The 72,089-nt window shown below is 39.1% G+C and overlaps 1 protein-coding gene across 1 annotated transcript; it reads right to left on the bottom strand.

Moving 5' to 3' along the window:
• Nucleotides 1-21,236: 21,236 nt before the first annotated feature.
• On the bottom strand, nucleotides 21,237-49,787 carry ERCC4 (ERCC excision repair 4, endonuclease catalytic subunit). Its single transcript, XM_045542631.1, has 11 exons — nucleotides 49,578-49,787; nucleotides 48,045-48,225; nucleotides 44,196-44,391; nucleotides 43,067-43,274; nucleotides 40,873-41,053; nucleotides 39,671-39,802; nucleotides 38,623-38,733; nucleotides 32,333-32,930; nucleotides 30,443-30,535; nucleotides 23,895-24,007; nucleotides 21,237-22,725 (listed from the first exon to the last, which is right to left on the bottom strand). Exons 1-11 carry the CDS (start codon nucleotides 49,782-49,784, stop codon nucleotides 21,992-21,994), a joined length of 2,754 nt encoding a protein of 917 aa, XP_045398587.1. The 5' UTR covers nucleotides 49,785-49,787; the 3' UTR covers nucleotides 21,237-21,991.
• Between the last annotated feature and the right edge of the window lie 22,302 nt (nucleotides 49,788-72,089).

Genomic DNA, 72,089 nt, shown 5'->3' with positions numbered 1-72,089 from the left:
TTGATGCTTGTGCCAGGATGTAGGAAACACACTCAGTTCAGGAGGTTTTCCATCATCCACGGCCATACCATTTCCAGGCTGGCCGATGCAATTCCAAACAAGTACCGCTCAGGCCCCAGGAACCCCCAAGTAAGATAAAACTGATTCAGAAAGTCAGATAAAGTCGGAAGGGCCCCACTTCCCATCACTGTGAGAAAGATGGAGTCCAGCCCTTCTCTAGAGTCTGCCTTGGCTCCCTAGTTAACATTCCCAGGAAGCAACAGCACAAAAGAACTGGCATTTAGACACAAAGCCAGGTCCCCGACAGAGAAGAGTGTTTTTGATCTTTTATACTGCTGGGTCCTCTCTCCTGGCTACAGCGTTCTTTAGTTGTATCCATCTATCTGGCTACTCACTGGAAAAAAAGGCAAAGCTTAAATAGTTTTGTTATTAAATAAAAATGAAAAACAACAACAACAACAACAGAAAACAAAACCCTGAGCAGTTAACTAAAAACCAGAGACAAAAACTAATAGAATACATCTAAGGACGGCAGACAGAAAGAAGTACAAGATAAAAGCAGATAGGAGCAAATTAGAAAATAGACAACAATAGAATCCATAAGATAAATCAAAGAGCTGGCTCTTTTAAAAGACCAATAAAAGAGACAAACCTCTGGCAAAGTTACATGAGAAAGAAAGAAGATACAAATGAATAATGCTAGGATTAAAAAGGGACTAGAAACATAGATTTGGAAGAAGATTACAGTTAAAAGCATACTGTGTTTAAATTTATGCTAACAAAATATGGACCAAAATAAGACAATAAAACCTACTCAAGAAGGGGTAGAAAAATCCGACTAGACAAAAAGTAATGGGAAAAAACTGAGTGAGAACTCCCTGCCACTGTGATGAGACGGACAGGCTCCGATGAGTTGGGTGGGGTGAGGGGTCCTATATTCTGTCAAATGTAGGTAAGAAGCACTTTCTATAGAATGCAATTGGTTCCAGAGCATAAAAAAAAGCTTAAACGTGTCCCAAGGCTGGGCATGGTGGCTCACAATCCCAGAACTTTGGGAGGCCAAGATGGGAGGATCGCTTGAGGCCAGGAGTTTGAGATCTGCCTGAGCAAAAGCGAGACCCCGTCTCTACAAAAAAAAAAAAGAAAGAAGAAAGAAAAGAAAAGAAAGTGCCCAATACATTTTACAAAACAAAGCTAACTCCAATAACCAAATACTGAGGAGTGGGGGGAGAGAGGCAGAGAGAGAGAAAGGAAAACCTGAGACCTACAGGTCAGTTGACTTAGGGAGAGAGCAGTGGGTTGAATAGTGTCCTCCCAGAACCTCAGGACGGGACCTTATTTGGAAACAGGGTCTTTGCAGATGGAATGATTAAGATGAGATCACAGTGGATTAGGCTGGGCCCTAAATCCGACTGGTGTCCTTATAAGAAGAAGAGAGGACACACAGACACACACAGGAAGCAGCCACGTGACGACGGAGGCAGAGACCGAATGATGCAGCCACAGATCAGAGAGCGCCGGGGATGGGGAAGAGCTCCCAGGAGCCAGGAAGAGGCCAGGAAGGCTCCTCTCCTAGAGCCTACGCCTTGACTTCACACTTCCAGCCTCCAGAGCTGCGAGAGAACACATTGTCGTTGTTCTAAGCCACCGGCTTGTAGTACTTTGTGAGGGCACTCCTAGGAGAGTCATATGGACAGAGATGCAAGTATTTTTCTATTTCTTTGGTGATCTCAATTATCGATCATTTTGTAAGGGGCCCATAATATATGGGCTGTATTTACCATCTGGGAAACCAATGAATGCAGAAGTCTCCATGCTGCTTCCTACTGCAGGCCTCAGGCTCACCTGAAGGATCGACTCGTAGCTGGTTTTCCCCAAACTGTCGAGGGGTTTGGGGCGACAGTATAAACGAGGCCCGCATACCGGATGGCTCAAGTATTTAAAAGCTGGAAGTCATGGTAACTGTGCTTCCCTCTACTTTGACAAATATGCCTTCATAACCACTCAGAAAGCCAAGTTTGAATGTAGAATTTTCCCAGGCTCCTTGGGGGCCTGAGCTATTACTTGGTGGCACAAGGAGAGCTGGGTACCCTTTCCGTATGGCCCCAGCTGCATCCTGGGTCATGGCGGGCCTTGTGAGAACAGGTGTGGACGCTCCAGCCTGATGTCCATGCTTTGCTCACACCCCACACATGTGGCGGTCCTTGGTCACTCCTCAGGCTCTGAGTACAGACATCAGCAGTGTGCTCTACCCTTGGGAGAACAGACCTAGGAAAGAGGCCCTGGAAGCAGACGAGGGCCATTTAGGTAGAGAATCCTGGGGGCCTGGGTATGTAGAACGTGATCTAGAAGGCAGGAGGGATGGGGTCATGGCACTGGGAACCCTGGAATTCCCAACCTAGATGAACCTACTTGCAGAGTCTGTCCTTTGCCCTACGGACCCCTTGCCTGTGGAGGAGGAGTGTGGCCAAGGGAGAGACAGAGCAGGGCCCTCTAAAGCCAAGGGGGGAGCTGCCCTTCCCTGGGTTAGTCACATTGCACAAAAGATCCAACGCCACAGCACGCCAAAGACAAATGGATGAATAACTTCGTAGGAACATCAGAGGATAGAACCACATTACAAACCACCGCAGAAACTATTAGACATCTCTGTCCCTTCCCTGAGCTCTTTCCCCCTCTCTTCCCTCAAACAGTCTCTGAAATTACCCAAGATTTATTTATTGAGAACAATCTAGCTTTACTTTTTCCCCCTCAGCAAAATAAAAGCCAAATAATCATCTATTAATACACAAGCCTGTCTGCATGGACCTGGTGAAGTCTTGCTAACTCTCCCTTTCTCTAAGCAGCGTGCCACATTCTTTTATTTTTTTAATTTTTAAAAATTAAAAAAAATGTTTTTAAATAAAAAAAAAATTTTCTTTTCATGTCACATTCTTTACCATGAAAACAAGTCGAGGAAATGGTGCTCATGAGACACAGAGGCAATAGGTGAGTTTTGCTACCTAAAAAAAATACTCTTTTTCTCCTATTTTATAACCCTTAAATAAAACATTAAGGAAATGGGATACAACTCTGTATTGAAAAGAATAATAGAACATGACTAAGTACAGCTTAACTCCACAAATCACAAATGCAAGGATGGTTCAATATTAGACAATTTATGGACTCAGAGGTCAAAGAAGAAAACCACATCAGCTAATAGAACTCAAATTGCTCTCTTCATGCAATGCTCCTGCTAAATCAGAAAGAGACAGAGGCTTAACATTGAAAAATAATATTTATCTCACATCCAGAGCCTACAAAATAGCTAACTGGTCAAAGAACGGAAGGCATTTTGACTAGCCCAGGAGAAGGCAAGAATTCCTGGTATTCCAACTTCATACATATATTCTGGAAGTCTTGTCAAAGCAGGGGGTCCTGGGAGCCTGGGTTGAATTTGACCATTGAATACCCTATATTTGACCTGCCTAATGTTTAAAAAAAAGTCAAATTCATTTTCAACATTTAAAAGGTCAGTATATTTCACATTAAAAAAAAAAAAAACAACCTTGATCTTTGGCATATCTTTTTAAAAAAATCTGACCATCTGTCAACATTAGGTCTATTTCCCAAATGGCAGAAATTGGCTGGGGCTGAGAGGGTCATCCTGCTTTAGACAAGGCCTGGGCTCTCTCCGAAGGTCTCACTTGGCCCCATTCACTCACTTATGGTACTTGCCTGGCCCAATGCACATCTGTGTTCCTGAACCCATGCTGTGAGAGAAGAAATAGAAAAAGAGGCAAAAATACAGAAAAGGGGACAAAATTATCATTATTATTTTTGAATGAAGTGATGGTCTTACTGTAATATTCAACTGAATCAGCTAAAAAACTATTACAATGAATAAGAGTTCTGTAAGATGGTCAGTTATAAAATCCACAAAAATTCACATAGCAGAATGGCCAGGGCCGGAGGGAGGGAAGAAAGCTCAGTCATAATTTGCAACAACAACACATACCTTTGAACTAACTGGGCAAGAAACGTACAGGACCTATATGAATCAAACTGCAAAATATTACTGAAGAACATGAAAGAAGACTTCAACAAATGGTAAAACACATCTTTTTCCTAATATTGTCCATTATTACCAGAATAACATAAATGTAATATAATTCCAATAAAAAAATCTAAACACAATTTTTTTTGGCAACTTAACCAAAAGAATCTTATATGTTCACCTGGAAGAATAAATGCTTGAGGATGGGCAATTAGCCAATGAAAATTTCGAAGAACATAATAATAGAAGCATCTGTCCAATAAATGATTAAAGCTTACTATAAAATGATAGGAACAGAATTGAAAGCACAGAAACATATCCAAGTGTAAATATAAATACAGTATAAGACAAAGTTGCCAATTAAGATCAGCAGGTAATAAAGTATTTTTCAACAACTGGTGTTCAACAACTAGCTCGCCATTATGGAAAAGTTAGAGACACACCTCACATTGTATACAGACACAAGTTTTCCATGGAATAGAGATTTAAATGTCAGAAATGAAGCAAGAATACCAGAAGGAAATTTGGGTAGATTTTATATTTTCTCAAATGAAAAGGAATTTTAAGAATACTGAAAAATTTAACAACATACAAATTTTTAAAAATCAGAAAGGCAAAAGCATAGAAAAAAGACAAATTTAGAAAAAGGTTTGCAACATTTATGAAACCTTGCTACTCTCAACAGATGTAATTCTCACAAATAAATAATAGAAAGAACATTTGATAGATAAAAGGGAAAAGGACACCAAAAGACAATTTACTCACACACACACACACACACACACACACACACACACACACACACATACATACACATGACCAAGAAACATGAAAAATCTAATCTCACCAGTAATTGAAGAAGTCCAAATTAAAACAGTGAAATGTCATTTGATCTTAGCATATGGATGATAAAAGGCAGCATAATACCATTCTTAGTAAGGGCGTAGAAAAATGGGCTCTCTTACAGCTGCTAATATGAATATAAATTGATAAAATCTTTTTAGAGAGCAATTTGGCTGCATATGTCGAAAAGTTAAAACATGGTTTCACCCTTTGATTAGGAATTCCGCTTATTAAAACGTATCCTGAGAAATGATCAAAAAGGATCATGGATCTGCACAGAGGTTTAGTGGAAAAGATGCTCATTTGATCATTGCTTCTAGTAGGGAACAACTGGAAACAACGTGAGGGTCAACAATACAGGATTGGTTTAATAAAGTCCCCAGCTGACAGGGGCGTATGGGAGTGATTGCCAGTGTCCACTCTGATTGGTTGGTGGCTGTGATGCACATTTGATGCATATTTTAGATATCGCCCACACAATGAAATATTCTGTACCATTCAAATAGTGATGTAGATGAACATTTATGACATTGACAAACTGTATACCAAATTAGGCTAAATACTCAAAAAATAGTATCTACATAAGAAGATTCCATTTTAAGTGAAATATACTATCTATGTAAAGACAGAAAGAAGTCTAGGATACACATTGAAGTGCTAGAATTATCTCTGGCTAGTAAAATTATATATATATATATATATATATATATATATATATATTTGCCTACCCAGATTTTCTAAGATCACACACAGTTCTAAGTATAATTTCTTTAACAGAAGTCCATTTTTTTTAAGTTAATGATTAGCACTGGTGGATGGCTGGTAGACTCCAGGGTAACGCCAGGAAAGTATCCATAGCTAAGGTCAGGGAAGTTGGAAATTTACATGCTACTGGGGGTCAAAGGGTTACAGCCTTTCAGGATATTGAGTAGTCAAGACACTTGCATATTAACATGTATAGAAAAAAAAACCTAAGTGATGGGATTATGGCTTTTATTTTCTTTTATAATCCTCTCCAGAGTCCAAATTTGACAAGATCATGTTATGTTTATAGTCAGGGAAAAAAACCCACAATACAACTAATAAGTATTATAAGACCCTCCCATGGCTATGACTCCCACCAGGATCTGGCCCCTACCCACCTCCTGTGTTCCTTCTTCTCCCCGGGGTGCTCTGCATCAGTTCTGTCATTCTGTCATTTCCTCCATCTTACCTCTACTTTCACAGTTTTTTTTCTGTCAGGAGAGCATTCTCTTCTTGGAGCTCTAGACTAATCTGCCCAGAAATTAATTTGTTGAAAGCCAATTTATCAAATTAGTTTTTCAAAATGAAAACCATTGAAGTTTGCCTATTCACTAAAACCTAAAGTTTTAAGGGAGTGTTGAGCTTTGATTATTGATGATAAGAACATACTTTTAGCATTTTTTATAGAAAATTGTTAATTTTCATTAATTTTTTTCTCCAACATATTTAGAATTTTCAGACATACAGAAAAATTATACAGCACATATCCATATACAGTACTCGTTATCTGAATTGTAAAATGGTTTACTTTTTGATATTTAAGAGAGAATCGTTAATTGAATGTTTTGATCATAATCTTTGTTCAATCTTTTGTTGTTCATCATTTAGCAATTTAAGGGGCTTTTAAGTTGGTTTTGTTGACCGTTTCTTTAAAAATTCCTATTTATAGTTAATGCATATCAGATAAGAAATATTGGTAATGTTAATATGATTCATTATAATAGTTCATTCTGAGGAAATTAACTTTCTCTTCTTTGAATTATTTAATACCTTTTGATGTCAAATCTTTATGCAAACTGCTACTCACTCATGTATCCCAAATGATTCTTGTTAGAAACCAAAATGTTACCATTTTTCAGGAAAGGATTGTTTCAGCCAGCTCTGATTTCTTTAGTATGCTTTTCAATTGAATTAAATTTTCAGATTTCCTTGGGATGTTTTGTATGAAAATTTAACATGTTTAAAACTAAATTCCAACTAAATTCAATTTTAAATTTAATTCAGTTAAATTTAAGCCTGATATGTCATTAAAGGAACTGGCAAAAGACTATTCTAAATGTTTACAGTTTGGAGAATAAAAAAGTCATTCAAAAGTAAAAGAATTTACAAGAAATGAAAGCAAATCTGTTTGACATGAAATGCTAAAATTTTGGTTAGTAAACAGCACTTCATGTCAACAAAAATCTTCAGTTTGGACTTATTCCTGCTTTGCCACATTTTTTAAAAGTGGCATTTTATAAGATTCATTTGCTGTGTGGCATTAACATCTTATTTAGTCAATAGCCAGAAAAGTACATCTCACAGTCAGAAACCAGACATGAATATTCCTATTAAAGCTATATTGGTAACTTTGGTGAATTCAGCATATTAGTCTCTTGGCAAATTGGATTTCTACAACACGAATTTCTGTGAGTTGGTCAGGAAGATGAATTGATCAAGAACTAAGTGCTCTATATAGATTATTTAATTTTCCTAATAAACTTATGTTCTCTGCACTATTGTCCCCGTTTTACAAATGAGAACATGGATGTTTTAGCCAGATAGGTAATTTAAGATATTAACTGGGCTATGTAAGTGCAGAGCTTGTACTCTGCACCCCATAGCTAGCTCTCTAGATCCCCACTAGCGCTTCGCTACTGGTGGTGACAGAAACGGACACATCAGGCATCACTTCCTCTAGGAAGCCTTCCTTGACTTCCAAGTGTAGGTTAGATACTCTCCTCTGCGTTCTCAGTGAACTCTGATCACGTCTCCATCTTGGTATGCATGCCCTGTGTCTTCCCCACAGTATCATGAATTCCTGGGGGGCAGGACCATGATCTTCTTCATCTTGGTAGCCCTGGCACCTAGCAAACCATCTCGGCAGAGTAGGATGCAGCTGGGTTTTAGAGTTTATCCAATCCTGTGTACTCAGAGGGAGAACTTGGGCTCTTTTGCCCTATATTCCCTTAGCTTTGGTGTAGGGGCTGGACTGCTACTGTCTTTGACAGATGTACCCAAACAGTGACCCAATCAGTTGTGTGGAGTCCCCCCCCCCCTTACAAACTTGGTTTCTCAAAATGAGAGGGGGGTGGAGTAGTTGTAGGCTGCAGTATTATTCAGTGTCGCTCCCAGGAAGGCAAAGAAGAATAAAAGAGGCCTAGGGAATATGATTTCTCAGTTTTTCTCTCTCTCTCCTTCTCATCACCCTATTTTCTTCACTTAACATAATCTGTAATTCTATTGGTCTCCTTGTTCTCTCCCTTGATGAGAAAGTAACCCCAGGAAAGTAGGGGTCTTGCTGACTTGTTCCATAGTGTATATTCAGGGTCTAGCACAGTACCTAGCACAAAGTTGGTGCTTGATTAATATTTGTTAAATGAATAGGTCTTAAGTTCCTCAACTATATCTCCAAAGCTTCTTCTAACTCTCATGTTATGTGACCCTGGGATTATTCCGGTAACTTGACCCAAAGCAGCTTATTAACCTGCCTGGTATATGAGGAGGAAAAGGAGGACGAGTGAATAAAAGTTGATTTAGTATGATTTATTTAATGTTATAACTACTATTCTAACTGCTTATAGTTTTTAACGGTTTACAATATATAAATATTTTCAGAATATTATCTAATTTATTCAAATCTAAACAGATAAGCTTCATTTAAAAATTATCTGAAAACAAGCAAAATACAGTAAGAAATAAGGGAGATACGAGGTTGTAAGTTACAAGGAATATAGGAAGCTAGAATGGGAACCACAGATCCAAAAAGGTTAGAAGTATTCTCTTATAAATCAGAAAACAGACAAGGGTGCTTACTACCAGTCCACCTATCCAACATTGCATGGAGGTACTACAGTGTAATAAGACAAGAAAAAAAATAATAAATTAGAGGCATAGGGATTAGAAAGGAAGAAATAAAACTGCCATAATTTTCAGATATTAAATAACAGGATGACTATATAGAAAAGACAAAAGAAGCTACAGAACAAGGCATTAGAAATGAGATTTAACTAGGTTCCTGGGTGTGACATTAAAGTAAAAAATTCAGTTGCATATACTATACCAACAGCAAAGTAGAAAATGTAACTAAAGAGATTTTCAATAGCATCAGAGAACATAAAATATCTTAGAATAAATCTAATAAAAGATATCTGTAATCCCTACATGGAAAATTATAAAACTTTATTCGGAAATATTAAAGAAGGCTAAATAAATAGACACATTATGTTCATGAATAAATATTGGGAAGATGTCAGTGCTCCCTAGATTGAGCTTTAGATTCAAGGTAATTGCAATTAAAATCCCAATAGGGATTTCATGGAGCTTGGTAAGATGATTTTAAAATTTATTTGGAACACTAAAGGGCTGAGGATTACTAGCACACTTCTGAAGACCAAGAGTGGACAGAGAAAGGTCTGGCCCCGCCATGTATCAGGACCATTAATGAAGCTTTAGTAAGACGGTGCATTGGTGCGAGAGAAACACATTCACCAATAGCAAAGAATCAAGTCCAGGAACAGACTGTACATAAAATGAAAATTTGCATTATGACAGACATGGAAAAAGATGAAATTTTGGATCTTTACCTGATATCATAAATAAACTTAAAAAACCCTTAGTATAAAATATAGATAGATATCTTTTACATATTTTGGTAGAAAAGACTTACTAAACAATTTCCTAAACAAAAAGCATCAATTATAAAAGATTGATACATTTTTCTATATTAATAACTTTCGTTCATCAAAAGATACCTTAAAGAAAGTGAAAAGAAATACAACACACAAATGAAGGACGAGTATTGAGAATGTATTAAGTGTTCTTTTTAATAAAATAAAAAAAAACACAAACAACTGTAGAAAAGTAGGCAAAATACATGAACAGATACTTCTCAGAGAGAGAAAGGAGGCATATGTGGCCAATCACATACAAAGAGATTTTCACCTGTGCTACCAATGGCCACAATGAGGTGCTATTTAATTCACAATTGATCAACAAAAATTAAAAAGTCTGACAATACCAAGCGTCGGAAAGGATCTATTGGTTGTCATGCGCGTCGCTAATGTGAGTGTGAATCAGCACAACCACTTCTGTTTGCCACTGTACCCTAAAGTCAAACACACACATCCCATCCAACCCAACAGTCTCACTCCTAGGTCCATACCTAAGAGAAACCTTTGCACATGGATAAGATTAGGTACAAGAATGTCCATAAAAGCATTTTTTTTTTTTTTTGAGACAGAGTCTTGCTGTGTTGCCTGGGCTAGAGTGAGTGCCGTGGCGTCAGCCTCACTCACAGCAACCTCAAACTCCTGGGCTTCAGCGATCCTCCTTCCTCAGCCTCCTGAGTAGCTGGGACTACAGGCATGCGCCACCATGCCCGGCTAATTTTTTCTATATATATTTTAGTTGGCCAGATAATTTCTTTCTATTTTTTTTTTAGTAGAGATGGGGTCTTGCTCTTGCTCAGGCTGGTCTCAAACTCCTGACCTCGAATGATCCACCCGCCTCGGCCTCCCAGAGTGCTAGGATTACAGGCGTGAGCCACCACGCCCAGCCCATAAAAGCATTTTTTATGATAATGTTGAGAACCTATGAACAACCCAAGTGACCAGTAATGGGAAAGTTGGTCAATAAACAACAGTATGTTCATACAATGAAACATTATAGAGAAACCAGCAAGACGCAACAGCATGAATCTTACCAATATAAACCCTAAAACATTACACTTTTTATAAATTTAAGAACAGTGTATACACACAATTTTTGTAATACATATAATATACACAAGAATTAATAAAACTATATAGAAAAGAAAGCAAGAGAATGTCAATAACATAAATCAGGGTGAGGGTTCACCGTGGCTTGGGAGAAGCAGGGAAATAGGACGGAGTGTGGATCTGTGTGGTTAGATGCAGGTTATAATCTCACTGTCAAGGTCCTACTTTTTTTTTTTTGGAGAGAGTGGTAGCTTCATGAGTGCTTTCTGCATTATTTAATAATTATTTAATAATGCAGAAAGCACTCAATAAATAAAAGTAGGTCATGCATGAATAAGTGATGTGTTTCATAAACCAAGGATTATGATTACTCCAATTCTATGCACCGGTGGCCCCAGTTCAAGAAAAACAAATGTTAGACAATGTTAGTGTACGATAAGGGAAATGAGATTATTAACTAGAGAAAACACAGGAAGCCTGGCTCTGGACCACGGACTGAAGGTGCAGTTTGAAGGAACAGATCAAAGGTTTGGAACGCCAACCAAAAACCATGTTACAAAAGTATCTCCAGGTCAGCTCGAAGGAGTAAATTAAAAAGACCTACCTGGAGGATGCTTTTTCTTTTATCAATATTCTCTCCCATTTCAAAGCTGCCCTGTGATGCTGCTCGGAGAAACCAGCAGATGGTCCAGAGATTCCGAACTGCTGAGGACACAGGTTTCTGGCTTTTCAAGATGACTGAACTCTCTCACCTGTTTGAAAGACTCATCTTGTGCTATCTTTTTCCTACAAGGCATTAAATGTGAAATAAGGCCTTGCTTGGCAATTTGCCACAGAGAAGTATACTTTTACAACTTCTGTAACCTATGCTCTTAGCACCCCAGAACTCTGTAATGCGTATCAGAGTGCTGTGAAGCTTTGGTCATTTCCAGGCAATGAGTGTTGTTTTCTTTCTTTCTTTTTTTTTTAGTATAAGTAATTCTTTACTGTAATTCCATTATTGCAAATACAAAAGCTGGCTCTGTTTTCTGGATTCTTTAAGACCTGGAAAAAACAACAACTTGCAACTCCAAACTACACGCTGTGCTTTACTGTTCTGGCACACGGTAGACATTTCATGAATGTTTGTTGAATACACTGCCATTGTTTTCCAAATGATAATTTTTAAGACCCTGGCTTTCAAGAGAAAATATACTAGCTGAGTGAAACATTCTTCCTACAGATTGTATTTTATATAACAAAAACGGATCTAAAAGTAAGAGTGTATTTATGGAGGCATGTCAAAAGAATAGATGAAATTTGGGACTGTCTTTGGAAATCAAGGACACAGAGAGGCATTATATGTGACATGAGCCACTGTGGCAAGGATACACCTTCAAGATATCTACAGAATCCAGAGAGTCGAAAAACAACACACATACACAAAACACACATACAGACTTGGCAACAGTGACTGAGAGGTTAGGCAATTCAGACGAAGCTGTCATGCATTAATGATCCTCTTGTTCAGATGACAAATTCTCCAAATCACTTTGTGTACACTGTATACATTCAATTTGTTTCCCAAAGGCAGTGGCAGGAACAGACATATGCTGGCCCTACAGATACTGAAGGGGAAATGAAAGAGATAATTAATTCATTTTGGATAAGGTTAGCAGTCAACATAAAAGACAGCCCTTTCCCATAAGGTGAGCCGCCAGAAGCAGCAAGTATTCCCAAGAGAACACCTATAGCAACAGGAAAGAAAAGTTCCCTTTCCTGTCCACTAGGGGCATGTATCTGAAAGGAGAAAAATGTCACATACTTTTCAGAAGATTATGAGCAAGTCTGCGCATAGACACATGTTCGTATTTTCCCAGTTGAGGTTATTTACATTAAAAAACATGTGGGCCACCCCTCTGCTTGTAGCGGCTTGCTGTTTCAGTAACCCCACTTGCCAAACTACTTCCTTATGTTTTTTTTTTGCCATCTAAGCACATGTGTGTTCATTTGCCCCTAAATGAACTTGCTCGCTGGTGTGCTGGTTTCCAAGCCTTAAGTCATTTCACGTGTGCGTGCGCTGTGGGCGCAGCCCAACGGCGAGCTCCTGCGCGCAGTCCTGCGTTGGCTTGACCGGACTTGCACTGGCTGAGACATAAAGGCGTAAACAGATTCCCCAGTCCCGTGGCTGCCTGGGGTGGGGTAACACTGAAGGTGCTGCTTTTGCCTTTGCTCCCCAACATCTGCCCCCACCCACCCCCAAATTTGTTACCAACCTATTCTTCCTGCCTGCGCTCCCTTTGGTGAAATAACTCACCTACCAACACCCACTCTGGGAGTCTGGGATCAGCAGGAGATGATCTGACACCATGACCCCTCCAGGCAGGCCCCCCTGCATGTGTGCGCCCCCAAACACAACCCACGGATGGGGAGGCGGGGAGGGACGCTGAGCTTCTCGGGGACTCACTAGAATGATGGTTTGGCCAGTATTTTTCCCTCCACTAAACTGTAATTGCATTTCTTCTCAAAATATTTGAAGTGTAACTTACATAAAACAAGCTGTACATAAGTAAAGTGTACGCTTTGATGGTTTTTGACATGTGGACATTGTGAAACCATCACCACCAACTCCAAATGAGTTTCCTTGTGGGCGTGGCCGGTGCTTATCCTGCGTCTGGAAGCCTTATTGTTTTTGAGGGGATTTGACCTCACCTAGAAACCCAGGGCTTTAACAAGGGGTCACTGATAGTATTCTCGAGATCAGTAGCACTCTGCTCAAATGTCTTCCTCTTCCTCAGGGGACAAAAATCCCCTCTGACCGACAAGACTTGACACTCCGTCTGACTCACGCTCTGTCCGGGGGCGCATACTCGGGCTCTGATAAGAGGCAGTCAATCTGTCCTCCGTTTGTTTATAATGAGTCATCCTGAAAGTCAGGCATCTACTTTTTTTCCTCTACCATGCCCCGGCCAGGCAAGGATCAGACACCCCGATTCAGAGCGACTCCAGCGCGGCTGCTTTAGGACGTGCGACTCAATGGGGACCCCTACCGACGGAGGCCGGGAGCGCCACGTCTTGGGGTTGAGGTCTGCCTTTTGCCCACACCTCACATGGATCTATTATATTTGCAAGAGGAATGAGGAAAAGCAGCTAGGTTTTCAGTGCGTCCTTGCAACCTGTCCTCCGCACCCCCTGTCTATTAGTGACAGCGTGTGGCATGAGTCACAACGCTCAGCCTATGCCCACACGGGAGCAATTAACCACATAATTGCTTCAGTGATGAACCTTCCCCCAGCTGCAAGCCACCCCCGTGGTAGAGCTCGAGGCTGGAAGCCAACAGTCTTCAGTTGTATGAATCGTGAAGGCCCAGGTTGGAAAAGCCGAAGTTGCAATTCTTTTAGCCAAGGCCTTCTTGGCCCCAGTTTAAAATTCCTATACACAAGTCCTGATGGGTGCATGGGGGATGTTTCAGCTAGAATTAATGTCACAATCGAGTCAACATAAAGTAGATTTATCTGTGCTTTCAATGTATTGGAGCAAAGTTGCTCTGTTTTGAGAAGAAATCACCATGGCAACTCAGCCGCCCCACTTACAGTAAGCTCATTACCACCAAAATAAAAATCCTTACCAGGTTTAGGATTGGCTGGTGAGAGTTGCTGAACGTTGACTTTCAGTTTCCAGATGACCTTAGCCAGCATATATTTTGGTTTTAAAAACTGCTGAAAGGGATGCTTTAAATAATAATAAAACTATAAAGCCAGGTTACAAACAGAGGGTTCTAGGCTGTTCCCCAGCCAGCCTGAACACAAGCCGACCTCACTGCCAAATAGCAGCATTTGGTTGTCAAAATAGAAGGCTTCAGAAAAGGGCTCATTCCTACTTACTGTGGCTTGCCAGTCCGCTCCAAGTTGGGAGTACATGGTAATATACACGATGGTCTTTAAGAAGAGGCAAATTGATACAAAAACAGGTTTTCTGTAGGTGTGAAAGGAAGAAAAGCAAAACTACTTGTTTTTCCCTCCACCCCCAGGCCCCCAACACTGGGTTTTGGTTCCATTACTTATCTGTTCTCTCTCCAGCTTCTTCCTTCTCCCACTTTGCTCTGCTCCTTCATCCTGATTCTCTTTCTTGTCATCCTCACCATCCATGTGGCTTCCTCGGCCCCTCATGCTGCCATGTGTCTTTGGGCTCCGTGGACCCACCATCCAGGATGGCCAGAGCTCTTTCATTGTGGATCCCAAGGCCACCAGCACTACTAAGGCTCAACTCCTAATGTTGTGGGTCACTCCCTTGAAATTCCCTCATTTCTTTTTTTTTTTTTTTTCATTTCTATTAAGTGTCCTGGTTGCTGCATGATTCAGTTTCTTCTTCTTCTAACCTTCCGTCTCCTCTGTTTTCCTACCTCCCAAATACAGGCATTTTCTAAAGTTCTGTTAGTCTTCTCGTGTTTCTTTACCTTCACCATTTATCTGTTTAATTTCTTCAATTCTCATTTCAATGCAGATGTCTACTACATCCTGTATTGAGACTGTCCCCCTGACTACCCGCTATCTCAAAATCAACCTGATCAAAACTGAACCCATATTTCTCCCCAACAAAAGCAGGTTCTTCTCCAGACTTTTGCTTTTTCTGTTAGTCTCATCATATCCTGAGCCCAGGCTTAAAAGCTAGGTATTATTTACACTCTTTCGAGGCACGTATTTCCTTTGCCACATTTCACAGACTGTCCTTCTTGGGTGCTTTCTCAACTGATGTCCTTTCTGTCTCCAAAGGCATCGTCCTAGTTCTGGCCTTCATTACCCAATTGCTTAGACAGTTGCAACAGCTTCCAAAATTATCTTTTCATCTCCAGTCCTCTTCTAGCCATTAAGGTATGTTAGAAAGAAGACAGACTTTGGAGTTTGAATCTACAATGTACTTCCACTGTGGCTGTAATTTCTTAATCTCTCTGAGTCATAGTCTCTTTGTAAAGGTAATATACATAAAGTACGTGGCTCTATAAGTGCTCAATTAATATTAGTTCCCTTCTATTTCAAGCTTACTACTGTCAGACTAAAGTTTTAAAAGACTTCTTGATCACACTTTCCCCTTAATCAGACATTCACTTTTCTACTGAAATAAGAACAAACTCCTCATCCCGACCCTTACAAGACTCCTACAATATGGCCCTAGTATATTGCTCCTACTTCACTATTCACCATTCTTTCTTTAAACACCATCATTCTATTTCCCATCTATTTCTTCACTAATGCAGTGGACTTGGGTTGCAGCATCTGTTGAAATCCTAGCTGTTCTTTAAGACTCTTCTCAAATTCTACCACCTCTCTGAGGCTTTTCCTGATTGCTGCGTGGATATGACCTCTTCCTCTGACCTCTGGAGCACTTACAACTCTCTTATGGCATTTTTATTATTCTACTTGCTCATTTTCTGCCTTTGACTGCTCTTCACTGCAAGACTGAGTGTCCTTTGATGGCGCAGACTGTTGGTTACTGCATCAGACCCAGAGAGAGCCCTCTGCCTCATGCAATCAATGCCAGATGCTGAAAAACCTGCCCAGTCACGCTTCCCTTAGTCTACTAAACGATCTTCCTAAGCTTCTGTTGGGTGTCACCCTTCCCAGAAATAAAGTTGCACAGAGAGGCAATTTGCTTATTCAGTGAAGGGCATTTTGTAACTGACACCGAATTCTGTAGCTCATAATTATAGGAAAGGGTCCCTAAATATTACCATCTCAGATATGCTATGCTGTTTCATTAGACCCAGTTTATTTACCATTTTCAAGAATCCCTGAAAACCCCTTTGTTTGAAACCACAGGTTGATTTTGTTTTCCTTCCAGGCCTCAGGGAGCTGTGTTCTTCTGCTCTAGAAATATCTTAGTCATGCAGACAGATCCCTGGGAATATCTAAAGTTCCTCTTCTTTCTCATTCATGAATCAGTCTCTTTAACACTGATAGTCAATGGCTACATAGAGAAGAACTCAGGTTAAACATTCAGTTAAGCTTTTGTAAACAGAATGAGGACAAGAGTCCACTGAGCAAGTTGCCAGGATCTTAAAATTTGTCTGTAGTTCCTAAAATTAATATCAATGTATAGTTTTCAGTATATTACGTCTTAGTACCAAGTTATACTTCTTATATACTTAAGAAATATATATATATGGATACATAGCATCCTCTTCTATTTTATAAAGTTTAACTTTAGGATATATGAGGCCGGAAACAGAGTTTTATTATTACATGGGAGGTCTCGGAGTTCACGTTGGCAATATCATTGTAAAGTATAGTTTTTGAAAAGTTGAAACCATGACTCTATACAAAAATAAAAAAATAGAAGTCAAAGATTTGGTTTGACTCAACTAATGAAGAATCCAGGAAGATGTTAAGACTTGCTCAAAAGAAAATCAAGGACCTGGAGATTTATAGTTGGTCAAAGGAATACAAAAATAAATTCGCCAACAAATACAAAGTGGTTAGTGTCACACTAGGCAGTGCTACTGGATGAGAATCATATGCATTGCCATCAGTTTTCTACAAATCGATTGCTGTTTTTATAAGGTTGCAAAATATCCTAATATTTCCGTACCGGCAAAAGGTACAGAGCCCTGGAAAACCAGAGGTAGCACAGGCAACATCTAGACAACATCTAGCTCTACACAAAAAGGTGCTCAGTATTAGTTTACCTTTTTCTAAGTTGCATACTTGCTCTTGACACTTTTACCTAAGAGAGGTATGAAAACAAAGCAATATGCTTTCTCTATGACATAATTGTAATTATGCAAAATTACACAATTTTATATAAATATATACAAGTGGACACAAACCAGTTTCTCACTACCCTCCATCCCCAATCCCCAGTATTTCACGATGGGCTCTGGAGTCCGACTGCTTGGGTTTCAAATCATAGTTTAGTACTGGGTGACCTTGGGCAGATTTTATTAAATACTTAGCCTCTCTGTGCCTCAGTTTCATCACTGTAAAACTGGATTAAATAATAGTATCTTCACGGCTTTGTTGTGAGGATTAAATGAGATAATGCCGAAGTGCTAAAAAAATATGAGTTATATCACCGCTACTGAGAAACGATTTGTTACTCTGCCAAGTCTTTAATCAGACATTAAAATATTTTGAGAAATAATCTGTCTTAACACCTTGTTAAAAAGGGATGCGATCTACATTTTAAAGCAGAAGCAAAAAATAATTAAATCATTGAAACCAGCCAATCAGTAAACTAATAATTAAACTTGTTTAAGAGATTACAATAAATTCCAACTGTGTTGAAAGGATAATTTATTTCTTCCAACTTTGACATTAAAGGAACAAAAACATATGAGGTAGGAGTGGCAGGAAATTAACCTTTGTTGAGTTAAGATGTCCCAGGCATTGTACTTACCACACTCATTACACAACAATAAATGAGTATTTGTATTTTCAGGAGAATAGTGTTTTTTTTCTTCCTTAAGGAGACATGCTACAGAATGAAAAGCAAGAAGGGAAAACAACCAAAAAAAAAAAAAAAAAACTTTGAAGCCTTAGAAAGTGGGTTACCAAGTGAGTCAAACAGCAAAAGCAGTGGCTCAAAGAGCATTTCAGCTTTATTTATTCTGCATAACAAAAAGGAATAAAATTAAATATTCTCTGAATTTTAAATTATATTTACCAACACATTGCTGGTAATATATGCCCTTTTACTATGCATTGCTATTTTTACTTTTCCCAGAAAATGCTGAGGAAAATACTGAATAAATATACATTTTATTAAACATACACACACAACTCTGTTACACATTAATATAAATCACTTATGTCTCACTCCTATCCAAGTTTTGGCTTACATATCCTCAAATTAAAAAACACCAGCATAGTCTCCAAAGGCCACCAAAAACCTGGTTGATAAAGATGTTTAACTAAGTGCTGTAGTTCAGATTAGAACAGGAAATAGCTCTAAACCAAAATAGAAAGCAAAATAATAAAGAAAAATGACAATTCATGTCAAAGCTTGGCTAAATTTTACTATACTCAATCATGAGAAAAGAATTTTCCTAAAATATTGGTTTTTAAGGGGACATTTTGAGGCTACACTGAACACAAAGGAGAAGAGAATCTCCCCAAAGAAGTTTTCTGAGCCAAAGGAAAATCAAATCGTGCTTGAAAAACAAAAGCAAAGACCAATAATGCCTGTCTCCCTTCCGAACCCACGTCTTCAGATATGCGTTAGTGTAGGTTTTCCAGCTGAAGGCAATTTATTAATTCTATGCTCTGTTATTTCAACGTGACCAAATCTAGCCTTAACCCATCATGTCCTAATGGGTTGATGAATGAGACAATTATTTTCAGTCCCTCACGAGCTGGGAAACTGCACCCTGGTGCACTCAAACAAACATATGCAGACATACAGTCTACTAAGCTTCAAACTGAAGAAACAGTAACTTCTCGCCAAAAAAAAATGATATTTATGACCACTACTGAAAATGATTTCTTCTTGTATAGTTTTAAGAAATTATCAAGAAAGGCACTATGATTTAAACAAACAAAACTGAAAATGATTTCTCATAAGATTTCATGTGTTCAAATTTTTATGCAAAAACCTTATAAAATAGAATGCTGCTGATCTAGCTTTTAAAAAAGGTGTTAAAAAAGCTACACGAGTCCATAAGTAAATTGGATATTTACTATTTTGAGAGAAAAAGGCAAAGTTAACAAAATGATGCCAGAAAATAAATACATTGATTTTGCAACTGCATGCATCTCTAGTTCTTTTACCAAAGATTCTTAGATTGTAAAAATTTGTAAAAAAAAGCTGAGAGAAGGAAATACTTGATAGATGTACTGAAAGCTTTCCACAACTGGAAATACATTAAAATATATTTGTTTAGTTGGAAGAGGAAGTGGCAGCGAGAGCCTTTCACCTATAATGACCATCTTAGAATTCATTAGAAATTATCGTTCATAATTCAAACACACATGAGACAGCACACCTGTCTTCAAGTGTTCAGTAGGTACAACAGGAAATAACAGATTTTGAGAGCCAAGGGGCACTGGTACTAAACACAAGTGAGATCGTTATCTACGTTGTACTAGAAAACAAAGACTGTTTAAAATGGAAGCTTTAAGAAGAGCTTATTTTTTAAAACTTAACTTGGAATGAAACCCCTATCATGGAATGTTCTATGTTAAGATTTTCCTTTTACATAATGAAACAACAATAAAAGGCAAGTGGAATTATACAAGAAGAAAAAATAGAAATTACATATTGTGAGAAGTGCTAGAATAGGGTGAAGAAACATAATAGCCATTACTGTTTGAAGTGGTATGTCTATCTTAATGTACTCTGAACTGTGACTGAATTTTTCAATAAAATAATAAATACAAAAGTGAATGTAATTATTCTACATTTTTGTTTTCTATTCTAGGGGCTATATTTTAAACTTGGGACAAAGTTAGTAGCCCAAACCTTTATTCTGCCTTAAACTAATTTTTACTTCTTGTCCTCTTCCCTATTTTCCACATCACCTTACAGAGTTGTGATAACCAATCTGGTTCTCAACACTCCTCAATTCATTCTTGCAGTACCCTTGCATGGAGTTCAAAATCCTTATGTACTGTTAAGTACCAACAAATCAAGGTGTCAATATGAGAGGTTCAGATTGGAAAGGACAGTTTAAACTACTTTGTTAGAGTTGAAGACAGTTTTGTGTTACATGATCCACTGTGTATTAGTTCAAATAGTGTAGCAAAGAAGAAAATAGCTGACATTGATGAAACCTTGAAACTATGTGATACAGCTAGCAGAGCTGATGTCTAGATTAGCTCTTGAGGTAGAAAATTTACTACTCATTACTAAATCTGTGAATAATAGCTAAATTAATAATGTTTAAATATTAATATAAAAGTTTAAAAATTACAAAAAGATGCTATGAATATCCCGTATATATGTACACTTCAGTAAAAAGCCAACCAGAACCAATCAGAAGGAAGTTTAGAATGAGATTGTTTTCTTATGGATTTTCAAACATATATATTTCTTTTTGACTTTTTATATATTCTATGCATTGCTCTTCCATTTATCTACAATACTTTTTATCTCAGGGAAGGAAAACCAAATCTTAACAGCTTTATGGGTCCGGTTGCTGTGGGTCATGCCTGTAATCCTAGCACTCTGGGAGGCTAGGGCCAGAGGATTCCTTCAGCTCAGGAGTTCGAGACCAGCCTGAGCAAGAGCGAGACCCTGTCTCTACTAAAAATAGAAAAATTAGTGGAGCATAAGTGGCGCGTGCCTGTAGTCCCAACTACCTGGAAGGCTGAAGACAGAAGGACTGCGTGAGCCCAGGAGTTTGAGGTTGCAGTGAGCTATGATTACACCACTGCACTGGGGCAACAGAGCAAGACTCTGTCTCAAAAAAAAAAAAAAAAAAAAAAAACCAGAAAAAACAAAAAAGCAGCCTTGTGGGCCACTTATTTGCTTACATTTGTGTCTTCATACAGAAAACGAAGGAGGCACCCTGGCACAGGCTGGCACAGGAACATGATAAATGGAGAATCTAAGACAGACTAAGAGAGAATAAGGATGTGTTTATGTTGCATTTCTACACGATATGGTGCTAGCACCTTATGATGTAAGAGAGCTGGGAAAAGAGGAAGTCTAAAAAGACTCTGTAACTAGCCATTTAGGCTTAGAGACCTCTGATTTTATTAACAGGAGGTTGAATATGTGCAAAAACAGAATTCTAAGAGCTCCTTCAACTTACCATCACATTTTGCAAATAGATAATTCATTTTATGTCTTAAAAATACTGGTTTTGAACAATCAAGTTACAGTACACATTACATATATTCAAGTGATTAGAAGACTAGTCAGCCAGTTTTGGAGGTGGCTGTCTTAAATTAGTAGGAGGAACGCCCCATGAATTTTCCTCACAGGCAGACAGGTGGAAGAAGTACGGAGTTGAAGACCGTGGTGGAGAGAACTGCTCAGGAATAGCAAAGAGATGGTCCTTCTCTGTATTCCAGAGGGCACCGTGTAGACAGAGGGTTAAGAATATGGTTGCGTGTTTTCTCAGTTTGTGTAGGAAACACAAATCTCTGCTTGTCTCAAAAGTGGCTTCCTGTAAACACTGTAGAAACTTTATCTGATCCGACACACCTCATTTAAAAACTGAATACACTAGGCCTGGCACGGACAGTGCAGGGAGGGAAGACAGCAGGCATGGGAAAGTTAACATGAGGCCTAACCACGAAGTTCAGAAAGGAATCCCAGCTTCTGGTCCACTGACCTTGGAAACAGAACACACAATCATTAAAAGCATTGTAAGAGGATGAAATATTGAGCTAATAATTAATAATGACCTATCATGGCTGGCAGAAAGCAGGTGAAAAGCACAGTCCTGGGGTAAGAAAACAGCCACCATTGTTCATTTTTTCATTTTTCCTTTAGATACGACTTCTGCGTAAGAGGTGTGAATGAAGTCATAAAGCTGCTTAGCATTTGCAGGATTCCCCAGAATACTTGTGAGCTTGTCTTGTGACACGGTTGCTAATTCTGCAATGTTCTTAACGTGGTTCATCAAGGAACGACAGTTTTTGGCATTTACCCCTGGCATTTTTAACAAGAAGTCTTGGGGACCAGGATTATACTTGTCTGACTCAGGGAGGGTTTCAGAATCTGCTGTGATGGCCAATGCTGTCGCTGCATCAGGCTGTGGCTTATTTTGTTTCAGCTCCTCAAACAACTCCGCGGTGGCATGAGGGGAGGGGCACCAGAGAATCCGGAGTTTGGGGAAGTGAAGTGTGAGAAGAGTGAGTTTGGAACTAACGTCGTTGCTGGAGATCTCCTGAAATAAGGCCCCGCGGGGAGTGAGAGAGAAAGGCTTGCTAGGGTCGAACTCGATCAGAAGCACGGGTCGCTTGTAATAGCGGGACATGGAGATGCACTGGTTGTAGAGCCGGCCGTTATTTAAAGAGCCGATCAAGTCACTGATACTCTTGCGCTCCACGCACATGTCTGGAGTCAGGATGTAATCCCCAACCTCTAAAGTCACTGGTTCAATGTCAATGCCCCGACGATGGATCAGAGACGGGAGCTCACTTCGAAATTCACGCATATCCACAACTATGCTTTGCTGTGTACCATTCTGTTCCTGGCCACCTATAGAGAATGGGTAGCATTTTAAGTAATGTTACAGGAGAAGAACTCTCAAAGAGGGAATGTGACAATTAAAGTTTAAAATCTATTGTTTCTGTTGTTAATTCTGATGGATGGTTATGTAATACTATATGGTATTATTCCACATTCTTTTACATTTTCAAAAAGATTTCTAGAAAAAGTAGAGGCAATTTCCCTCAAACTAAATGAAGTTAATAGGAACATTAGAGTCAATTGGCAGTTCCTTCCTTATAATGATTCATAGATACAAACACATTTGCTATGGTCTCCCCTCTGTAGTTCCCTATATAGTCCCTTATTGTCACACTGACCACATTTCGCTGGTCACTGTATTCCCAATTCCTAGGACAAAGCCCGATAATAGATGCTTAAAATAGCAGACACTGTAGATACTTAAAAATGCTCACTGAGTAGACCGCCCAGGGAGCTGATGAGCTTATATCAGTGAGTCCGGAGGTGGGAAAAGGGAGTGAAATCAGCTGCTGCCACGGGAAAATGAGACTGTGGGGAGTGGGACAATGGTTACTTCTGGATGACAGTGTACGTAGAATTCAGCAGGTCCTGGTGGCATGCCACAGTTTGGACACTACACAGCAATAAAGAGTACCAAATTCCTGGGATCTGGAGAGGTACCAAGAAGTAACAAACGAAGTACAAACACTCTTTGTAGAAAGAGAGTGGGAATGTGCATAGCCCAAACAACTCCTACCTACGTATACACCCAAGGGGAGAGGCGGAGGAAGGAAGGAAGGAGAAACTTCCTTCAGCTCCTCTGTGAGTTAAACTGTCTTCTTTGGGTCCTTTGATTAAGAACCTATTTACCATTTACTAAAGTTTCTTTGCAAAAGTACATTCTGAGTCTCAACCAACCAAATTTAAATGCAATGGTGGAACATAACGCATTCTAAGCTGGGGTGGCTAGCACTCAGCCCCACGTATTCTGCAGACGATGTGGTGCCTCTGTGCTGGGGAGGACACGTGGTCAGTAAATGGCAGTGCCGAGGTCAGAGCACAGGGACACACATCCTCTCCCTCGCCTGATCTCCATTTTTAAGAGTTTGTTGAGAAAAACCGAGCCTCCGCAGAGTAGCTCTGGAATTCACAGCCTCTGCCACAGGCAACAAGGGTGTCTGGCAAAGGGCAGGACTCACCAGCTTTCCGAGTGTCCGTGGGAACACTGGCAGACGCTGCTCCTCTCGCTAGGTCTAGGTTTGTCTCATCTCTGCCTTCTCTTTCTTCAGGGACCACCATGCTAGCCTTTTCCCTGGGGGTAGAAAACATTTTGAACATTTTTGGAACTAATTTCAAAATTTTAGATTTTAAATTTAATGTAAATTATAATGCAAAGATTTGTAAATTATAATGTTGAAAATGATCTACCTGACCATAGTGGTTAAAAAGAGAATACAAGAAATGTATCAGAGGTCAACATGCAAAGACAAGTGATAGGGAAAGGCAGTAGAGAGAATTTCTTGTTTGGGTACTACTTCTTGATCCTCCAGAGTAAAAAAAGCTGTCGTTTATTTTTTATTTTATATTCAAAAACTTGAGACATGAAATAAGCATGTAAAAAATGCCACAGAGAGATTACTGAGACTATTTGTAAGGTTAAAGTGCTATTGAGCACTAAAAAATAATTTAAATCATTTATATTCAAATATCTTAAGGGCAGCCATGAATAGGGATGGTTAAAAATCAGTGATTAAGAAAATGAAAACACATATATGATAGGACTTCAAAAAACTCCAGGCAGGAGGCCCTACTAAACACCCTTAATTTTAACAGAAAATCAAGGTTGATACAAGAAATCAAATTTCCATCAGAGATTAAAACAAAAAATCAGCAGCGTGCCTTAGGAGCAGCATTCACTACTCCCTCATGCATTTATTTAAAAACATTTATGGAGTGCTCCTGTGTGGTGTTCTAGGTGCTTTGGATATAATTGTGATCACACAGTAATTCCTGTCTTCCAGGTAGCTCATATCTTGCTCCTTGTAGATCTAGAGGACCGTACAATCATAACTAAGATTATGCATAAACTAAGTTTGCAATTCAGAGCTACAGCATGATGAGAGAGCCTCAATGATCACAGAAAGGGTAAGCCAGGTTTGCTGCAGGCTTATTTTTCAAAACTGGTAAAGTATGTTATAATTAATTCCATGAAACTGCAAGGACTGTATGTCCAATCTGCGTCAGGTATGACAGAAAAGACGGGTAAGCTGGGTCTCTCTCCTCCTGGGGCTTACAACTGAGTTGAGGAAACAAAGCAACCACGAAAACACTTGCAGAACTGAGGAACTGTAGTAAGAGTCTAGGATGAAGTGAAACAGAAGACAAACCGTAGGTATTAACTAATTTCAACAGGCGTGAAAACAACAAAGATTTTCTGATAAAGGAAATGAAATCAGATGAACCAATTCTTAAACCACTCTGGATAAATGATACCTTAGAGCAGGATACCATTAAAAGATTCCACTAAAGAACAGAAATCATAATTTTAAATTCTATACTATTTGAGACAATCTACAAATGCAAAGTTATTATCAGTACAACCCTTTATAAATAGATCACAGGGGCCACGCAATGCTTCCAGTTTCACTTTCCTTTGTCAAGTGCTACCTGCTGGAAACCCCCTGCAGTGGCAGTGGCAGTGGCTCTGGCCGCCACTCATTACTGTTCCATTTTACATCCACTGCACTCCGCTGAGGACAGAGGGCAAACCATTCAAAAAAATCATTGCTCTTAAATGTCTTTAACATTTGAGATTATTAAATTCATTGTTGTCCCCCGCCATTCCTCCTTATTGTACTACATAGAACTACATTTTATAAACTACATATCACATATGGGGCCATCCCAATTTCCTGACTACTCTGTAATGTGAGGCTATAGAGCGTAGCGGGTTAGAGAGCAGTCTCTGCTTCCCTATCGTGCGGATCAGAAACCACTTACTGGCTTGTGGCCTTAGGCAAGTCATTTCATCGCTCTGTGCCTCACTTTCTTCATCTATAAAATGAGGGTAATAGTAAAACCCACCTCAAAAGAGTGTTATGAGGATGACATCATAGTGCCTTGTGCATAGTAAGTGCTATATAAATATTAGCTGTTATGACTGTACTTGTCTTATAATGTGGTAACCTCATCCTCTTATTATCCATGATTATACTAATAAACTGAAGATTTGCTTTCAAATGATTCCACAATTGTTTCAAGTAATATTATTATAGAAAACAGCCAGTTTATCACTAAATGTTATAACATATCTATAAATTGAATCTGAGAAAAAATATACTTCAGAGATGAAATCTGGACTGTGACGTCTTCCTTACTAGTAACTAATTTAATGGAAATGTGCCATAGTTGTAAATATTCAGTCTCTTGCTTTCAACATTTAGCACAATTATCTGAGTTACTCTATGTTCCATGTGAAAGGTACAAAACAATAACTAAAAATTCAGATTCCTATTCCCACTTAATCTAAAGTACTGAGGTTTCCTATGTTTGCTTTAATATCTTCAATGGTATTTGCATGACATGATGATGCAGGAAGGAGATGCCGAACTAGAAGTCTCTTCCAATGGGCATTTATTCAAGCCCTCACACTAATCTATTTTGTGATCATATTTTCTAACTGTAAAATTTCAAATAATCTTATCCCTTCCTTTGAAAAGGAGTGACTCCTCTCAAAACTATGTATACTGAGGATGTTATTACTGATTTTTGTACCCAGGGAGCATTTTATTATAAATACTTAAAAGTGTAATCTTTTTTGCTCTTCATTTGTCATCTGTAATCTACTGATCTTTAATCCAGCTGAACAATCCTTTCACTGCCAGTTTGCCTGATTCATTCCTTTCCGGTTATATTAAATAGTACCACTGCTTTTCTTCTTACAACATCACCCATGGAGGTCTTGGCAAAAGCATGTTATATTATTCTCACATCAAATTTTTCTCTAAGTACAGGCGCAGTACAAATGTTCTTCCAGCAATGCACCTCAAATATGTTTTCGCTTTTTAAAACAAACACCTCTCAAATTCCCCAAGTTTTCTGGGAACATAAATATTTTAAGATTCTAAATAGTGTAACCATCTGATTGCTGTGTAAAATGGGAAGATCTTATTTATAATAAGTAGACAGTCACCATTGAGAGAGTTTAGAAAAAATTATACCAGATCATAGATAAAATGACATTAAAACCTGGTGTTGAAATTATTGTTATCAATTGAAACATGTTCCAGGTGGAGGGAGATTTCCAGTCTATGCAGGGCTTTTATCCACATCTTGTCACTGAGCTCTTTGATGGTTGAAGGCACTTGTATAAATCAGGAATGGGAAATGATGTAATGGGTACAATGTACACTATTCAGGTGATGGTTACACTAAAAGCCCGGACTTTACCAGTACAGAATATATCTATGTAACAAAACTGCACTTGTACCCCTTACATTTATACAAAAAAAAATCAGGAATGGCCTGAGGTCCCTAATCCCTTACTACTATCTACTAAAAGTACCCTTTTCTAGATTAGATCCCCAGATGTACTGGAGAAGAGACAGGTACATGAAGAAAGTAGGAACTATAAAACCCACCCACTCAGGTGACGTCCTCCTCACATTCTGTCAGGCTCCTTTGGCTGTAACATTGTGCAGGGAAGGATTAACTCAGCAGGCCTGGGCTGCTCACACTCTGCACATTTCTAAGAAAGGTCTGTTTTCTTAGAACTGGCCATTGGCCAGCTCCTGGAAGATAAGGTCTGAATCCTTGGAATATTCTGCCCGATAAGAGAGTTTTTGTATGCCTGAGGCCTTGGGCCACAGGTACCAGTGTGATCAGGCAGTTTATGCTAACAACATGATTTATGGTGAGTGCCTGTTTTTGCTTTGGAGGGCAGGAGTCTGAGTGGCTGAAGTCAGTCCTGTGGGTTACTCTGTGTCTATGTGACTGAGCCCTAATACAAACTTGGGATATCACTGTTGACAACACTTTGCATGTGTTGTCACACATTATTGCTGGGAGAATTAAGCTCATCAGTGTGACTCTACTGGGAGAGGACATCTGGAAGCTTATGTCTGGTTTTTCCTGGACTTCGCCCCATGTGCCTTTTCCCTTTGCTGATTTTAATCTGTATCGTTTTGCTGTATGAAACTGTACATGAATATAACAGTTTTTCTGGCTCACGTGAGTCCTTCTAGTGAATCATCGAGCCTGAGGATGGTCTTGGGGACCCCGACATAATCACCAATAACCTGATCTGAATATTTTAGCTCTCTGTGCTCATTTGTAACTTGGTGACAACTTTAATCAGAGAAAACTCAGGCAAAGGATGTTTTAAAAAGAGTGAAAGAATGATCAGGAGGTATTGGCTTACACATCTGGTATCACCAATTCTTTGATTCTATTTCCTAAATATCTCTCAAATCTGTCCTCTTCCCTTTATTAGCCTAATCTTGGCTACCACCTTCTCTTATCAGACAATGGCAACAGCCTTCTCATTAGCTCCCATGCTCACTCATTCCTCCGTTTGATGCCAGAGAGAGCCTTTAAAATTTAAATATACTTGTCACTTTCTTTTGTTTTCCTTTTTTTTTTTTTTGGAGACACAGTCTCGCTCTGTCATCCAGGCTAGAGTGCTGTGGCATCAGCTGAGCTCACAGCAACCTCAAACTCCTAGGCTTAAAAAATTCTGCTGCCTCAGTCTCCTGAGCAGCTGGGGCTACATGCTCGCACCACCACTCCTGGCTAGTTTTTTCTATTTTTAGTAGAGATGGGGTCTCACTCTTGCTCAGGCTGGTCTTAAACTCCTGGGCTCAAGTGATCCTCCTGCCTTGGCCTCCCAGAGTGCTAGGATTGCAGGTATTTAAGTCACTTTCCTATTTAGAACACTTCAATGCTATATTATTGCCCTTAAAGTCTTAAATCCTTAAGAGGCCTCCCGTGCCTCTGAGCCTCTATACACACCTTTGTTCAACATAACCCCCTTTTCCACGCAATCCTCCTAGGAACTCCCACAGGTTTTTCATGCATCAGCTTAAATATCACTTCCTCAGGGAAGCTCCTGATCTCCTTCTGGTCTGGGTTAGGGCTTTGACACACTCTCTTATTACACCCTTTTCTTGTTCCTTTGCAGCCAGCAGTGCTTGGTACACTTCTATTTATTACAATATTTATAATCATTTCATGCCTGTCTTTTCCACTAGAGGATAAGCTCCAGAAGGGCAGAGACTTTTTCTGCACCACTGTAACCTCAGCACTTTAATATTCACACAGGGCCTGGCATGTACCAGATGCTTAATACATATCTGTTTACTGTTTGAGCCTTGGGGAGTAAAGGTCTAGAAGTCAGAGAGTAAGACAGGCAAGTGCTAAAAGCTTGGAAGCCTGTGTAACACCTGGTCTGTTATGACACTATTTCTGAAATAAACCTTCCAAGAATATGTATACACATACATGATATAAGCAATCCCATAGAGCACATTGGCAGAAAATGTATTTTCACAGGCTGAGAGGACTGAGCAATAATTGTATGACTAGTAGCTGCAAGAATCCATGGCCACAGCATGTCACAGTTCTAGAGGATTTGAAGGGAAGGGAAGGGGACAGTCCATGTACCATGCTGACCCCACCTTAGGGACTCCATGGCACTGATTCAATAAACACCTGGTTCCAGGAATGCCTGTCCTGGATTAACTGGGCTATGTCTATATTTTACACATATACTGAGGACCCACAGCCAGCACTGTAGGATGGCTGTCCATTTTGAAATCCAGCCTAGGGCCCTGGCAGGCTGACTACTGCTAAAAATAAGTTTTGCCCTACACTGCCAACATCTGAGGCCTGGAGGTGGGTCTGGCTCAGCTGCACTCTGTCCAGGCCATGGTCTCCTCTGGTCTAGCCTTTCTCTGGCTCAGCTCAATGATGCTGCATCCAGCCCTCGCCCTGGCTTCTGAGACCCTCGAGAGATCATCTGGCCCATCTTCCCACACCAAGCGGCAGTCTCCTTGACAACATCCCTAGTGGGCGGTTATCAGATTTCTTGAATGCTTTCAGGGGTAAGAGGTAGCCATCTAGTTTGTGAATATCTCATAAACATTTTCCTTATGTTAAACTGAAAAACATTTTCTATTTGGATTTGGAACATTACCAGATACCCATTCTCAAAAACATACCCATGTTTACGTTCAGACAAACAACACATCTTCTAAAAAATATTTTCCCAGAGTGATCCTACTGACGGTGATTGGAACTAGCTGGGTCGTAAATGGTAAAGCAGTACCACCCAACCCCAGACAATGGGAGTCTCACAAGGAGAAAAAAAATCATTTAGAGGAGGGCAGAATCTTGTGCATAGGGCAGGGAAGAGGGAGGTTACGAATCTATTTCTTAGAAAAGTAGTGTTTTAGTCATATTTCTTTATAAACAGAAAAGCAGTTCTCTTTGTCCCATTTCTAATATTCTGTTAAACCACTGATAAGCAACTGGAGATGGCAGAAGAGGGGGAGAGAAAAAGGAACCATGTGCTGAAACATACGTCGGGGACAGATCAGACAGCATGTCTATCTTGCTGAGAACCCCTCTTACCTCTCCCCCTTCCCAACCTCCTAGAGGGCTGTTAGATATCCCCCATCCAGAGACTCCTCTGGACCTTGAAAGACCTTCCATGTAGTTGTGACCTTCACACTGATCTCCTGTGTATTACCTTATGAGTTTTTCAAAAGCTTCCTTTTCTTTCCGCAAAGCAGTGAGATAGCGTTGTTCCTCAGTGGAACCTCCATAGATGAGAAAGTAAACCCTGCAAGTAAAGACAGAACTCTTTTAGATTGCAAAATCGTAATTTTTAATCCCTGAAGGGAACAGCAGAACATTTGAAATCAGCAACCTAGGTTGGTCAAATAATAAATATTTGATTGAGAATGAAATGTTCCATTCATCACTCATTAACTAAAATTAAGCTGCCTAAACCCCACCTGTTAAAGGTTTCATTACCACATTTTTTTTTTCTTTTGGTAAAAGGAGGAACAGAGTTTAGGTAAACAATGAAATACAACCAGAGGGATAGAAATATTCTTTCCTCATAACTATAAACAAATCAAAAAACACAAAATCTTAAGAGGCTTCTCTTTTTTCAATTTTTTCTTTGCACCTCTGCCAAATAATCGTTTAAAAAGTTGGATAGTAGCTATCAAAACCAGCTTATGAAAGTTCATGTTAGTGAAAAATAAACAAATGAAATCTATACGACCTTATCTTCACAAGTAATTTCTCAGTTCTTTATTTGTGTCTTAACAGGACAGAGTCATCACACATTCTATACAAACACACTGGCATAGAAGACATATGGAATATATCAAGCATCTCAAAGAATAATCTGATATATTTTCTCTTAGAAAAGGTCTGCTTTTCTATCTCGTTTGCTGCTAAGAGAGCTGGATTAAGCACTTCCTCTATCCCTTTTCTTCACCTTCTATCACAAGTATTTTCCTTCTTGAGCTTCGGTTTTTCTTTTAGCCTTTATCTTCCTAGATTATATTTTTTTCCAGTGTAGACGGGGAAAAGATGACTAGGTAATGAGTCAAGAGACCTCAGTTCTCCCATGGATGTGCCATGTGGCTGAGACCAAGTCATTCCCCATTTCTGGGCCTCAGTTTCCCATTGATGGAGTGAGCAGGTTAAACTTCCAGGTCCCTTCCGATTCTGACATTTTGTTTCTAAATACCACACGATTTTGTTCTCAGGCAAGAAGCAAGCTTGGCACACACAGCTATCTACAAAGTTGATCAATAGTGAAGTATGAAAAGTTACCAGCCTATAATTATATTACCAGCTTTATCTAATCTCTTCATCCTGCATTATTTCTGATCCAGCTCCTCCATTCATCTGTGCTCTGAAAGGCTGTATTAGTTAAACTGCTAGGAAGGTTTCTTTTGGCTCTGTTTTTGGTTCAGACTGAGTTCAGGATATTAATTTTGCTGTTTATTTCCCCTCAGATAATTGGAGAGCCAGAACACTTCTTTGGGAGGCATCATTTTCTCATCTGATATTTCTGTAGATTTTTCGTCTGACATTTCTTGAAACTCAAGAAAACCTGGTACAGTAATTCCCCGAAACACTTTCATTTTATGTGGATGACATTTAGAGTCACTTCTGAAAATTTATAAGAAAGACATTTTGGAAGATTAAAATTATTTAGCCAAATCACAATTATATTAACTTTTGGTAGGACTTAGAATATTATAAATTTTCTAGACTTTTTCAGATACGGCACCCCATAAGCTACAAACCAACACATAAAGAATACGGTACAGAACAAGAGCGGCATGTAACTAGCAAACAAGGAGTCCTCTAGGTTTGTTGTCCTGCTACTCCATTTGATGTCCTGCCCATGCAACTTCCCAGATCCATCAGAAAGCAAAATAAGGTTTCGTAAATGTAACCAGCATCATAACAGTAGAGTGTTAAATGAAACTAATATGCATATAAACTAATATGCATATAAAACTAATACGCAACTGGTAGAGATTCTGTGTTAAGTCCTAAAGAACTGTGACATTCAAAGCTTTAAGAAACAGTTCATACTTGTGTAACTTGCCTCAGAGGCTTCCCGGGCCTGCTTGCTCTGTAAATTTCCAGCTGACGGACGAAGGTGAGTTCTGCATCATAAAGAACCACATACCGGGGCTCTATTTCGTGGAGTACCCTTGTCAGAGCGTAGGGGTCGCTACAACCCAGGAGCGGATGGATGATTGTGAGGGGTTCTTTCAGGATTCCATAAGCAGCATCTGATGACAGCTTTAAATCAAACTCTTCGTGCTTAATTTCTTCCAAGCAGCTTTCTGGGCTACTGCTTATTTCCCTACGATCTCCTTCCTCAACATCGCCTTCCTCTTCCAGGTCTTCAGATTTTCCTACCATCTGAGTTAAAGTCAATCTTCGTTTTTTCTTTTTGAGAGTCCTTTCTTTGGTAGAAGCTCTTTCTTTGTTTTGGGGGTTTTTGGGTCTTTTGTTAGATTTCGTAATTCTTCTAGAACTGTCCTCCTTCCTAAATTTCATCCATACTTCTTCAGCTTTGCTATCCTTCTCAAAGGTTTTCCTGTAGAGCCTCAGTAAGAAGGCTTCGGCTCCCATAGTGATATAGTCTCTCAGCTGGGAACACGTTCGGTCATCACTTGCACAAATAAGCACTTGACCTAAAATCAGAAAACAATGTTGTGTTACTGTTACACCTCATTTGTCCTCCTACTCCCCGTATGTCCTCTCCCCGCTTCCCTGAAAGGGAAGACAGCTTACCCTTTGGTATTAAAGACCCATAATTTACAAATTGTTTAAAAAGGGGTCTTAGGTATTTATCAAATGCTTTCACATCTCTGGCAGGATTACTTAAATATTTTGAATAAAGTTTAAGCCAGACCATTCAGTCTTATGAAAGTACAATGATGTGTAGGGCTTTGCACTGAAACTCAGGGCTGCCCTGGCACAAGGGAACACAACACAGGGCAGAATTCTGCTGGTGCCCACAGAGGGGGCATTTTGACCAGCCTGGCCGGATAGAAATCCTCTGCCCTGAAGCCCTAGCTCCTGCTAGACCCACCACTGGCAGAAAAAGAGCAGTCCGGGGCCTAGACTAAATGCATAAGGCAGTCGGGCCACAAAGGCTGCAGTCCTTGGGCAATTCCTGTGGCTGTGCAGGCTCGGAGTCAGTGGACTTGGGGTGTGGTGCGCATGACCCAGTGAGACAACAGCAGTCGCAGCCAAGCCAGTGCCTGTGTCGCCCCTTCCCCAAATATAGGCAGCGCAGCTCAAGGAGAGTCTTCTTCCACTTGGGGAAAGGAAAGGGAAGAGCTCAGAGGACTTTGTTTTGCAGCTTGGGTACCAACTCAGCCACAGTAAAATAAAGTACCAAGCAGACTCCAGAGGCCCCTGACTCCAGGCCTTAGTTCCTGGATGGCATTTCTGGATCCACCCTGGGCCAGAAGGAAACATGCTGCCCTGAAAGCAAGGACCCAGTCCTGGCAGGATCCACCACCTTCTGACTAAAGAGCCCTTGGGCTCTGAATAAACATCAGAGGTAGCCAGGCAACAGTCACCACTGGCTTTGGGTGAGACTAGGCTGGCTCTAGGTGTGACCTGGTGCTGGTGACCACCAGGTGAGTGGCCATGTCACTCCTCCCCCAACTCCAGCAGCCCAGTACAGAGAGTGAGGGAACAGAGTAAGACACTTTGCCCGGTAATCTACGGAATTCTCTCTTATCTTACCCAAGTCCACAAAGGCAGTACCACCCGGAGTCTACAAGACTCACAGCATTACTGGGCTTGGAGAACCCCCAGTACTGATCTGGCTGGAGTGACCAAAGACTTAGACCACAACACTGAACTCCCTTTGAATATCTGGAAAGCCTTCTCAAGAAGGATGGGTTCAAACAAGCCCAGACTGCAAAGGTTAAAATAAATACCTAACTCTTTCGATGCCTAGACATCAACGAACATCCACAAGCATCAAGAACATCTAGGAAGACATGATTTCACCAAATGAACTAAATAAGGTACCAGTGACCAATCCCAGAGTGATGGACATAGGTGACTTTTCAGACAAAGAATTCAAAATAGCTGGCCTGAAGAAGCTCAATGAACTTCAAGGCAACACAGAGGTTCAGAAGCCTATCAGAGAAATTTAACAAAGAGATTGAAATAATAAAAAAAAAAAATCAAAAGTTGAATTCAACTGACAAACTGTGAAACACATTAGAGTCTCTCAACAGCAGAACTGACTAAGCAGAAGAGAGAATTGGTGAGCTTGAAGACAGCTTATTTGAAAATACGCACTCAGAAGAAAAAAAAGAAAAAAGGATAAATAAGAATAAAGTATGCCTACAAGATCTAGAAAATAGCCTCAAAAGAGCAAATCTAAGAATTATTGCCCTTAAAGAGGAGGTAAAGAGAAAGATTGGGGTAGAAAGTTTATTCAAAGACATAATAACAGAGAACTTTCCAAACCTAGAGAAAGATATCAATATTCAGGTACAACAATGTCACAGAACACCATGCAGATTAAACCCAAACAAAGCTACCTCAATGCATTTAATAATCAAACTCCCAAAGGTCATGGATAAAGAAAAGATCCTAAGGGAAACAAGAGAAGAGAAAAAAAATAACACATAAAGGAGCTCCAATACATCTGGCAGCAGGCTTCTCAGTGGAAACCTTATAGGACAGAAGACATGGCATATTCAAAGTGCTGAAGGAAAGAAACCTTAACCCTAGAATACTACATCCTGCAAAAATATCCTTCAAACATGGAGAAATACTTTCCCAGACAAAAAAAGCTGAGGGATTTCATCAACACCAGACCTGTCCTACAAGAAATGTTAAAAAGAGTTCTTCAATCTGAAGGAAAAAGACGTTAACAATAAGAAATAATCTGAAGGTATACAATACACTGGTAACAGGAAGTACACAAATACGCTGCTGTAATTGCGGTATATAAACCACTTATATCTTGAGTAGGAAGACTAAAAGAGAAACCTATCAAAAATAACAACTTTTTGAGAGATAGATAGTATAAAAAATTATGGATGAAAACAACAAAAAGTTAAAAAGCAGGGGCAGGAGGGATGGAGTTAAAGGATAGAATTTCTGTTAGATTTCTCTTTGCTAGTTTGTTTGTAAGCAAAGTTGTCATATGTTTAAAATAATTGATTATAAAATACTTTTTGCAAGCCTTATAACCTCAAATAAAAAAACCTACAATAAATACACAAAAGATAAAAAGCAAGAAATTAGAATATCACTTTTAACAAAGAAAGGAAGTAAGAAAGAGAGGACCTAAAATAACCAGAAATCAAGTAACAAGAAGAAGTTGTAGTAAGTCCTTACCTATCAATATTAATAACAACACTGAAGGTGAATGGACTAAACTCTCCAATCAAAGGACATAACATGGCTGAATGGAAGAAACCCACTTCATCTACAAAGACACACACAGACTGAAAATAAAGGGATGGAAAAAGACATTCCTGAAGCTATGAAACTACTAAAAGAAAACACTGGGGAAATGCTTTAGGACATTGCTCTGGGCAAGGACTTCTTCAGTATTAGCCCCAAAGCACAGGCAATCAAAGCAAAATTGGACAAACAAGATTACATCAAGCTAAAAAGCTTCTGCAGAGCAAAGGAAACAACAAAGCAAAGAGAAAACCCACTGAATGGGAGAAAATATTTGGAAACTCCTCATCTGACAAGGCATTAATAACTAGAATATATAAGGTGCTCTAACAAATCAATAAGAAGAAATCAAATAATCTGATTAAAAAATGGGGAAAGTATCTCAATAGACATTTCTCAAAAAAAGACATACAAATGGCCAATGGGTATATGAAAAAATGCTCAACATCATTAGTCATCAGAGAAATGCAAATCAAAACTACAATAAGGTATCATCTCACCCCAGTTAAAATGGCTTTTATCAAAAAGACAGGCAGTAACAAAAACTGGAGAAGATGTGGAGAAAGGGGAATCTTCGTACACTGTTGGTGAGAATGTAAATTAGTGCAACCACTATGGAGAATAGTATGGAGGTTCCTTAAAAAACTGAAAATATTAACAGAACTACCATATGATCCAGCAATCCCACTGCTGCGTATATATCAAAAGGAGGGGAATTTAGCATCTCGAAAAGATATTTGTACTCCCATGTTTACTGTAGCTCTATTGACAATAGTCAAGATTTAGAATCAACCTAACTACCCATCAATGGATGAATGGATAAAGAAATCATGGTACATATACACAATGGAATATTATATAGCCACAAAAATAATGAAATCCTGCCATTTGCAACAACATGAATGGAACTGGAGAACATTATGTTAAGTGAAATAGGCCAAGCACAGAAAGACAAATCTCTCATGTTCTCACTCATATCTGGGAGCTAAATATTAAAAACAATTGATTTCACAGAGACAGAGAGTAGAATGATGGTTACCTAGAGGCTGAGAAGGATAGTGGGGGGGGGGATAAAGTGGGGATGGTTAATGGGTGCAAAAATATAGTTAGATAGTTTGAAAGAATGAACAATATCTGATAACACAACAAAGTGACTATGATCAACAGGTTAGGGTGTACTTTAAAATAACTAAAAGAGTAGCATTGGAATGTTCCTAACATAAAGAAATGTTAAATGGCTGAGGTGATGGATACACCAATTACTCTGATTTGATTAATTCACCTTATACGTCTGTATCAAAACATCCATGTACCCTATAAAGATATACAGCTATTATGAACCAATAGTAATTAAAGATAAAAAATACATACATATATTGGAAAGTACAATCATGATATAATGAAGGCTTTAAAGAAATTCTTTTCAATTAATAATTTTCCAGATCTTATACACCAAAACAAATTCTAAAGGGATTATAGTCAAATGTTAAAATCATTAAAAAAAAAAAAGAAATGACTATTCTCCATCTCTCCAGATGTACATGATTTTCTAGGCTTAAAAGCAATGGAAAAAATCTCAGATAAGATTGATAACTATACTTTAAGATTCCCTCTATAAGAATAAAAAACTGTGCATTAAAAAAGCTACAAACAAAAAAAATGCTTTATTTAATAGATATAAATGTTAATATCTTTAATATATAATGAGCTTACACAAACTGAGGACATAGTCTAAACTGGCAAAAGAGACTAAAACAATTCACAAAAGAGGGAAAAATGCATTTGAGGAAATACTGAGCTCACAAAATATCAAAATTTAAAACAGGATATCAAATTAATAAAATTGTTATATATGTAATATATGTTATATATATTATATATGTATATAATATACATATAAAGCATGTGTACACACACACACACACACACACAAACACAGAGAACTTCCAGTCATGGTTAACTAAGTGAAAAAGAGGTAAGCTCTTACATTGCTAGAAGAAATGAAAATTAACAAAAACTTTCTGTAAATCAATATAGTAATATATCCCAAGAACTTTAAAAATGTTAAAACCATTTGACCCATTAGCTCTATATTATATTATATGGATATAATATTTTGGATATTATATCCATACTATTTAACCACGTAAAATATTAAATATATGACAGAAAATCTAGAAGGAAATACTAACAGCAGCTGCTAGGGGTAATTTTTTTTTTTCCTTCTCTCTTTTCTTTATCCTTTTTACTTTTTCTATAGTGAGCATATAAGACCTTAGGTCTTAAATCATAAAATTGTAGTTCTGGGATAATGTCACCAGCATATTTACTAATATAAAAATTGTGTGCTTGCCTTTATTGCTTTGCAGGAGTTTAAAGGCTCAATAAACTATTTTTTAAATTTAGCTTTCTTTTATTTCTTCTATTTTCCACCTGGTTTTATTTTTAAATTTACAGTTCAGGTTTATTGTACTGTGCTAAACTATTAAATGCTAGTATACCCCATGTTTGAAGGGAACAGCACTAAAATTTCAAAGTTTTTTGGAGGGTTAGGTCAATGTCACTCCATAAAAGAGTTTAGGCTTCTTTGGAAAGATACTTGGGGAGGATATAAAACAGAAGATCCATTAGCTTATTCCTTGGGGATTCCGGATTTAAAGCCTGGTGACTATATGTGTAGAATTAGCTTAATCTTTAAATAGAAGTCCTAAGAACCCAACCAGAAAAAAAAAACCTGCTTTCATGAATATACAATCATTCAACCTGCAGAAAATTACATCAAGTGAACAGAAATGAGGTTGCCACTAGGATTTCAGTGTCCATTTGGCATTTATTCATCTACATTTCATAAATAAAATAGTGAGTTAATTTTAAAGGGCTAATTAAATCGAGATTCATTTGATAGATTTTGAAAGCGATGTTATCATCATTTTTTCCTACCTGGACCACCAAGGGCTTCACTCTCCTTATTTTCTGCCTCAATTTCTTTCAGTACTTCAGTTAGTGCCTCCCACTTTGGGTTGGTTTCTAGGACCAGTTCTTTTTTCGTTTCTGTACAGAAATAAAAGATAACCTCATTCTATGTGATAATATTTACCCATAAAGTATTCCAAAGGCTTTTAAAACAATAGATAACACAAACATCATGACATAAGCCCATTTCTTTAAGCTTTCTTTATAATGCTCTAAGAAATCTGCTTTCCTGAAAAATGTCTACTTAAGGTCTAAATGAAAGATACTTCAAACCATTAATACAGGTTTCATAACACCTCGCTAGCAAGTTACATGCATGGTCACCAATGAGAGCTGATTCTGTGTTGTCTATTGTGACACTATGTATAAGCTGATATACAAAATAAAGGAATCAGTACAGAATGACATTATTTATTATTTCTAAAATCCCCATGATTTTCACAATCCTGAACATGGATGAAAGTAGACAACACATTTTTTCCTATAAATATTCAAACACATCATTAATATGTTCAATTAAGTTTTGAAACAGACCTTTAAACTAGGCAGAAAGTAAGCATTAACCCTATCCCGTGCCTTAAAAAACTAGTTACATTTATGATACCTACTAGATAAATGTTGGAATAAAACCCTATTTGCCTCATTCTAGTATATTTATGTTCTTTAAAAATTAAAAGGAACCTTAAAATGTTCCACTCTGACTTTAAGGACCAAAAATAATAATTATTTTGAAGTAAAAAAATCAACATATAGTCCTTTATGTAACATATTTGATTGATATCTGGCATTTGTAATTTGGAACCAACTGACAATGCATGCTAAGACTTGCCACACTGAATACTACTAACATACATTACATATGTTACATATAACATACCTATATACATTTAACATACAGGCACAAACTTTTTACATGGCTAAAAGAGATTTTAAATTACACTTTAATTTGATAAGCATTTCCACACCAAATACCTAAATAAAAGACATATTTAAAGACTTAACCCTAACAAGATACCTTGCTCTTCTTCTTTAATCTCCATTTTTTCAGACATTTTGCCTTTTTTGCTCATTTTGGCATCTGGAACATGATAAACCCTTGCTCGAGCATTTATAAACATTGAGGTGCTGGAGTCAAGAAACAGCCAACCTAATACGAAAAGTTAAAAAAAAGAGTGTTTTCAATTTATGGTTAATTTCAAATAGTCTCCGATGGTCACAAAACCTACACATGAGGGCTGTCTGGAGAGTATCCAGCCATTGTCAATATATATGAGAACGGTTATACGGCTGGATACTTTCCGGACAGCCCTCATATATAACTGGCCACCACCTTGTCTTCCTACCAACCACACTTTCTCCCACTATTGTGGCCTCTATCACTGTTTAGCTAGACCAGTGGTTTTCAAAATGTGGTCGATGAACTCCTAGGGGTCCCCAAATGTTTTCAGGGGGTCTGTGATGTCAAAACTTTTCTCATAATAATACTAAGACATTATTTGACTTCTTTCACTGCGTTGACATTTCCAGTGATGGTGTAAAGCTTTGCTGGGTAATGCTGCTGGTGCCTTAGCATAAACCAAGGCAGTGTCATGAAAGTGTGCTAGCAGTCAATGCATTCTTTACTGTCATGCTTCTATAGTTTGTTACTTAAGCATGCCCTGAAGAAGTAGTACAAATTATTCCTTGTATTAAATCTTGACCCCAGGGGCCTGTGGACCATCCTTTGAAAACCACTGGTCTAGTCAAATAGCAAGTAAAGCCACAGAGGCCACAACAGTGGTAGGAAAACAAGATGGTGGCCAGTTGCATATGTATATATCCCTATAAATCTCTCCTGCTCTTCAGGCTTTGGCACTCCAGCTGATGAAACCCCACACTTTTTTCCTTTTTCTTTGGGAAAAATGAATTTTAAGTTCTAAACTTCCAGAACACAACCTATTTCTAAGTTGGGGACTGCCTGTACTACAGTCTTTTCTAGAAATAAAATCGCCCAGAATGGATATGAATATTTATTATTACACAGAACAGAAGTTAAGTGGGTGGAAACATTAGCTATCAATAAAACCTACATCCTTGTGATATGAACATAAAACATAATTTGAAATCTTAGTATAACATATAGTTGAATATAGCACTCCTCACACCTGATTGCCCACCAAAATCTAACACTTTATTCAAATCAGCTCCTAGAATATTATTAGTATTTTTATCTCCCACCTGAATTCTGACCAAAAGCCTTTTCGGTTGCTCTCAGAGATTCCAGAAGATTAAGAAATGTGACACAATCATACTGAGAGAGATACTGCAGCAAAGTTCGTAATATCTTCAAATCCTGAACTAAGGATTTAGTCTTGGCTCCAAGCTGGTGCCACAAAGGATCCAGATAATGGCGGATAGTCTAAAACAAAAATAAAATTTAATATTGCTAAAATATGTTCCACATAGCTATTCGTAATTCATATCATACTTTCAAAAAGGATTATTGCTTTTATACCTAAAAATGGTTAAAATGATGAATTTTATGTTATGCATAGTTTATGACAATAAAAAAACCTAAAACATTCCCCAAGAAAGTGGCTAGAAAATTTCAGTTCATAAATTCTAACAGTAATGCTTAACTTTAAGCAGAGTGTCTTACTGCTAGAATCTTTATGATCAGATTATCATTCATCATCCATATTTATATGACTGTCAGGAGCGAAAAGGCCTGATAAACCTCAGATAATCATTGTTTTATGAACAGAGTCAAAGCATGCAGCTCAGACACGTTCAGTTCCTGCCAGGTTGGACTCTGACTCTATCCTGGATGGATAAAGAGGTGGAATCCAGCCGGACCACAGCACAGAGGGCACAAGCCGGGTAAACTACATAGTATCAAATTAAATAACAATGTACCTTAATTTGTTAGTGTAAAGATTTATTTAGTTTTTTTTTTAAAGTGGATTCATGATGGGAAAATATTTGTTAAATTAACAATTGACTAAGTTTGATTATTTTTTTAAGATCCCAAAAAGCCACCTAAAACAAAGAAGTGCTTTATGTATATACTATATAGGTGTCTAGGTATCCACAGCTATGTATATGCACATTTCCCTCACAAACTGATTCTGTAACTTTTTAGTTACAGAATTATCTGATGTCCACCAGATATTTATAGCCTGATATGAAAGCAGTGTCATTACATAGTCTCTTATCTAACAAATTTAATACTGAGCAGGAGTAATATTTGGATGACACTATAATTTATTGTCCAAACTAGAATACTTGTGAAAATGGAATGATATACTATTAATAATTTACTCCAGGACATAGGTAGATATTGGTCTGTCCTAGGCAGCCTGGGACATAAAACTACGTTTCTTTTGTAAAATCATCTACAAGAGGTTAAATATTTTAACAAGATGCAAGCTATTTCTATATTTAGATACAGTTACTAAAAGAATATCTAAAACAATGTTTTCACTTTTACTAACCAGGTTAAGTTATATATTTTTTTTTCTAGGGACATATACATTCTGTCAAAAGAATATGACATATTGTCCTCAAGGTATAGGGGAAAAAAATTTAAAAAATGAAAAGAACATGAGGGACTTTTTAAAAAAATCTCTATGCACTATATTATAACACACTTTAAGCACAGAGGAATAGAATACATGAAATTAGTTTTATGTATCAATATTTCACAGTAAGCTGACTTTTTTGAAGGGTCAGAGAAATGAGAAATTAAATTTTTCCTTTTTTTATAATCACCATGCATTATTTCCAGGGACATGGAGATTGATTCAGAGTTTAAAAGACAGGAACTTGCTCTACCAAAATATGAAACTAAAGCTGTCAGGAATTTTTTAAAAGTCACCATCTTCTGGATCTACAATTCAATTATTAAACATTTCTATGTCTGTATTAATATTACTCTATGATGAAAAAAATTAATTAGAATAAAAATTCCTTGAACTAAAGTCTTACCATTTTCTCAATTCAGAATGTAAGTTTAAGATTAGAACAAGTTTCATATTCTTCAACAATGAAAACTCATCCAAATTATTTTTATTCCATAAGAGATCATAAATTCATTTACAATTATGAAGCATTATGTAAAATTCTTCTACCTGTAGATATCCAAATGTTGTCATTTCAAAGTAAAAAAGTTATTTATCCTCTTGATTATAATTAAGAGATAATCACTTACTGTATAACTGCAAGTCAGTTATGCTCATATGCCAATCCACATATTTTACTGCAAATTATTACCTTCTAGTAAACCAAAGAAGCTATACTTTAAATCACCTCCAATTTAATTCTAAAATAACAGCAAATTCCTTTTAAGAACATTACAAATATTAAAATAACTTGCATTCTTTAACATTATGGCATAATGAACTGTGCTTGAAAAGGAAAAGAAAAAGAGTACCTTGTCAAAAGGTTTTCCAATAGCATTTTCTAAAGATAAATCTTCCACTTCAAGCGATGGGTTATGGCATTTTAGTTCCTTGAGACATGCATTTAAAATGTCCAGTATAGCAGTCTGTATGGCAAGCATGGCGGGTGTCATAGAAACATGAATTTCTACAACTTCAGGTTTGTGCTGTTCTAAAAATGAGTGTACTGCTACATGGAACCTAAAGAAACAAAGATTGTTCACATATTTTCTAGACTTTCAACAGCTATGTATTTCTAGTCTCGGTTTAATAATCTAATGATTTTTTAAGTGTAATTAAGAAAGAAATAAAATGGAAAGCAAAATGACAGTGTTTTCAAGAATGCTTTGAACCTCAATGAATGGAAGTACAGTATTATTCAAGTACGGCAGGGGTCAGAAAACTATGGTCTGGGCCAAATCCAGTGCCTGCTTTTATAGTCTTATTGTAACGCAGCCACACCCATTGTCTATGTAAGCAGTCTATGGCTGCTTTCATGCTGCAGTAACCGACTTCAGTAATTGTGACAAACCATATAGCCTTCAAAGCCTAAAATATTTAACATCTGGTCATTTACAGAAAAAGTTTGGTGATCCCCAAAATAACGTATAATCAAGAAAGGAAAAACACAACTACTCTTAAAATAACACACAGTACAAGCAAAATACATATTAGCATAGGTTACAAAAATGTTTGAAAATTGAAACCTTATGTTTTTCCTAGAAATTTACATAAATTCTTCAAAATCTTTGTGCTTTATTTCCCTGATGAGGAATTTTCAGAATGGAAGTGGTGGTCTTAGTCAATAACTCTGCAGTTCACCTACAGCTGTTGTGTGTGTGGGTCTCTAGATTCCTGGGGGTTTCATTAAACATATAAGAAAGAATAAATTGGCTGTCCTTGGATGGATTTGATGGACTACTAGAAATATAACTATCAAATTGCTCTCTACTTTCAAAGGAATTACAAATATGGTGACCACATATTTATATCTGGATGTGTTTGTTTTGAACCTAGCATCTACCAAGTACAATTACAGCAAATTGTACAGTACGTTATATTAAAATACAACTAAGTTATAGCAGATCTTCTCACAAACATTTATCACATAACGCTACTTACCTGGGCCACAGGTATAGCTTCCTCACAAAAAGATTTCTCATCACTCTTTCCACATGACAAAAACCAGTATCAAAAGCAACAGCATTGTCTGTGAAAGCTTTGATAAAACCACGTTTGTTTTTCTGACGAAAGAGGCGCAAAATGAATGCTTCTTGACAAGACTCGATTATTCTGTGGGCTCTGTACACCAAGATGCCTGAGTGGGAGAAATCATAATTTCAATTACAGAATACATAGGTAATTTTCATACTCATTTTCTTTCATTCATTCATTCATTCATTCATCACATTTTTCTTGAATACCTACATGAGAAGGGACATGCACTGTTCCAGGCTGGGAATACAGCCAGAGATGTAAATCTCTGCCCTCATGGAATTTACAAGAAACAATACAAATAAGCAAAATAGTTAGTATGATACAAGTGGTAAGGAGAAAAAAAATGAATCAGAGAAGGAAGAGAGGGAGTGTGTATGGGGGGGGTGTGTCTCACCAATGTGACAGCTGAGCAAGGGCTGGATGGAGAAGAGGAAGTGAGCCTTGTAGCCATCTGGGCCAAGAGAGGTCCAGGTTGAGGAAACAGTAAGAGCAAAGGCCCTGGGGCGGGGTGTGTCTGACATGGTGGAAGAAGAATTTCTGAAGGTAAAGTAGGTCACTAATTCTCTTTTTAAATATGAATCAGATGTGGACTACACAAAATAGTTGCATTTTGGAAGTTTGGGCAGTATCTGCTCACCTATTCAATTTTCAGGATCAGAATACTGTCAGTTGAGAAGTACATTAGTCCATTTAAAATAAATACCTTTAATAAATACATTTAATACATTTTTGGGGCTGTGCATGATTATGACACCTCTGAATTTCAAAAACAAGGACAATCATACATGTTCCCTTACTTATAAAATGAGGATACTGAACCAGGAGATCTTTTATATACATATGCCATTTTGATGCAATGTGATTAGTGATAAGTTAGGGAGAAGTATGAGATGACATAAGAATATATAGATGTCATTTCTGGATTAAAAAACTCAATTACTCTATGAGTCTCAGTCTTTTAGACCTAAATCAAGCTGGTTACCCTATATATATTTGTTATAAATGTACCTGCATGTTTTTGATCCAGTTCCTATCACTTTTAGGGTATGGAAAATGATACTAATAGTGATTTATGACCCTTCTAGTAGTTCAAGAAACTCAATTCAGATTTTACTATTTTGATATTTAAATTTTGGATCAAGATGGATGGACTTAAAATTTACTGTTGCTAAGCACATTATTTTTCAAACATGGTAAAAATTAATAGTGCTGTTTAAGAATTTGTAAACAAAGGATTTTCAATAACCCCCAATACATTTACATAACTAGTTTACTACTCAGAAAATATTCTGTGCCTAGTCAGTAGGTTTTTCCAGGGACTCTATAGGCCACACTCTGTCAGTCTGGATTGAAACACTAAATAAAGTTAAGAATAATAAAAACGATCTTCTACAGAAAAGTGCAACCTAGATTTAAGAAAATGTTGTGCTTAAAAAAATTGTCATTATTTGGAACCCAGAAGGAAAAAGGGAACTAATACTATATCCCAGGCACTGGGTTAGATATTTTTATAGATTTTTATTTCATTAAATCCTCACAATAATTCTACGTGGTGGGTACGATAACGAGGCCAAGAAAGGGAAGCAACTTGACCAAGCTCACCCAGCAAAGAAGTGGGGGTCAAAGGCTCCAAATCATGTGTGAAACCATGTCATTCCCACTAAGTGACACCACCTCAGGACCCCCTTTATTTAAAAAATAAATAAAAACAAAATAAGCAGGTTTAGTTCTGGTTGGCAGGGAGACGTAGGGTGCGGTGTGCTCGTAGTAATGGGTGGTGACTGGTGAAGAAGTTAGGGCTGGGGGGATTCAGTACTTTCGAGAGGGTTACCTGCTTCAGGGACTGCCCTTTGGTGTGTAAGAGCTTTGGTGAAAACTCTTACAGAGGATGGTGGATGATCCCAAGGGATGAAGAATTTGAAAGAATTCATTGCTGGTACTCATTTGCATTCCATTCAGCCAAGCATCAGTAGCTCCAGCTTCATTACTGATTGGGGTTTGAGAGAATTTGGCACTTTTAATTAGAAACTGCCTATAAGCCAGATGTCGATGCTGCATTGATTCAGGTTGCTCTCTGCCTTATTAGGTTGAGCTGTAACTGAAAGTCAGAGTAATACTGACACCTAGTGGTAGTTCCAATACAATTTTAAAAAATTTATTAATATCAACTTAAAAAATAAAAGTAAAACCAAGCTTTTAATAAAGCAACAAACAGTAAAGACTTTATGATGTATCAAGATTACTGGTTACAAAAAGCCAGTATCTTCTTTTTGCTATTATGTATTATACTTTACTATGTACCAAGCACTATAATAAGCAATGTCTTTTCGTTTTGTTTTGTTTTTTGAGACAGAGTCTCGCTTTGTTGCCCGGGCTAGAGTGGGTGCCGTGGCGTCAGCCTAGCTCACAGCAACCTCAAACTCCTGGGCTCAAGCGATCCTACTGCCTCAGCCTCCCGAGTAGCTGGGACTACAGGCATGCGCCACCATGCCCGGCTAATTTTTTCTGTATATACTTTTAGTTGGCCAGATAATTTTTTTCTATTTTTAGTAGAGAGAAGGTCTCGCTCTTGCTCAGGCTGGTCTCGAACTCCTGACCTCGAGCGATCCACTCGCCTCGGCCTCCCAGAGTACTAGGATTACAGGCGTGAGCCACTGCGCCTGGCCAGCAATGTCTTTTATCTCACTTAATCCTTATGCTAACTCTAGGAGGCACTATTTTCTTGATTTAAGAAATGGGAAAACTGAGGTTCATGGAAATTAAGGAGCTTGCTTTGTAAGCAGGGTGTTAGAATTCAAAATCAGGTGAGTCTCACTGCAAGGCCCATGCCACTGTTTATAATTATAAATGTTATAAAAGAATAACAAAACTTCCTTTAGTCAGTTCACCATTAACTATATAAAGCATTCATTCATATATTTATTCATTAAATATTTCTTGAGGGTTGTCTAGGTTTAGGGCAATATGACAGATACAGTGTTAAGTAGAGTTATGAATTTCATAGTCTTCCTGCCCTCCAGAAGTTCATTAAAGATCACAGTACCATATCCATCCATCATTCATCCAGCAAATATGTGTTTAGTATTTACCATGTACCAGTTAGTTAGCCTGCAATGAACAAGTTTTTCCTTGTGCTTAAAAAGCTTATCTCAGTGAGATAAGCTCACTCACAAATAAACAGGCAAATAAAATGTAGTGTTCTGAGTGCTATGATTGCAGAGAAGTTGAGGACACAGAGGCAGGGCCTCTAAATTAGCTTTGGGGAAATCAGAAAAGGTTTCTGAAAGGACAAATAATGAAAACTAATTCCTTTTTTTATATTAATTCTAGCTAAAATTAAACCATTTTTCTCAAAATAATTAAGTGACTACTTGGTTTGATTTAAAATCATTGGGAAAATACTCTCAAAGATGAAAATTAAATATTTTAGGAAATATACAAATATTATTTATAAACATTTCAAATCTGATTAAGTTCCAAAAAGCAAATGCCAGCCAATTACAAGTATTTACTGAATATGAGCTTAGAAAACAAGGAAAAGTCAATTTTATCTTTAGTTACTTATAGAGGTCACAAATATTAACTGAGCACCTACAATGTGTCAGATATTGTGCTAACAGCTGGAAGCATAATGTTGAGCAAAAAGATCTAGTGGTACCCACTAGAAGGTTCTAGTTTAGAGTTTGGTAGAAGGGACAAAAATAAAAGTGCCCAAATTTACACACAAATAATGATAAGATTTCAAATTCTTACCAGTAATTAAATCTGAAGGTATTCTATTAGTCAAGAAATCAACCACGAGTATTCTACTTGTTGCGAATATGATACCGCCTTGTGTGTAAACTTCATAGCGATTGTTGCTTGCGATTTCATTTGTTACACGGCGAGGGAGGTGTTCTACTCCTTCTATCTTCAGCTGATTGATAAAATACTCCTAAATCAAATCAAACTTGAGATTAGTAGGCCGTTTAACACAGGGCAGTCTTTAATGGCTTACAGGTATTTAAAATGATGTGCAGCCCTTCTCAAAGATAATGAGCTTAATAATGAATATGCAAACTAAGTTACTACTTTATGTTGATCAACCAACCTGTCTGCTACGTTTTTTTTTGTTAGTTTGTGTTTGGGTTTAAACTAAGGAATAATTGCACCTCAGTCATTTTGGCACTTTATCAACAACAACCACAACAACGAAGTCCCCCTGCCAAACTTTTAAAACCCTTGGTTAAAAGATGGCTACTTAGAAAATACTTCCCAGCCAAGCCATGTTTGCAGTTAAGTGTATTCTGTGAGAAGATAACAAGGGAATTACTTTCCCTTTTAGATTATTAATTCTGTCCTGATCCCTCCTAAAGGGACTTCAATACCACCTTTACTGGGCACTCGCTGTTGTCCTAGGCCTTATGCCAAGCACTGGGGATACCTAGATGAATTAAACAGGGTCCCCGAGCTCACGGAGTCTGCGGTCACTCTTCTTAGCTGGTGTTTTTCTCCCGGCCACCAGCTCTAATTAGGGGATTATCAGACTTGTCAGACCAGGCCCTGTCTCAACATCCCCCATGACAGGTGTGTCTCCATTCCATCTTCCCTGGTGTCCCCATTCTCCCATACCGCAGTTAACCTTCCCCAATACCCTCAGCTTCCAGTCCCTTGTGACCCTATGGCCCTCTGGCTACAGCCTTGGAGGACCGCCTCTTCCCCCCAGTCCTTTCTCTTCCCTACAGGGTTTGCCCAGCCTCGGCGTCTCCTTTCCTGTCTCCCCATCACTGTTCTGTTTCAGGGATCCCACTCCTCTGCCCCCAGAAACCCACTGAAAATCCAACTTTGAGACTTCCTCATTATTCCTATCCAGATCCTCCTTCAGACATCTCCCAGTCCCCTGCAGGGACCTCCAATCCTCACCCGCCACCGTCCTCCTCAAAGGACTCCCGTACTCCTCTCAGAGCCCCTCCGTCTTTCTGCGCCCTCGCACCCAACTTGGGGTTCTGCATCCCCCGAGGGACCCCTCCCATTAGTAACCTTGAACTGCTGTCAGGGACGTGCATTCCCCTGGGGAACCCTTCCATTCTTCTCACTGTCGCCGCACAACGTCGGGGACCTGCATTTCCCTAGGGACCCCTGCCATCCTTTTCGGTGTCCTCGCGGAGTGTCGGGGACCTGCATCCCTCTCGGAGCCCCCCTCCCCGCCCTGCCAGAGGCCTCGCTTCCGGGCCAGAGCCCGCATCCGCTCAGGGGGCCCCCAACGCTCTCGGGGTCCCCTCACTCCCGCGTCGGCGGCGGCCGCACCTCCTCGGCCGGCTGCGTGTTGAGGACCAGCACCAGGCAGGCGGGGTGGCAGTGAAGCCGGAGGAAATGGTAGAGGAGCCGGTCCGCGCCGAGCCCGCGGGCGCACACGACCAGCCCGTCGGTGTCGAGCAGTTCCAGCACCAGCTGCCGCTCGTACTCCAGCAGCGGCGCCATGGCCGTCCGTCGAGCCGGCGACCCCGGCTCCATGGAAGCCCTTCCGGGGCGCAGCCGAACGCAGCCGAAGAGAGCCGAGTCCGAAAGGGCGAAAGCTGGCCGAAGGTAGCCGGAAAGGGGCCGAGGACGACACGAGAGTCTCCCGAAGAGAGCCGAAGAGAGCCGAGCCCGAGAAAAACCAACAGAGGCCGAACTCAGCCGAATCGGAGCCGACTGGAGCCGAAGATTCATAGGCTCTAGGCGAGGTGCTGGAGCTCCGGATCTGTGTCGCCTCCAGGCTTCTGCCCCATCCCCGTGGCTTCCGTGGTTCCACGTCCTCTGGGACCCTAGACCTAGGCCACAAGCTACCAAAAAGCAAGGAGAGGGAAAGTAAACCTAAGGAGCTTAATTCCCCGACATCAAAAATTGAAAAAGTTAATTCCAAGGGCGCCTAGAATTAGCAGCACCTGTTTCCCAGGGTGAATTTTTGACTTGGTCCTCCTCCCCCTTTCAATTTTTAGTTTTTGGTGCCAGGGTCTTGATCTGTTGCCCAGGCTGGAGTGCAGTGGCTATTGAATGAGCAGAATTGTTGACTAATTTCAGGCTCTTGTTTACTGCCAAAAGTCTTGAGAAAAATAAGCTATTTAAAAAAGGCGTCCCTCCTTCCACGAGGGACACCTTCCACAGTGTTTGTTCTATACCTAGAAACGTCTGTCACTCGAACCAGTAGAGGAATTATTCTGTATCGAAATCCTCCCCCCAACCTTCACTGTTAGAAAATAGAAAATACAAGTAAGCAAAAATAAAACTCACTTGATAGTCTGTAACACAGAAATAGCCACTGTTAATTTTTAATAATTTGGGCAAGGCCATGGGGCTAGCTAGTGTATTTCTTAGGTTTAGCCCGGGATGTGGTAAGTATGGACTGAATACACCTTTAGGAAATGCATGTTGAAATGACAAGGCTGAAATTCAAACCTGACTCCCAAGCTGTGGTAGGCAGAAAAACAGCTCCCCAAAGATGTCCCTGTCCTAATTCCTGGAACCTGTGAGTATGTTATCTCACAGGGCAAAAGGGTTTTTGCAGATATGATTAAGTTAAGGATTTTGAGATGGGCAGAGTCTATTGGATTATCGAGGTGGATCCCATAAATCACAAGGGCGTTTATTGAGCAAAGAAGGAGGTGGGAGGGTCAGATTCAGAGGACTTATGACAGAAAGCTGAAGTTGGAGTGATGTGGAAGGGGCCCTGAGTCAAGGAATGCAGCCTTTAGAAGCCAGAAAAGGCAAGGAAATGGATTCTCCCTAGAACTTCCAGAATGACTGCAGCCCTGCTGACGAATTTTCCACTTCTGACCTCCAGAACCAGAAGGATGAAGTCACTAGCTGATCAAAACAAAACAAACTTTAAAAACCAGAGATAAGAGTATACAGTGAAGCAATCATTTTGGAAGGCTACTGGTCTATATATCTATGTATCTATCTATGTGTGCATATATATATGTATATATATATATGTGAGTAATTTTTCTTTTTTTTTGGAGACGGTCTTGATCTGACACCCAGGCTGGAATGCAGTGGTGAAATCAGAGCTCACAGCCTCAAACTCCTGGGCTCAAGTGATCCAACCTGCCTCAGCCTCCTATGTAGCTGGGACTACAGGCATGCACCACCACACCCAGCTAATTTTTAAAAGTTTTTGTAGAGTTGTGGTCTCACTATGTTGTCCAGGCTGGTCTTGAAATTTGGCCTCAAGGGATCCTCCTGCCTCGCCCTCCCAAAGTGCTGGGATTACAGGCATGAGCCACTGTGCCAGCCAGTGTATAAAGAAATTTTAAGTACCGGTATAGATAAATATACACATGAAGATATAGTCATCCAGTGAATGTTTATGGGGCACCCAATGTGTCAGTCACCGTTGTAAGTGCTGGGAGTTTATTAGTGGGCAAAGCAGGCAAATCTCTGCCATCAAAGAATTTATATTCTAGTGGGGAGCTTGTGTATGAAGAGATTTATTAATATTCATCATATCATTGTGTGGACTATTGTTATTTCTTAGACTTTTCTTGTAAGTGTCTAATACTAGGAGACTAGTTAAAATTTTTTCATGCATCTCTAATAAGTGAATATCAGACAGCTATTAAAAGCTGTATGTGATAAGATACCAATACGTGTAATTATGTGCTGAGAAAAGCAATTGTAAAACAATAATGTGTAGTCCAATTTGTCTAAAAACCTCAGTAAACAGTACATTGATGCGACCACATAGAAAAGCTCTGGAATGAAAGTATCTTAACAAAAGCAATTGCTTCTGTGGAGTTGAAGCAAGTGTTAGGTATCAGAGTCAGATCTTTACACTGCAGTTTATTCTTTTCTGTTCTGTTTGACTTCCTTACCATGAACTTATATTGCTTTTACAATAAAAATGAAAGAAAAAACTTCCCAGCTACTATATAAATGCTTCATAAGCTTTAAAAAACATTACCTTGTGAATTCTAGATTTAATGTGTGTGTGATGGGCAACACTTAATGTCCAATGTTGGTATCTATGCAAGTAGACTTTTGTAAATTGTAACTGATTGTGTCTACACATTTTACTTTTGTCCTTGGGTAAAAGTTTTCAACTTAAAGTGAAGGAATTTTTTTTTTAAATCCTATATTACTGCCACAATGATTCTCCAAACCTTTCCTTATTTGTTACGCTGTTCTGATCACCAGAGCCATCTCTCTCCTCTCCAGGCCACTTTGCAAGGGTCAGATTTGCCCTTGAGGACACAGGGAAGGCACTCATCTTTTTGGCATTTGGAGTTGGGCTGGAAATGAGATTGGGCATCATTTTCCTCCTGATCTGAGCTAGAACCCAGCACAACCCTATTAACCTTGGCTTGACTGCCAGTTAGGCCGCTGTGATCTCTCTCAGCAACCTGAGAGAGTGTATGTGTGTGTATATACACACACAGACATATATATGTGTGTGTGTATATATATATGGGCTGTCTGGAAAGTATCCAGCCATTGTTAACATAATATATATAATAAAAAGCCCTAATTCCCTCTCATACTTGTGTATATATACATATATATTTCCATATACATATATATGGAATGTCTACTAAATCCAGACACTGGGCTCGGTGCTGAGGATTCAGGTATGAGCAACACACCAAGGTCCCTCCCCTCATGGAGTTCTTACTCAAAAAGAAGCCACTAACCAAATAAACCAATATTTAATAATTGTGTGAGTGCTATGAAGGAAAAGTCCAGAAGCCCCAAGAGTGTATGATAAGGGAACTTAATCTAATCTGGCTATCCAAGAAGGCATCCCTGAGGAAATGACCTTTGAGGATGGCTTTGAAGGCTGGTTAATTAGGTTAAGAGGGAGAGAAACTTGTTCTGGGCAGAAGGGGCTGCAAGTGGAAATTCCCTAAGACAGGAAGGAGCCCAGTGAAGGGGCAAGTGATTTCTGGGCTTGACTCCTTTCCAGGTCACCATTGAGCCTCTTAGACTTTGCTGTGCTGGAGTAAGGGCCCAGGTTGTAAGTCAGAAAGACCTGGGCTAGAAACCCAGTTTGGCAACCTGTTAGCTGTGTGACCTCCTGCAAGTTGCTTAACCTCTCTGTGCCTGAGTTGCATCTTTAAAATGGGGCCTATAATAGGACCTGCCTCCTGTGGTTATTGTAGAGATTGAGACAAAGACTATAGCAGGATATGAATATTCAGTCAATGTTAATACAGAAACTTAATGACAACTGTGCCTCAGATGGGAGGCACATGAACCCCCAAGGGTGAAAACCAAACATTCCCCCTCACTTCTGAGGAGTGTTTGATGACCAGATCGTCCCTGCTTTCTAATAAGGGGAAAGTAGTCTGTGGTTGCTAATCATTTGGGCTCTGCTTTTAAAATGCCTTAAAGATAATTGTGAAAGAAAAAGAGGAAATTAGGGTTTTTTATGCGGAGGCCTTAACAGAACAAAAGGATGAACTTCGTCCAAGCAAGAGATAATTGTACAGCAGACTGCTTGTGGATTCGTCTGCAACGTAAGCTCTTTCTGGTTCTACAATAGACTGCTCAGACTCAAACTGGAACACTGGACCCCCAGCCTGCAGCCCACCCTGAAGATTTTGGACTTGTCAGCCTCCATAATTGTATGAGCCAATTCTTTATAATAAATATCTCTCTTTATAAATGTATACACACATCATATTCTATTTCTCTGAAGAACCCTGACTAAGATACTATTTATGTACTATATATATGTTTCTTATACATAAAAAGTAAAAATTTTCATCCTGCCAAGAACAAATTATTGTCCCCTTGGAGTGATATTTCCCCATTGAAAATGAATGCTCTCGAGTCAGATTACATGGGTTCAAATACCAGACTCATCACCTACTAGCTGTGTGACCTTAGGTAAGCTGCCTAACCTCTCTGGGCCTCAGTTCTCTCATTGTTATCATGGGTTAAAAGTAGAACTGACCTCATAGGATCGCTGTGAAGATTGACTGAGTTGGTATCTCTAGGTCAGGCAGTAGGTGCTATGTAACTGTGAGCTAGTTAGCATCTTGACTTTGCAGTTAGGCGGTAAACCGCAATAGCTGAGGTGGAGTTCTAGAGTTAATGGATCAGTTCAAATCCTGGTACAGCCATGACTGCTCTGGGAACCCTTTGCCACCTGTGAATTGACATTAGTTAAAAACACAAATTAACAAAAGCTTTTTAAAATTACCTTACTTTTTAATTTTGGTATTTCTGCTGATTTGTGATTCTTCCTATGACACGTGGTATGTTTGGAAATGATGAATGTTCTTGTATAGTGTGTGTGTGCGCGCGTTTGTGTGTGTGTGTGTGTGTGTGTGTGTGTGTGTGTGTGTTGGAGGGGGTAGAAATGGTACATGGTAAATGCTGCCTGATGTCACATCTGGAAGGCATCAGTTCCAGGCAGGAGGAATTTTCCCCTCATTCAGGGGGATAGTCAGCCCTTTTGTTCTATAATATTCAGTCCTTCAACTGACTGGACAAGGCCCACACACATTACAAGGACAAACTGCTTTACTCCGTTGACTTAAGTGTTCAACTCATCCAAAAACACCCTTACAGACACACCGTAATAATGTGTGACCAAGTATCTGGGCACGCCATGGCCCAGTCAAGTTGACACAATTAGCCATCACATGTTGCAACACCTCTGGAGCTCCGCCCGGGACCATGGAGGACCCACTGGCGTGTATCACTTCCGTGAATTCTCTGAAAATTAAGTCACCTGTGCACTAATGCCGTATCATAAATCCACTGAGAGAAGACTTAGTATTTGGTTAGCTAATTATTGCCCCTGGTCAGAGGGAGTTTAATCATTAAACTAATTATTTCCCTTGTAAATAAGGACTTTGGTTGACTCTCTAATTAAATAAAAATATTTTTATTGTTTGAGAAGCCATTCATCATTAAAAGAAAAGGAGAAAAAAAGAGAAAGAATTAAGCCGAACACAAAAACCAATTACCTGCACTTCTTTGGAGCGAGTAGTCTTTTTGCAAAATGAGAGTGGTTCTTACGGATTAGCTAATTAACCTTTTGTAGGAATGTGCAAGGAGTTCCAAGGAGGCTTTCCCACGGGGAAATAATATTTAAGTCAGGCAAGCTTTTTGATGTGTGCTTTTCCATATTTTTGGAGATATTCCTTTTCTCTTACGCATCTTCCTTCTTAGTGTGTACTGAGAAGTCGTCGAGGACAGGACTGGCTACATAACTTGCGGATCTCAGTGCGAAATGAATATACAGGGTGCCTTGTTATGATAAAAATTATTAAGATTTTCAAGATGGCAACAGCAGAGCAATCAGCCAAACAGGGGCCCTTCTGAGCGTGGGGTCCTATATGACTGCACAGGTCTCATGCCCTGAAGCTGGCCCTGGCAAAGAGCTTTTACCTTGCAAAGGACAATGTTCTAGGAGGGGTCTGGCTTTGTCAGTAAGCACTGATGGCTCTGCTGTAATCCATTTGCCTGATTTGAAGTTTGGGCCTCTTGTGGAGGAGGAAAAATTGGGGTGATGATGGGGTGAAAATTGGCCATTTCTCTTGGCATCTCATTTACAAGGGGACTTAAATTTAGACTTTAGATGTTTTTCCAAATGTGGTTTTACCTACAGTCTCACAAAAGCACAAGCTGTGGTATTAGGAGAAGACATTAAATTTGAGTCTGATTATTGGGCCACATTACTTGTAGTGACCTACAAGTTAATATTAAAAGGAAGTAAATCATGTAATTTTGTTATAGGACCTTGCTATTGAGGTGGAGAATGTAAAACAGAATAAAATCTGTAAATTATAATTAACACACAGTTATCATCTCAAGCATATGTGCAATAATCATACGATTACCAAAAAGTCCTAGGTAACAATGCTTTGTTCGAAAAATACCCCAAAACTCTATGGTTCCCTCATTAATCAAAAAACAATTGATTTTGTTAAGTGAAAAAAGCAAGATACAGAATGATGTGTAAAGTGTGTTCTCTTTTGTGTAAAATACTTTTTGTGAATATAGATTTACACTTGAATATTCATAAAGAACTGGCAGGATATAGAAGAAACTAAAAATGTTGGTTTTCTGTTGGAAGAAATTGGACAGATAGAAATGAGGATGAGAGGGACATGTTTTTCATTGTTTATCTTTTAATTTTTTTTGTTTTTTGAACCAGAGTTTAAAAAGTATCAGACTTAATATTAACATAAATAAAAAATTGAATTCAATAAAAATAAAAAATGTTACAATGCACTAAATTTTGGGTTAAAAACATTAATTTGTCAAATAAATGAATCTGAATTATAGATTATTTGAAAAAAAATCCTATTTTGTCATTTCTTCATGGCCTCACCCTTTCTTTTTTTTTTTTTTTTTTTTTTTGACACAGAGTCTCGCTCTGTTGCCCGGGCTAGAGTGAGTGCCGTGGCATCAGCCTGGCTCACAGCAACCTCAGACTCCTGGGCTTAAGCGATCCTCCTGCCTCAGCCTCCCGAGTAGCTGGGACTACAGGCATGAGCCACCATGCCCGACTAATTTTTTGTATATATATTTTTAGTTGGCCAGATAATTTCTTTCTATTTTTAGTAGAGACGGGGTCTCACTCTTGCTCAGGCTGGTCTCGAACTCCTGACCTCGAGCAATCCACCCGCCTCGGCCTCCCAGAGCTAGGATTACAGGCGTGAGCCACCGCGCCCGGCCTCTTTTTTTTTTTGAGACAGAGTCTCACTCTGTTGCCCTGGCTAGAGTGCCCTGGCATCAGCCTAGCTCACAGCAACCTCAAACTCCTGGGCTTAAGCGAGCCTACTGCCTCAGCCTCCCAAGTAGCTGGGACTACAGGCATGTGCCACCATGCCCGGCTAATTTTTTCTATATATATTTTTAGTTGTCCAGATAATTTTTATTTCCATTTTTAGTAGAGATGGGTCTTGCTCAGGCTGGTCTCGAACTCCTGACCTCGAGCAATCCACCCGCCTCGGCCTCCCAGAGTGCTAGGATTACAAGCGTGAGCCACCGCGCCCAGCCTGCCTCACCCTTTCTTAAGCTCTGAGATGCTTAATTTGGATTCTGCTTTTGATATTTTTCTAAGAAATACCATCAGGTGAAGGTGCTTTTTCAATAAAAAATTGTTTAAGAAATTCTAGGTCGGCTCATTTCAAAAGTAGGATTATTGTTTAATGTAGATCTAATCATTGCCCATTTTTACCTCTACAGGCATATATGATATACAGCATTGACATTTACAGTGGGAATTATGTTTGGAAGCCAAGACAAGTGCTTGGAATAAGAAAAAAGGAGCTATGGTGATAGTTGATACATCCTTGCGGTGGGGGAAATGAGGTTGTGGAATAGCTTATCTATGGGATTTACTCTTTAAGAGAAATAAACAGAAGGTTGGCTATTGGTTCTTTACCCAGTCTTGGAAAAAGAAAGTAAATGACATTTGTTTCCTTTTTCTTTTCCTGTGCTACTTTCAGATAAATCCTTGAAGTTTTAACCATAATTTTTTTCAAAGAATGTGATGGTCAGTCAGTGTAGTGGATGCTGTGGTGTGCTACCCAGATACCCTCCCTGGACTCAATTCGAAACAGTAACATTTGTTCCTCTGTCTGCTTGAGATGCTGGAGGCCAACAGTTCTCACCTAAGTCTCTCCTTATGACTTGCTCTTAGATGAGGAGAGCAGCCTTACTTCCCCTCCCTGGAGCTAGCCAGGTATCATTGGAATGGACATATTTGGTAGTTGGTGGAACTCCACATTGGTTCATTGGCCTGTAGGGCAAAAACTATCATAGTGAAGGGCCAACATCAACCCTCCAAAGTTGTCACCACCCCTCCTCTCTAGCCAGAACAAAAACAATATCATAGGAGTGGCAAGCCCCATGACATCCTCACTTCATTCACCAGTGTGGCTCCTACAAAAGCCAGACAAATTCTGGTGGGTTTTTCCCTTTAGGAATGAAGCATTCATTGTCTCCACTGCTGGGGTATTGGCGGCTGCAAATTCTTAGCTGAGATTCTTTCCAAGACTTGCCTTCAGCTGCTTTGCTCAAGCTTGCTCCATGCTTCCTTACAGGGGCAGGCTGTATCTAATGACTCGTTGATGCGGGGATTTGGAAATCTGATTCTCTTGCTCCAATTCAGGATGACTGAAGGGTCAGCTCAGCTCCAGAGCTCCTCATAGGATCCGCTGAGGCCTCTGTTGTGACTGCATCACAGTTCAACTCCTCCTTTCCACCAAGCCTGCTTTCTTTACCTCCTCATAAGTGTTGAGAATGCCCCAGTGAATTTTCTGCAAGCAAATCTCTTTCTCAGAGCCTGCTTCCTGGGGAATTTGACTTGTGACAGCCAGGGAATGCATTTATCAGTCATTAAGCATATTTTAACATCATTATCTACGTGTTTAGTGTACGAAAACTGGGAAATACAGAGTAGTAAAAAGAAGAAAATAAAAATTAGCCATAATCATTGTTTTGTGGGTCACTTTTACCTTTACTGAAATGATACCATATATCTTGTATTGCTTTTTCACCTAATTTGGGGATCGGCATGAGACAGGGTGTTTGGTGGTAAGCAGCCAAAATTGATTCTGGTTTATTGATCCAAAGGAATTTGTTGAAAGCAATTGCCTGGTTTACAGAATTTCCAGGGAGACCGGAGAGCCATGTTATGAAAAACGGCTGGAACTAAGGAAGTTAGAGACCAAGACCGTAGGCACAGCCCCAGGAAGAGTGTGGCCCACTGGACGGTGGATGCATTCTCCTCTGTCCCTGCCTCTTTGCATTTCTTGTTTCAGATTCAAAGTCCCCAAGGGAGGTAGCTGCTCATATCCCAGCAGCCAGAAAGCAGAGAAAGTGCGTAAATGGCCTTTTCAGGGTCTAGAAAGGCAACAGCCATTTTCTGTTTCCTAAAGTTCGCTTTTACTTGGTTCCATCTTGTCTTTTGGAGGCTGTCTTCATATGCCTTGTGATCCCTGGCTGTCTGTTAATATTAAAGAATGAGGCACCAAAGTATTGAGTGGTAGCTCTGTGTGCACATGTGGGGCTTAGGGACTAACTGGATCTCTGTACTTCCCCATGTCTAGGTCTTTCCTCTGGGGCAGGTGTTTCTCTGGGGAAGAATCCACTAGTGTTCTACACGAGTGTGGCTTTCCAAGCTGTGGAGCGTGGCTGGCGTGCTTCTGCAGAGCAAAGTTTAATAACAGTCACGCCTTTCCTCTGGCTTTAGTGACACTGTTCGTTTCCACTTTAATATGCTTCTTCTGGTCTGAGATAGTTTTCATATACTTTATTTCTCCTTTTTTAAGGAGTCTATTTAAAATCAAGAATGGATGTTGGATTTTATAAAGTATTTTCAGCATCTATTGACAGGACCACATGACTCTTCTCTTTGATCTATTAAAGAAATGAGTTTAATTTTAGAGTTCCTGATATGAACTCACTATTGATTTCCATGAGCATTTTAGTTAATTATGTAACAGCACTTTTTGAGGCCTATAGCAGTATATGTGTGGGGCATAACCGTGACAGCAAAAGAGAAACCCTTTTCCAAGGAGTTTCAGCCCAATGTACTGGAAAATGCACAAGCTCTGGAACTAGGGAGGTGTCTGCTGGATTTATCATCTACGTGGTTGCAGGCAAGTTTCTTGAGCCTGTAAAATGAGTACACAGTGATGAATGGTACTTCCCGGGAATGTTTTGAGAATTAACCAAGTGCACCTGATGCATAGTCAGACACCAGTGAGTATTAAAAGAAGGATATTTTTGAATTAAGTGGATTCCCGGAGCAGCAGAACAATTTGGTAACCACATATATCAAAAGACAGTACGTAGGTAATTTTGTTAGTGTGAGTTGCAGCTTCAAAGAACTGTATTTCACATTAAATTGCCAGCACTCTGAGAAAATACATATTCCTCCTCCAATCTTTTTATTCACCACACATTTAGTTCCCAACATCAGGTTGCATATTAAAATATATTACTAAAATTAAATAAACAAGATATATTTGGATAAAACTTTTCCTCATTTCTTCCTCCAGCAAAATTACTATGGCTCCAAAGAAAAAAGATTGAAATGAAATAAATGGAAATTGAATATTAACTTTTTTGGGGGATTTATTTGGAGTTGGCAAGAAATCCAATGGAAAGAACTGAAAAATATATAGAATTCAATTCAGCTTAAATATGGATGCATTTTTAGATGAAAGATATGTGTGTGTATAAGTTTGTGCTTCTCCCATGTACAGCACACAGAGTATGTGTGAACGTAGCTATAAAAACTGAACCTTGCTTTGTGTGCATATAACAATCAGTATGCCTTGTTATTTTTGTTCTAATTGACTTGCATAAATACAGATTTCTGCTTTAACGGGATCTGCAATAAATCATGCAGACTTTTTCATCTTCTCATATCCTACTCCCAAATATAACTCCATAAATATAGATAGTGTTTACCATCTTTGGGGGATGTGAGAAATTGCTTGTTTATTTTGATGAGGAAAATAAATTACCTTCCCATCTATTAGTGTGAGTCTCTAATCTCATCAGATAAAGAATTTAAAAGACTCCAAAATGATTCAAGACTAGTTAATAGCATCTTAATTATCTCACATCATTTGAGGAAAAACAAAAATGTCCCTCCGGGGTGTACTTGTCTCAGTAGGAATGATGACTGATGGGGGTCTAGGGAATGGCTGTTTATTCATGTAGCAGAATTCTTCAAAAAGAATCACATGACTCAAGTCATACATGTTGATTAGACTCTGGAGTGGTGGCTTGTAGGAGGTGAGAGATGAACATACTGGTTTCTAGGAGAAAGGCGGTCAAAGGTCAGGGGCAGAGTGGAGGGGCCAGGAGATGAACTGGTTTGTTCTAACAGAGCAAGATGGGGGACTTTAATTCCCTGGGAGTAGTTTCCCTTGAAGGGTGAGGACAAGGAAAGAAGTGGGGAAAAATAGCCTAAAGTTGAATGAGGAGGGAGTGAATCATGCATTGACTCAGACTCTGAATTTGACAGACACACCATAGTCTCCAGACGCAGGGACATCGCCACTCTTCACCACAGATGAGCAAGTGCGTAAGAAAAACTCACTGACATATGAAAAATCCCAGAATGCAAAAGAGTGGGATCAGACTCAGCAACCAGAACAAATATCGCCTTGCAAACTAGAGGAACTGCAAGGCATGTGAGAATAGCTGAAGTTTACAATATTTCTAAACTGTATTTTAACACAACCCTTTGGGGCATTGCATTTGGAAGCAATACATTTGCTGCTGGTCTTAAAGAGGAAAGAGGTGGAGATTGGGAAGAATTGTAATGGGAGAGAAAATATATGATTGATGGATTAAATCTGCAATGGACACAATTGTCCGTTTGTAGGTTGTCTATTGCAGTAAGTGGAATGAAGTGAAGTGGAGACATGATCAAGAATTTCTCCCAAAACTCAGAGAACAGGATAAAGACATTACCACTTACTTAAGAAAAGAAAAAGAAATGAAGAACAGAGGGAAAAGAGTAAGAATTTTAGAGGATACAAGTAATATATTGAGAAGGAATAATTCAAAGAAATAATAGAAGATAGCTTTTTTTTTTTTTTTTTTAGCTGAATAAGGACTTTGGTGCTAAATTTGTGGTTTACCGTGTATGGGCAAAAATAGATGAATGAAAACAGACTAACAAGGAGTACAATCCACACAGCACAAAGTCTGGGAAGCTTTTATGCTTGTTCTCTTCAGAAATGTCAGTGGCAGGGATTTGCAGAATGAAGACATTACCATGCGGCAGACAGTGACTGTAAGGTGTGTCATGATTTCAGAGTGGATAAACATGGGAAAATATTTCATCTTCAGATCAATGAGATAGGTTATTCTGATGAAATGCTTGAATCTTAAGGATAAATAAAAATATTACGAGCATACCAACAGGATAAAAGACTACTTAATAAGGAAACAAAAATAAGGGTAAGATTTTTCTTATCTGAAATGCCAAATGATTAAAGACAATGGAACAATTTGTGCAGAACTTGGAGAGGGAAAGATATTAAATCAAAATTTTGATACTCAGCTCCTCTGCTGTTCAAGTGGGAATGCAACAGAAAGATATTCTCAGATATGCTCCAGATGTATACCTTTAACATACTTTTCCTGACTATAATTACTTACTATCGTATTCCACACAGCTAAGAAATGAATCAAGTTAAAAAATTATTTGATACCATGGAAACCATGGTATAAAATAACTGATGGCAAGTAATTAAATTAGTAATGCTTCCATTAAATCTAAATTATTATTGCTGACATAGATATAAAACAATGAAAATATTTTTAAAATCTTTAAGGAGAAACATATACCATGTAAATGCATTAGGGCTTTCCAGAGAAACAGAGTTAATAGGATGTATATGTAGATACAGAACGAGATTTATTATAACAAATAGGCTCATAAGATTATGGAGATTGGCAAGTCCAAATCTATAGTATGGGCTAGCAGACTACAGCTGCTGGTGCAGATGAAGCCCAAAGGCAGTCTTTTTCTTCTACTCAGGCCATCAACTGATTGGATGAGGACTGCCCACATTATGGAGGGCAATCTGCTTAATGCTACCCATTAAAATGTTAATCTTGTCCAAAAAGACCCTTGCAGAAACACCCAGAATAATGTGTGACCAAATTTCTGAGCATCCCACAGCCCAGTTGCTTTGACACATAAAATTAACCTTCACAATAAATAAAAGGAGTTTAATGATAATAAGCAGGATCTAAAAGGACAGATTATATCTATAAAAATGGGAAATGTTGAAGAGTAGATGGAAGGAAAGTATACACAGTGGTGTACTAGTAAACCAGCTCTCCAAAACTAAAACAAAAACAAAACGAGCAAATGACAAAACAAAACAAAACAAAAACCTCTTCCAATTTTTAACATTTGCTGGTTTCTGTGGTGTAAATACCACTATGGGTGATTTAAAGCACGATATCACCAAATGTAGTCGGGAAGAGATGTATATAATCAGCTCTTGTGAGCCTGTGCGAGATGCCTTCAGCACACCTTGTTCACATATATGTACATACATGCTGAAGGTTTACCTAGTTTATCTCTCAACCATGCTTCATTTCTTGTTTGCATTTGCCTGATATATCTTCCTCTATTATTTTACTTTAATATTCCTTTTTAGTATATATATTTTAAGCATTACATAGTTTTATTTTTAAAAACTTCATTTGAAATCCGTCACCACTGGATAGGAAATTTTAACCTATTTATATTTATTGTCACAATAAACGTGTTTGATTTTTATATCTGATATTTTATGATCACTGCTTTTGTACTTCTATCTTTTTTAAAAGAAATTGATTTTCATTTCTTTTCCCCCCTCCTCTGTATTCTTGAGAATTTTCAAAGTTAGTTCTTGACATCACTTATAGTTTTCTATGGTGTCCTCTCTGCTTTAAAGTCTCTTCAATGTGGATTTTAAGTCTTTTATTAGAATTTAGATTTCCTTAAATTCTTTTCTTATTTAATTTGGATTTTTTTCATTTCTACCTTCATCTCTATGGCTCTCTACCTTTGTTGTATAGAGGCTTCTTGATTTTATATCTATCTAGATCTAGATATATATAGATTTTCTATACCTATATCTATATCTATCTATAGGTAAATATAAATTTATAGTTGGCCCTCCATATCTGTGGGTTCTACATCTATGGATCCATCCAACTGTGATTTAAAAATACTCATGAAAAAAAAAAATAAAAAGAACAACACAACAATGAAAAATACAAATAAAAAAAGTCAAAACAGTATAACAACTGTTTATATAGCATTTACTTTCTGTTAGGCATTATAAGTACTCCAGAGGTGACTTAATGTATATGGGAGGATGTGTGTAGGTTGTATGTAAAGACCACACCATTTTACATACGGGACCCCCCACAGACACCAAAATTCCCCCATAGATCCTGAGGGATGACTGTACTTGCTATTTACCAACAAGCATTTTTTAAAAGTTTTGTTCATTTCTTTTAGAAAATCATTTTAAAGTTATGCTTTTCTCTGACTCTTTGAGGTAATGTTCTCTTTCCTCTTACTTTAGTACTTTTTTATGGGCCTCAAATGTGAATCATAATTTGAAGGAAGCAAATCTTTGTATCATTTAATTAGCTATTCCACCAAAATGTTGCTTATAAATAATAAGATCTGTGATATTTTATGACAATGCATTATAGGTCCCAAATTATACTGCACTAAAAGGAAAGTATGTTCTGTGCATTTTCTGAAGTCTCACAATAAAAACAATTTTAAAATAACTTATTATCTTTAGAACTTATTTTGATCTATTGAGAACAAAGTCTAGGTGTCAGAGGGATTATTACAAATTTATATAGATGGGAAATATTTGGTACAAAATGGCCTCATTTTGGTAGTAATGCTTTATCAAATTAGAAAAATTAAATTTTATTTGAGGTTTTTCTAATATTCAACATAAAGTTTGATATTTCCATCCTGATCCATAACATTTAGGGCTTTAAGGACATAAAGCAATTTAGATATTTACAAATTTGTTTAGTGACGATCTATCAAAAGAAAAAAGGCAGTGCTTATTCATAGCTGCCCTGCTTCTTCCTGCCTTTCTCGGGAACAGTGAATTTTAAGTATATCAGCACCAGAAATCTATGAATATACAAACATCTATGCTCATACATTAGACTTAGCAAGACTCTTGTAAAAGTGGAACATCTTCATGTAAGATGTATCCAGCTTTCCAAATGTTGTTTATTTCTAAGTGTTCCTATAGAGAAATATGAGAGGTGCCTATTTTTACAGTCTTAGAAGGCATATACATTTCAGGCGCCAGGAGTGAGAAACACCTGCTGGTGTAGGAAGAGCCAGAGATACTCTATTTAAACTTCAGACCAGCTATCAGGATTTGACAAGAGCACCTGTGCTGAGAATTAGTCACTTTCTGCCCCGAGGTTTCCTGCTGCGTGATTCTCTGCAATGGTAACTCCCTCGTGTTGCTGCCATGCAGGCTGGGCATGCTGACTTTAATGGGTTTAAGTACTAAATATCAGTCTTACACATCTGAAGGAATTCTGCCAATATGCACCGGGTGAATGTGACCCAGAAGTCCCCCTTCATTCACTGCTTTAGCATAGCTCAGTGTCTAGAGTGGTGGTGTGCTCTGGGGGACAGAACATGGCCTTTGGTCATGTAGACTGGACTGAGGGCCAGCATTGCCCTGACTAGCTGTGTGGGTTTGGTAAGTCATGAAGCCTTTGGTCTATTAAGCAACATGTCTTAGGTCAGATTCCCCAGAAGCAGACCCTGAGATAAGGGCTCCTGTGAGTATCAGCCAGGGTTTGACCACAGAAACAGATCCACAAGAAGTAATATGGAATAAGGGATTTATTAGAGGGTTGTGACCAAACGCAATCTTGGGAGATGGTGGAACAGATCATGGTCATTGCTTCTGTGTCTGGCGTTGGACTTGAAGTCAGCAGGGCAGGCAGACAGGAAGAAAAGATGGATGTAGAATGGGGGAGAGGAGGAAAAACTGGAATCTAGGGGATAAGCTGGAATCTACGTTGGTTTCTAACCACCTGCATGCCTCCAACTTAGACGATATGGCGTTGTCCTGCAAGGGAAGCTGGTGTCTATCATTGTGGGGTGAAACACTCAGTTGCACCAGGAAGCAGAGATGCTGAAGGTGGAGAGGCCAAAGGGGCAGGGCCAGCAGGAGCTGGAGGAGCTGTGGGCCTGGCTGTCACCCCTGGCCAACCAGGTGGGCCTGGGAACCAATGACCATGTAGGTGAGCTGCAACACTGCCTGCCCGTAACCCAATCTTCTCAGCCTAAGTGTGGGTGCCGCTTCACTTTTGCCCTCTGCGTCTGGTGCTATATTCTCCTGTGGCCAAATCTCATCCTCTGTGGAATTTAATAGCACATAGAGTTACCCATTGTAATTCCCTTTGATTTTTAAATCATTGCAATGCCCATCGTTATGTCTTCTTTTTATTGCTAATGTTGTTTATTTGTGACTTCTCTTTCTGTTTTTCTGAATCAAACTTGCTGGAGATTTGTCTATTTTACTGTCTCTTCAAAGACCCAGTTTGTGGCTTTGCGAGTTGATTTTAGTATTTTTTTCTATTTAGTTAATTTCTGTTTTAATTTTTTTCTCAATTATCTTTGGCTCTATTTTGTTTTTTTTCCTAAGTTCCTCAGTTGAATGTTTAGTTCATTTTTTCTCCAATTAAAAAATCTGTAATTCTAGTAAATCAATGTACATGGCTATAAACATTCCTCCAAATGCCACTTTGGCTACATCACACCAATTCTGGTATTTAGTGCTGTCACTGTCATTTGGTTCTAAATATTTTAGAACCAAGGTTGCCACTTTGATTTCTTGTATAGCCCATTAAATAAAAAGTGTTTTTAGGTCTCTAAATGTATAGAAGCTGGGAATTATCTTTTTTTGAGTTGATTTATAATTTCATGGCACTGTCATCAATATAAGATTGATTTTTATGAAATGTGTTCAGACTTCCTGTGTGGCTTAAATACAAGGTCATTTTTATTGGGTAAATATTTTATGTGTACTTAAAAAGAATGTATACACTGTTGGGCTTTGAAAATCTTTTATGGCTTAAGATTTTTCAGGTTCTGAGAGTGGTGTGTTACAATCCGTTCTGACTGTGGCTGAAAGTACAGATAAGCAGAGTTAACAGTTCTGCAAAAACATTGGAATGGCAAAACCCCAATTATTCCTCACTTAAGAAGAATGTTAAGCTCCTGGACTTTTGTGCTGGTGGTTGTGGCACTGCCAGGTGGCTGGATTCTGCACAATGACATTTTCTTGGCTGTGGAGCCAGCGCGCTATCCAGAGAGAAGGGCATGCACATGTCATCTGGAAACAAGCTGATTGTGTGCAGGCATTTGGACAGTCAGCCTCTATTTCTTTTGCCCCAAGGAACAGGCTTTTGCTCTGCCCACTCTTGCGTGGATAAGTGAAACCTTCTGGTGGCCGACTTCCATCATTCTCGTCTCGTCTATTGGCAAGCTTTTCTAATTATTTGCTGGGTGCTCCTGTCTATAAATTTTGGGACCATTCTATTTCCTGTTTCTATCACAGCCCCTGTTGGTGATGGACAATTTGTTTGTTTTTCTGCCCCCTCCAAAATCTATGCCTGCCAAAGCCCAGTCCATCGAACATTTGGAAGTATTGTCACCTTTATGAATTCTTTAAAATATAATTTGTGAAAATTCCGATATGCTGGGCTTGTGTTAATGTTCTTAAATCGGGCTCTGCAGTTGACTACTGCTGGGTTCATTTACTGAGTGAATATTTTTTTTAACAGTCTTATTGAGGTAAACTGGAGTTACGATGAACTGCTCTTATTCAAAGTACACAATTCAATAAGCTTTGACACACGTATACACCTTGAAACCATCACCCAAACTAAGGAACCTATGCAATACCCTCCAGAAGTTTCCTCATGCCTTTTGTAATCTCGCCCTGTGTGAGTGCCAGGCACTGCTCCCTCAAGTCCTTTGGCTTGGTTCCTCCACTGTCCTTGAGCTAATATTAATACGCATGCGTAGATTAGTCTTCTCAGGGGACTACCCCAGGCTTCTCTCTCAGGGCACTGTTCTCTTCTATAGTAGTATTTTATGCCTTGGTCTCCCCTGATTGTCAGCTCTGTCTCCTCCACTCAGGATTTTCTGGGTTCTCTGTCCCTGTGCCGTGGCCTGAATAAGGTTGGGCAATCGTAGATAAGGCTCACCTTGTTTGCTTTCCACCTCAAGACCACCATCCTTCATCACCTGAAGTCTCGTGTCTTGAAACTGCCGTTTCAAATATTTTGCCTATATTTTGGTTATTTCAGCAGAGAGGGTAAGCTGTTCCTCCATCTTGGCTAAATAGATACATGAGGTTGTTATAGATAGTCATACATGCTAAGAAGAAAGAGAGTGTTCTAACGTGAGAATGGTGCGGTTGGGAGTTCATGCTAACATGTGAAGAAAAAGCCAGACCTATGAGAAGCAGGAGGAAAAGTGTCCCAGCCATGTGCAGCAACAGTGCAAAGGAGTTAAAAAGCTTGGCATGTTCTAGACACGGGTGGGGGTTCTGTGTGCTGGGGAGATGTAGAAAGATGTGAAGTTGAAGAGGAAGGTAAGATCCAGGTCACGGGAGCCTACGAGGCCATCCTAGAGCCTGGCTGACTTCTCAGCACAATGGAAATTCATGGAGGGGACTCCATGATCTGATGTAATTGTAAGCAAGTTGCTCTATTTGTGGAGAACGGGTCAGACGGGGAAAGAATAGATCTAAGGAGACCAAGCAGGAAGCTTATGCATGATCCAGCTGTCAGGATGGTGGTGGACTTGAGAAAGACGAAGCTGTGGAGAGATGAGAAGGGGACGCATTTGAGGTGTATCTGGGAGGAACAATAGACAGATTTGTTCAGGGATTGGATGTGAGAGGAGGGGGAGAGAAAAGGACTCCTAGATTTATGGTTAAAGCAACTGTGTAGGGGGTGGTACCCTCAGGAGGGATGAGGAAGGCTCAGTGAGGTGTGGGATGTGAGTTGGAGGTTGGAGGAACAGGTTTGGGGTGGGAAAATCAGCAGGTTCATTTGGGATCATGAGTTCCATACAGGAAGCCACTAAAAAGTGGAGCAGCTGAGACACTATACCCAGGAGCAGTTTCTTCTGCATCTCTGTTGCCCTCTCTGTAAATGTGGGCTAATAATACCTTCCTCTTTGTCGCTATGAGGCATCAATAAGGAAACGTGTTAAACATCACAGCACAGGTGCTCAGAAAAGTAAATTTTCTTATACGGTTAAAGCAAGCTCCAGGCAAAACCATCAACCAGGTCAGTGGCTCCCAGAATTTGGTTTTACAGACTGACACGGTAACTTCAGAAAAAAATGGATGAAATGATGGGGGTGGCTGCCAAATTCTTATTTTGCCAAGTTAGGACATTAGAGAAACAGCTACTAACTATGATCATCATCACTTTATAAAAGAAATGACATTTTAGCACCCAAAAATGTAGGAAGGTCATTTGTTAATGTCAGTTTAACAATGACAAAGGACCATATTTTCAATTTAGCTTTCTTTTCTTTCTTTTTGTATATTTATTTTTAGAGATAGGGTGTCACTGTCACCCAGGCCTGTCACCCAGGCTGAAGTGCAGTGGGATGATCAGAGCTCACTGTAGCCGCTAACTCCTGGGCTCAAGCGATCCTCCTGCCTCTGCCTCCCGAGTAGCTGGGACTACAGGCATGCGCCACTGTGCCCAGCTATATTGTTCACGTTGTGTTCTGATGACCACTTCGTGTACCTTATTTTTCCCCTTACACCACAAGCCAGTGGGCAGTGTCATGGGCAGGCATTGGCATGGTGCACTTTGAGGAAAGATGGAACTGAGTAGCAACTGAATTCAGCCTCTTCTCCTTCACTCGTTTGCACCCCCATCGCTCTCTGCTTTTTCCACACTGGTTTGCAAGAAATATGTTGCCCTTTCTTCCCTCCTGAGGGAATCCCACCGCGGTAGTCACCTTTTCCCATCATCCCCCTCTTACTGGTCACCTAAAAGACTACATTTCCCAGCACCCTGCAGTTGACAAAATCATGTGACTAGTTCTGGCCAATGGGCTGGGAGTAGAAGTGTTAGCTGTCCCTCCTGGGTGGAAACATTTAAGAGCAAGTGTGTGATGCTCCATGATGGTTTTCAGACACCACATGGACAGCAGCTTCCCCAGAAAACTGCCTGAACTCAAAGAGGCCTTTGCGGGAGCAAGAAACAAACTTACGTAAAACTCCTGAGATTGTGGTGTTGCTTATTACTGCAGCATAACGTGGTCTGCTCGAACTAATGCCAGCATCAAGACCTGTTTGACCCAAGCAAGCTTAAATCTCATTTTGTTAATAATTACTACATGGACATAAATAGTAGTGTGAAAAGAAAAAAAATTCCTGATTTTCAATTTTTTATTTTTTTAAACTCTAATTCTCTGGTGTTTGCTTCCATTTGACCCATACTGGGAGGCTATGCTGAATTCTTTCGTTATTGATTTAAATTAAAATCTCATTTTCACAGTGGGAGGGGATAAAAAATTCTAAAAACGGCTGTGTAGAGGGATGGTAAATGAAAACAAGATCGAGAAATGCTGGTGGATCACCAGTGCGGTAGGTTACATTGCTGGCCCCAGTTCTCCACTCTTTGACCTCATTTCTTCACTTTGAGTTTAGCCCTATCGTTTGCTTTGGCCAATGGGGTGTTAGAGCTTGTGATGTGTGCAGAGGCTTGCAATGTGCTTGTCCAGTTGGACTTGTCCTCTTGAGTTCTAGTGACCATGAAACCACTGCCCCTTCAGCGTGGGCCCCTTGAGCAAACCTGAACCAATCCAGCAGCCTGGAGCAGAGACACCTCCTGTGCCCCAGCTGATGACATCCTAGATCAGCCAAACCACAGCCACTCTGCAGACCCATGAGCAGGGGAATAGATGCTTCTCACTGAGACTTTTGAGGGGGGGGATTTGTTATGCAGCACTATTGTGGCAATAATTGACTGATACATGTGGGCTTCCCTCACCGTGGAGTCTTATCTCTCAAATAATTAGCTCCAGCCTTTGAAATTTGGTGCATGTTGCAACAGAATGAGCTAAGATCTACTTTAGACTCGACGGAGTCATCATCTCAGATGTATAACCTGCCTCACAGTACTGTGGCCTCTGTTGCTAGCTGTGGTTTGAATTCCATTTGTGGCTGCCACTAATTAGCTTGAAGAAGACTGTCATTTCCTCAGGACATCTGCATGCTTCGTGGATTTTCCTGGCTTCTCACTTATCTTCGGATGTTTTAACTCCTGCTTTGTCCTCACATTCCTTCGAAAGCGTGATTTAGTTACCTTTTTGTTCCATTCTTTCTAAAATTCTAAGATGGGAAGGCTTTCTGGCTGGTGTGGGAATGCACAGCCTTTGGGTTAATGAGGTTGCTCAGTAATGCCTGTAAGTTAAATGAGAGTTTTTATTTTCATTAATTAAGCATTATTTGGAATGATCTCTTTCTTTACTTGCTGTGAGCAGGATGTCAAATGAAAATGCAGTCATTCACCACAATGCTTTTTCCTTTATGTCTGCTCTCAAATATATGCAAATATTCAGAGACTTGGCTCAGTGTAGACAAAACAGTTCTCCTTCAGATGTTTTTGATGTCACGTAGACACAGCCACATTATAGCACCTTTGAAGAGTTGATTTCAAGAAGTTCTTCAAAGGAACCGTTGAAACATTGGTTTATGAGAGGAGTTACTATTTATCACAAAATTTTATGGCCTTAAAATATTTTGTGTGTGGTGAAAAATATCATTAAAATACATTACACTTAAAAAATGCAATCAGTGAGTAGTCAAATGAACAAATGTGTTTAAATTCTAACCAATAAAACACAAGAGCATGATGTATTGATTTTGCATTTCCTCCTAAGCATGATTATAACATAAAAGAAAATTCAAAATTAAATTCAGGATCACAATAACTATGAATTACAGCTGGGTTGTGCCATAGTAATGAAAGTGTGGAGTAATAGATGGGAAGGGTGACATTTGCATACCACCAATAAGTTTTAAAGACAGAAATATAAAAACACAAATGTACTTCATCTTCCTGCAGTTTTTATTATTAAGGAGTCACGTTTTTCTCACTTCCTAGATGTTTCTCTTGCAATGAGGTCTTGGAGAACCTCACTTGTTGTTGAAGTCATTAGACTGCAGCTTTATGCCCTGCAGGCCAGCATTTCCTCAGTTTCCCAGGCTCAAGTCTCATTACTGTCTCTTATTGTTCAAA

This window comes from Lemur catta, chromosome 2 (genome assembly GCF_020740605.2).
Source record: "Lemur catta isolate mLemCat1 chromosome 2, mLemCat1.pri, whole genome shotgun sequence".
NCBI classification, from domain to species: domain Eukaryota; kingdom Metazoa; phylum Chordata; class Mammalia; order Primates; family Lemuridae; genus Lemur; species Lemur catta.
The sequence above is the reverse complement of the archived record's forward strand: the minus strand, read 5'-3'. Positions and strand labels throughout refer to the sequence as shown.

What these genes read in the sequence shown, in the direction of transcription:
- ERCC4 (XM_045542631.1), bottom strand. Translation starts at nt 49,784, where the DNA reads ATGGAGCCGGGGTCGCCGGCTCGACGGACGGCCATGGCGCCGCTGCTG. An exon ending in GATTAAAGAAGAAGAGCAAG is followed by an intron (nt 38,734 to 39,670) that starts GTATCTTGTTAG and finishes ATTTCTGTACAG; the next exon opens with AAACGAAAAAAGAACTGGTC. An exon ending in CACGGACACTCGGAAAGCTG is followed by an intron (nt 22,726 to 23,894) that starts GTGAGTCCTGCC and finishes CATTCTCTATAG; the next exon opens with GTGGCCAGGAACAGAATGGT.